Source organism: Elaeis guineensis, chromosome 15 (assembly GCF_000442705.2).
Source record: "Elaeis guineensis isolate ETL-2024a chromosome 15, EG11, whole genome shotgun sequence".
Classification (NCBI taxonomy): domain Eukaryota; kingdom Viridiplantae; phylum Streptophyta; class Magnoliopsida; order Arecales; family Arecaceae; genus Elaeis; species Elaeis guineensis.
Window position 1 is genome coordinate 8472931 of NC_026007.2, and position 72089 is coordinate 8545019.

The 72089-nt window shown below is 40.0% G+C and overlaps 1 protein-coding gene across 6 annotated transcripts; it reads left to right on the forward strand.

Annotated features, from left to right (window-relative positions):
- The first annotated feature begins 32624 nt into the window (after nucleotides 1-32624).
- On the forward strand, nucleotides 32625-59468 carry LOC105034349 (uncharacterized). 6 transcript variants are annotated; one of them, XM_073249145.1, is made up of 4 exons: nucleotides 32625-32877; nucleotides 33399-33471; nucleotides 36551-36847; nucleotides 58210-59468. In XM_073249145.1, exons 3-4 carry the CDS (start codon nucleotides 36729-36731, stop codon nucleotides 59258-59260), a joined length of 1170 nt encoding a protein of 389 aa, XP_073105246.1. In that variant the 5' UTR covers nucleotides 32625-32877; nucleotides 33399-33471; nucleotides 36551-36728; the 3' UTR covers nucleotides 59261-59468. The 6 variants fall into 6 exon arrangements, with proteins under 6 accessions (XP_073105246.1, XP_073105248.1, XP_073105249.1 ...); XM_073249147.1 differs by lacking the exon at nucleotides 36551-36847 and adding an exon at nucleotides 40367-40427; XM_073249148.1 differs by lacking the exon at nucleotides 36551-36847 and having other exon boundaries at nucleotides 33399-33467.
- The last annotated feature ends 12621 nt before the right edge of the window (nucleotides 59469-72089 follow it).

Sequence of the window (72089 nt, forward strand, 5' to 3'; positions counted from 1 at the left end):
CCCTTACATCTCACCTGTATGACATACCAATGTCTCCACTCTCCTTGGTTAAGAGGACAACCAATCCATATGGCACACAATGACCTATACTTGATAAATGTTGTTGTCCTTGATAACAACGTATCATTTGGTCGCGAACAGGTTCAAGGACTAAACGACAAATCCTCCTTTATCGAGTCTAAATAGTCCTAAGGACTTCACCATAACACAGGAGTTCATTCGAAGATGAAATAATTTATGATGAAAAATATCAAAATAACTTTTATTTATTTATAATTCATATACTAATACAAGAAAGAGCACAACCGTCAACAAGCTGACGATTGGCTTTGGGACACTATTCCCAATAGGGTCAACTCGAATCATTTAGCGATCTAATCAAGATATAATTCATCAAATTGATCAGATAAGTGAGATCGATGGGAGGGTCTGCTAAGCTTGTCTTAGACACCATCAAAATAGCCAGGTAAGCTGCTTTCAATTAAAAACCACCGATCGAAATACCAAACTTATCTTAGAGATCAATTAGTTAATTAGTTTTGATTTGACCAACCTAATGATTCAGGTTCAACCACTAAGCCATAATCAAGATCCATTTAGTTTAATAAAAGATATAGACTTGACCATCTATAATTATTGTATTGGTTCTAAAGAAACTCTGATTTAATCTAATTCAATATTTGGTTAGATTTAATTAATTTCTCTAGTTAGTCCATTAACTCTTTAATTCTCATCTTAGGTCTAACCCAATTAAGAGGACCTGATTTAAGCTAACCCATGCCCCTATGTTTTATGCAATGTCATTAGACCTTAAATCACAATTCTAGATCTAATCAATCCTTCACTTAATTCTCAATTAAGTTCAGCATCAACATAGGTTTAGGTTTAGGATTGAAAAAATTTTAATTTTTTTATTTTGTAAATAATTTACAACAAATATTATGCAAAGATTTTCTACTCTGAAACTAGATTGACTCAATCAATATTAAGCTGGCTACATAAAGAGACTGGGTAAACTCAGTTCAAAACTGGATCGGCTCAGTAATTGTGTGAGCACGATTCAAGGAGTTTCATATCTGAAAATTCTTACATACCATTAAAATAAAATCAATCATAATATTTTTAGATCATATCTAAAATTTTTATGATTCAAAATTTTATTTTCTCATGATTAAAATAATTTTAATCATATATATTAGATACTTTATTTTTCATACAATTCTGTATCATATACAACAAACCTAGGGTTTCAAGATCTAGGGTGTTACAGAAAAATAAGTTCTTTCTTTTGCATTTTTCTTCATGAGATCTATCACATGGCATCCCTATATGCCATAAAATTATCCTATCGAATGAGAAGAGAGGGTCTTTAAGCCCTTCTTGCTCCTATGATCGGACGGTCTAGTGATCAACATAATCCAAGTACTTGCTAATCGAATAATTTAATCTAATCACATATCATATATGCATGAATTTAGATCTAATCTAAATTATATTAAATCTGATTATAATTTTAAATCATATCTAAATCAGATCATAAACATCATATGCATGACATAAAATCAGATTTTATCAAAATCAGTACAAACTAGGACAACCTTTTCACTGTAAGGGGTAAACTTTACAGCAGGATAATCTTATATCAGTTTATATGATCCATCATTAATTAAATTTAGATCTTAATATCATATATTAAATCTAAATAAAATTAAATTTAAGATTTAATATGCACATAAATCTGTCATAATGAACCTAGGCTCTGATACCACTGTTGGTGAACGTAGACGATTTCATGTATGTATTTCGAAACTTTTTCAAATAAATTATAGCGGAAGATAACTAGATTAATCAAATTAATCTAATATATATATGATCTGATCATCAAATTAATCTACTCTAGGATCTATAATATGATATGTTGCATTCAAAATCTGAAAAGTACTGAAGATAAAATCAGCATGCATGCATGGGAGCAGTAGATCACATCTACTTCTAATCTGAGTTCAGAACTCGATACCTTTGTACGGGTTGATGATCATTGTTGCTGAGAAACATAGTAGAGAGGGTCCTCGCTACTTGCTCTCAGCCGCACATACGTCTGGCCTCTACGAAAAGTCTATTCGAAGCCCCAATCTGATCGGTCTTCTCAGAAGTGCTAGCTCGCACGAAGATCTTCTTCTTGACTGATCTGAATTTTTTTTTCAAATTTTTAAAATCTTTTTAGAGGTTGAAGATGGAATTTTAGAGGAGATAAAGAGGTAAAAAAAAGATGGAGAAAAAAATAATTTTTCTCTTATTTTTGCTCTCTTCTCAAACTTTGAGGACCAAAACCCAAAAAACCTAATTTTTATGCACACGCCAAGAGAAGAGGACTCTCCTCTTCTTTCACGCCATGAAACCATACCCAAGACCCCTCTCAACATGAAGGTCTCTCTCTCAGATTTCTTACATGCATAAGAATAAAATAAAATTCCTTTTATTTCAACATGTAAGGAGGTGGGGTGAAGAGTCCTAGAGATCATGGACTCTTGATGTGTTATCACCCCTACTCAAAAATTTATATCAAAATATATCAAAAAAATATGGGATGCCTCTTTTCATATTTTTTTACAATAAATCAATTCTCCAACTAATCTTCCACAAAAAATCTCCTCAAAATATAATACATATAAGGAGAAAAAAATAAGTTCGCATGAAGAGGTTGATTTGGATAAGAACAGACTCTCTTGATAAGGAATATTTTAAAATTTAATTTTAAAATCTTTCTTTTATGAAAATCAAATCAGATTTGGATGTAAGATAGAGAGAAAGAAGAACTCTTTGGCATGAAAAAATTAATACAAAAACTATTTGTGCATGGAGAAAGATGGCGTGCAAAGTGGGTTGGTGCAAGGGAGAAGAGTCCTATTCCAATAAGGACTCTTAATTTTCTTATTTGAATCCAAACCAAATCACATCTGGTTTAGTCCAAATAAAATATATAAAATTTTATCTAATTAGGTTCATAATTTTTTAATCAAATTTTAATCAAAATAGAAATTGATTGAACAAAATCCTGATCAAATTAGGGATAATTCTCTCCTAGCGATTAGGTCATCTCATAACCTAATCAGATCAAATCCAATTGAATCTAATTCAATTAGATTTTATTTAATCTTCTTTAGTCAATTAAATTAAGTTAATTAATAATTTAATTATTAATTAATCTTTCATTAATTTATTAATACTTGGTGAATTAATTTATTACAACTTTTGCATGAGGTTAATCATCAATCGAAGTGACGATTAAGCCTTTGAACGATTCTCAATCGTTGATTAGTCATATGATCAGTCAGAAACTTCTTTTGAGTATGACCCCATAGGTTCAAATCTAAGTCGATAATACAGGAATAATTTTCTAAACTAATCGATGTAACCATCTAGCAATAGTAACCTGACGTCCGGATAGGTCGAATGAAAGCGAAACAATATTCAAGAACTTATTGGCATATGGTTACTGTATAATTCATTCTTTTGATCCTAATACTCAAGGACAACCTAGGATTTAACTGTCAATCCTAAATAAGTCATCCATATTGTATTTCAATCTTTTTTAAATCCATCACATAGATTATTTGGGCTCAGATTTTACTAAATTGAAATACATTGATACATTAACTCCTATTAATTCAAAGGGATCAATCCCATCTTGACTCATGCATCGAATTGACAAGTACTTGATTGCATCCAAAAATCTTCCATCACTGAATTAAAAACTCAATTAGTCTAACACTAAAGTATAGTGAGTTACTTGCAAGTCACCATAGTGATCTAAGGTCAGAGGGACACTTATACCCATACCCTTCATGAGCTACTCTTAACAGCAGAGTGCTCCACAATTGGTCACGTTCAATGATGATGTACTCATACATCTCACTTGCATGCTATACCAGTATTTTCATACCATTTGGTTACGAGGATAACCAATGCATATGGCACACAATGACCTACACTTGATATCGCTATCGTCCTAGTAATACCGTATCGTTTGATCACGAACCAATTTAAGAACTATGCGATAAATCTTCTTTTATCGATCAAGGTAGTCTTAAGGACTTCATCACAATATAGAAGTTCGTTAAAAGATATAATTTTATGATAAAAAAGATCAAATAATTTTTATTATTTATTAATTTATATACATTTATATTTAGCACAATCGTCAAACGATTGGCTTTAGAATATATTTTTCAACACATATAACATATGTTCATAATCTTAATTATATTTTCAAGTTCTTCTTATCAACCTTAAGCTATGACCATATTTTTTTTGTGGTAGGATCATGACACCATGTATCCTCTTGTAATGAACCGTGTATCATGTTATGATGAGCTACATGTTAACTTACGGCTGACTACATGTCACCTTGTAGTCTGCTGCATATCATCTTATAGTATGCTACATATTATGTTGCTGTGTACTGTATATCATCGTACAACATAATCCATAGGAACCATGAACCTACTGGTGACATGTTGCTTATCTGCTTTACGACATAATTCTTTACATAGCTAGGTTGACAATTCATATCATCATCTAATTCCATTTGTTATTTGACATTCATTTCATCATCTAGTTTCATATCTTATTTAACAATAGTATAAGTATAAAACAATAAAATATCAAACCAATTGATCAAATCATTCATTATGTTCACACATCACAATTAATTCAAAGAAAATAGAAGATTTTCAATGCCTCTCATCATATCCACATCATAAATTAATATAATTCAAAATTCATCAATTAATTTATTAATAAATTGTCAAATAAATTTAATAGAGATAAAGCACTACTTACCTCATACACGTTCCTACAAATCTATATAATTCTAGAAAGTTTTTTTTCAAAATCTTCAGTTAACAAATTATCACATTATCCCACTATCAAATACCTTTTTGTCAAGATGATCATACTCAAGATTCGCAGACTCTGTATTGAAGCTCATGCTGGTCGGTCGATGGCACGGATCCATACCAGATTGGACCAATGTGAACCAACATAGAGAAAGGAAGCAAACCAAGAGGAGAAAAAGAGAGAAAGAGAGAAAGAGAGAAATAGAGAGAGGAGGGAAGAAAGAAAAGGAGGGATGGGAAGAAGTTAGAGGGGCCGTCGGATGGCCTCCGACTAGCCGTCGTGGCCGTCAGTGTTGGGAATAGTGTCCCAAAGCCAATCATCAACCTGTTGACGGTTGTGCTCATTTTTATATATGTACATAAATTATGAATTAATAAAAATTATTTTGATATTTTTCATCACAAAATGTTTCATCTTCTAATGAACTCCTATGTTGTGGTGAAGTCTTTAGGACTATTTAGACTCGACAAAGGAGGATTTATCATTTAGTCTTTAAATCTGTTCGCGACCAAATGATACGTTGTTACTAAGGACGACAATGTTTATCAAGTATAGGTCGTTGTATGCCATATAGGTTGGTTGTCCTCTTAACCAATGAGTGTAGAAACACTGGTATGGCATACAGGTGAGATGTAAGGATACATCTGCACTGAACGTGACCAACTCTGAAGCTATTTCTGCTGTCAAAATTTGCTCCGATGGAATATGGGTATAAATATCCCTCCGATCTGAGACCGCCACGGTGACTTGCAAGCAACTCACTGCACTTAGGCACTGGACTACCTGAATTTTTAATTCAATGACGGAAGGCTGTTGGGTGTAGTCAAGTACTTGACTTGTCGGTGCATGTGTCAAGATGGGATTGACCACTCCAGTTTAGGAGCTGTGTACAGTCATGTTTTAATTTAGCAAAATTTTGGCCAAAGTAGTCCTTGTGAGGAGTCACAGGACTGTTTGAAATGAGCACGATTCGGATGATCTAATCAGGGTTGACAGTTTAACCCTTCATCCTAAACACAGGGGTCAAAAGGATGAATTATACAGTAACCATATTCATGTAGGTTTTGAGTGTTGCGATTGCGACTCTTCGACCTATCCGGACGTCGGGTACCATTACTAGATGGTCACTACGATTAGTACAAGAATTGGTTCCTGTGCTATCGGCTAGGTTCGAACCTGCGGGGTCACACATATTAGAGGTTCCTATCTGATCTGATGGCTGGTGTAGAATCCTACATGTTTGGGACTCAGTGATCGAGAATCAGGATTCTCTGATCATGAGTTCCACACATTATGGGTACGGGGGTCAAGAGTCCCACTGGTTGGGACTTATTGATCAGGATTACATATCGATGAATTCTGATGCCCGATTGCCCATCGAATTTACATAAAGTATTTATGAGAGGTTTTATTAGTGATTTGATCACTAATTAACTCAATTTGATTGAGTAATTATTTTTGGATCAAGTCCAATTGAATTGGATTCAGTTGGGTTTGACCCGATTAGGTTAAGAGTTGACCTAATCGTCGAGATGGTTTGGTCTCCGATTTGAACAAGGGTTGGGCTTAGTCAATTTCTGATTTGATTAAGATTTTATTGAGCCTAATTAAACCTAATTAAGTTAGATTTAAATTAGTCTAATTGGACCTAACTTATTTGGTTCAATTAGGTTGGTTTAAATAATGAAACCACCTTGACCCAATCTCCATGCGCCACCTCACTTCCATTGCACCCATTTGAATTCATGAGAAGGAACTTCTCATGAATTTTTTTCTCACGCTAAGCCCTCTCCATGCCCCACTTTAATGTGCCAATTGAATAGATAAGGATGATTGGTTGGCCATTCAAATTCAAAATAAAGTTTGAATTTGAATGGGCAATCAATCTTTGCGCCTTATCCCTTTTTTAACACCCCATTTATTACATGAGAAAAATATTTCTCATGCAATCACTTCATGCACAATTTAAGCCATGCCTCATGCCTTTAGTGGATAAGGGATGAGTTGATGTCCATTTTAATTCAAATTTGATTTGAATTCAAATATGTAATTACTTATCTTTATCCTTTCTTTTGGATAAGACATTTGACGTTGTTATAAAAGGAGGAGAAGAGTGGGGCATGGAGGAAGAAGATTTTTTGAAGAAAAATTTTGGAGCGTGAGGAAGTCTTGTACATGAGAAGGAAGTCCATATCCTTCTAAAAGAAAAAGAAAGAAAAGAAAGAAAAGTGGGTGCAAGGTTTCCGATGAGTTTCCTAGAGTTTTAGCCTGGGGTTCGGAAACTGAGAAAGTGAGCTACGAGTGTCATGAGCCCATAAAATCTCAGAAAGATCTTCAACATCCTCTCAAGCACGTCTGTTGATGATCCGGAGCATCCAAAGAATCGACAGACATCGATCGAAGGAGTTCGATCAGCATCGGCCGTCAAAAGGACTCTACAATGAGCTAGCACTCGTGAGGAGTCGATCAGACCGAGAGCTTCGTGTGGATGATCCGTACAGGTCAGACATACTATGTAGCTACATCGCGATGATCAGACTCTCCCAACGGTGATCAGATTACGGCGATCTACTATCCGCACAAAGGTATTGTGTTCTGAATACATTACAGTAAAATATTTACTGTTCGAATTTGAATTTTAAATTTAAATGAATGCATGCTATATATCATATTTAGATCCTAGTGTAGCATAAATTTATATTAATTAATTAGATTAATTAATATTTTTCACTATAAAATCATAATTTTGAAAAAATTTAAAAATTACCATTTTACCCCTACACTGAATTTCCTCCCACAAATGGTATCAGAGCAGGTTCTTAGATATGATATATATATTTACATGCATAGATTAAGTTGTAATCTAAAAGTTTTAATTTAAAATTTGAATTTTGAAAGTTATTCGAAATTCAAAATTCAAAATTTTTTGAATTTTGAAATTTGAAATTCGAAATTTGAAATTTAAATTTTAAAATTGATATATTTAGATATACTTGATCCAAGTAGCAAGTAATCAAATTGGGTTGGTTGCCATGGCCATCCGATCATAGGAGAAAAGTAGGGTTTAAAGGCCCTCTCCTCCCATTCGATGGGGTCTCCTATGGCGGTAGGGGTGCTGCTGCAATTATATCCCATGCAGATGAAGCAGCGAAAGGAATTAATTATAAAGGTTCAATTGTGAAATTTATCATGAATGTGTTAGATTAGATCTAAAGGAATATTCATGATTTATTTTGATTGAATTATTTTCTGTTATGTAATTAGCAATAGGATTGCTATTTATGAAATGTGCTGATCTATTTGTGAAATGAGTCAACATATTTGATGAACAGAAAATAAAATCTTTCAAATTTAAAAATTATTTTCAAAATGTCAAACCCTGATCCATCAGCCCAAATACTTAATTAAAAGAATTAAGTATTGTCTAGTAGGTCTAGAATTATGAATTAAGACCTAAGACAATTGCATAAACTTGTGGATCAATGGGTTAGATGGATTAGGTCCATAATTGGGTTAGACCTAAGGTTAGCTTAAAGAAATGGACTAAATTAGAGTAATTGGTCAAATCTAATCAAAAGTTGAATTAGATTAGGTCAAGGATACTCTAGACTCAACTTCAATAGTTGTAGTTGAATGGGTCCATGTCTTTAACTAAACCAAGATGAACTTAATTCATGGCTACGTGGTGGAACCCTATTTACTAAGTTGATCAAATTAAAACTAATGAACCGGTTGGTGTCTAAGGTAAGTTTGGCAGTTTGACCAGTGGTTTTTAAGTGGGAGCTACTCGCAGTGATTCGATCTCTGACAAGTTAATGGCTTATCCCCACCACTGATCTCACTTACCTGGCCAACCTGGTGAATTAGATTTTGATTAGATCACTTGGTGATTAGGGCTCACCCATATCATTAGATAAATCAGTTTGACTGATTTAGGTGCTCCTAATGCCAGCTTTAATTAAATCTTTTTTTAATCTGACTTGGTGAAGTCAGTGGGAGGATTGAAATTGGCTGGATATTTTCTTCTCATCTATTCTTTAATAAAATCTTCAAAAATTATTAGGTCCCTAAAAATGATTAAGTTATATTGATAACTAAGTCATAGCCTCCCATTCAGTGAGTGATAATGAGTCCATTAGTTTAATAATCATTGGAGGCCCAAAGGCCTGGTGCTTATTGACTAATAGAATTATCATTCATAATATGATAATTTGGTTTGAGTCTTTCTGATAGTGGTCAGATTGGCCGGCCAAAGTCGGACCTGATCATTTATTGATCCGATTCACCAAATCAAATCATGTTAATGGTTGGACCTAACCAGATCTTTTCAGTGGAGGCCAAAGCCTACTGATTAGGTTCTAGGGCAAAATCAATTACTAAAAGTTGTTTAGAGAAACAACTGGTTATGAACCTACCCATAGATGCACATGGGTTGACCAACCAAAGTTGGGCTCGTGTGTAGTTTGTGTGAATTCTAGTACCCACTAAGAAATTAAAGTAATTTCTCGAATTGGAGGTTGAGGCTACCAGTTCGTAAAAATACTGGGAGAAACTTTAGACTAAAGTTCAAGTCTTTAGTATTTATAATTTATGTACTAATAGAGGTCTGGTTTTCCTTTATGCAGCTATGGCCACTACCCTGTCGCTCCGGTCATTATTAGATAATGACAAGCTCATGGGACCTAATTTCGATAGCTGGTATTGAAAATTAAAAATCATCCTTGAGCATGAGCGGATCTTTTATGTAGTAACGGATCCGGCACCTGAGGAACCAGCCCCGAACGTTAGAGGGACGGTCCGAGACACTTATCAGAAGTGGCTCAACGACCGCACCACCGTTCGGTACATTATGCTGGCAGCAATGAATAATGAGTTTAGCTGCAGGTTCGAGAACGCCCAACCACAGGAGATGCTTCAAATGTTGAACGACTCCTTTGGCACGCCTGACGACGTTGAAAGGCACAAAACTAGTTGTACCATTTTCAATGCTCGGATGAGAGATGGAGCCTCAGTCACTGATCATGTACTGTACATGATCGAAATGATTGAGTGCCTAAGTAAACTGAGCTTTCCCTTGCACAAGCAGCTCGGTAAGGATGCAATCTTTAATTCATTGCCCAAGTCCTTCCTCCCCTTCCTTACTCATTTTTGGATGACAAAGCCTGCAGTGAACTACTACGGCTTGTTGGGGTTGCTGCAGAACTTTGAGAAGGATCACCAGCTCCATAAGGAGTCGGTGAATGTTGTGGGAGGGTCTTCTTCTGATCATCGACCCTTTAAGAAAGGGAAGAAGAAGAACAAGAAGAAGAAGAATAAGAAGGTGCAGCTGCATGCTGGGATGTCTGCACAGGGTTAGACCAAGAAGTGCAAACCTGACCAGAGCCAGGTGGAGTGCTTCTTTTGCAAGAAGCAGGGGCACTAGAAGAGGAACTGTTCTCTATACATTGCCTCCCTGAACCCGAACAGGCCGAAGAAGAAGCAAGGTACTTATATGATAACACCTTGCAACTTTTTCATTTGTGATACTACTGCCTGGGTATTGGATACCGAAAGTCCTTATCATATTTGTAATTTGATGCAGGGTCTGTAGGTCAGTAGGAGATTTGATGAAGGCGAGAGATTCCTGAACGTTGGAGATGGAAGCAAAGTTCTAGTTCTAGCATTAGGAATCATGAACCTTGTAATCAATTCTTGAAACATAATTCTGAGTGAATGTCACTATTGTCCAAGCTTTTTATTAAATATTATTTCTGTAGGCCTTTTGGCCATGAACGGTTATCAATTTTTAATAAAAAAAATATTTATAATATCATTTTGAATGGTGTTACAATGTTTGTTGGACAACTTAATAATGAAATTTACTTTCTATCGCAACCTGTTAATGTGGTTCAAACCTTCGGTAAATACCCTAGAATAGATAATGTGTCAGAAGTCTATCTTTGGCACTGTAGGCTAGGTCATATCAATAAGAACAGGATAAACAGATTGGCTCAAGAAGGAATTCTTGAAGTAGGTGATTGTGAATCACTTCCAACCTGTGAGTCCTGTCTTCTTGGTAAAATGACCAAATCACCTTTTACTGGAAAAGGTGAGTGAGCCAGTGAACTCTTGGGTCTGGTACATTCTGATGTATGTGGACCCATGAGCTCAAGTGCAAAAGGTGGATATTTCTACTTCATAACCTTCACAGACGACCTATCGAGGTATGGGTATGTCTATTTAATGAAGCATAAATCGGAGTCATTTGAAATGTTCAAACTATTCCGAAATGAGGTAGAAAAACAAACTGGAAAGTATATTAAAACTCTTCGATCTGATCGAGGAGGTGAATATCTTTCCAATGATTTTCTGACATATCTTGAGAGAATGGAATTCTCTCTTAGTGGACTCCTCCTGGAACACCACAACATAATGGTGTATCTGAAAGGAGAAATCGGACCTTGTTGGACATGGTTCGATCTATGATGGGGTTTGCTGGTTTGCCGATCTTCCTTTGGGGATATGTGCTCGAATCGGCTTGTTACCTTCTAAATAGAGTTCCAAGTAAGTCTGTAACCAAAACGCCATATGAGATATGGATAGGACATAAGCCAGTACTCTCGCACCTTAGGGTTTGGGGGTGTCCGGCTTATGTTAAACGTTTAATTACGGACAAGCTAGGATCTAGGTCTGACAAGTGTTATTTTATAGGGTACCCAAAAGAGACCAAAGGGTATTACTTCTACCTAGCTGATGAGCAAAAATTGTTTGTCAGCCTTAAGGCAATCTTTTTGGAAAAGGAGTTTTTTGGTGAAGGGACTGTTGCCTCTAAGGTCGAACTTGACGAAGTTCGACAGATGGAAAAATCGACCCAAGTTGTTGAACCTGAACTGGATTTGATTAGATCAGATCCGGAGCCCATTGTTCAAGCACCCTTAAGGCAATCTGGTAGAGTACCACGTCAACCAGACAGATACTATGGTTTCCTAGTCTGGGATGACAATCCTATCGAACTTGATGAAAACGATAAGGATCCGATTACCTACATAGATACAATGCAGAGACCCGACTCTGAGAAATGGCTAGAGGCCATGAAATCCGAAATGGAGTCCATGAAGGTCAACAATGTGTGGACATTGGTTGACCCACCCGAAGGAGTAAAACCCATAGGGTGTAAGTGGGTCTTCAAGAGGAAGAGAGGCACAGACGGAAAGGTGAAAACCTATAAAGCCTGTCTGGTTGCTAAGGGATATCGTCAACATTATGGTATAGACTATGACGAGACATTTTCTCTTGTGGCAATGCTCAAATCTATTCAGATTATGCTTGCGATAGCTGCCCATCTGGACTATAAAATCTGGCAGATGGATGTGAAGATAGCTTTTCTAAACGGAGAGCTGGATGAAGAGGTGTATATGATACAACCTGAAGGATTCACATCCACAGATGAGTCTAAGGTGTGCAGGCTACAGAGGTCTATTTATGGACTTAAGAAGGTATCACAGAGTTGGAACATACGTTTTGATAAGACGATCAAGACGTATAGCTTCGTTAAGAATGGAGAAGAGCCCTGCATTTATAAGTGGGCTAATGGTCCAGTAGTAGTATTTCTTGTATTGTATGTGGATGACATTCTCTTAATCGAGAAAGATGTCCCTGCATTACAGGGAATAAAGATTTGGCTGTCGTCACAGTTCTCCATGAAGGATCTGGGAGAAGCTTCCTACATCCTAAGGATGAGGATCTATAGGGATAGATCTAAAAGGTTACTTGATTTATCTCAGTCCACGTACATTGATACTATGCTGAAGAGGTTCAGCATGGAGAATTCCAAGAAAGGCTATCTTCCGATAGGCCATGGAATTTCTCTCTCGAAGAGGGATTGTCCGACAACACCTCAAGAGAGAGAGTGTATGGGTAGGATTCCATATGCTTCAACAGTGGGATCTATCATGTACGCCATGACATATACATGACCAGATGTGGCATACTCACTAGGGGTAGTGAGTAGATACCAATCTGATCCAGAGGAGAATCACTGGAAGGTTGTTAAAACCATCCTAAAGTATTTAAGAAATACTAAAGACCAGTGGCTTGTTTATGGTGAATCGAACTTGAGACTTATAGGGTTTACAGACTCTAGTTTCTAGTCTGATCACGATGACAGCAAAAGTGTGTCAGGATTTATTTTTATCCGGTGGGACTATCTGCTGGAAAAGTTTCAAGCAGCACACAGTGGCTGATTCAGTTTGCGAGGTGGAGTATATCGCTGCATCAGATGCTACCAAAGAAGCGGTGTGGCTGAGGAAATTCATCACCGAGCTCGGAGTAGCACCCTCCCTTGTTGGTCCAGTTCTGCTCTACTGTGACAGCTCTGGAGCCATTGCTCAGGCAAAGGAATCAAAGGCACACCAGCGGACGAAGCATATTCTGTGCCGCTACCATCTCATCCGAAAAATTATGGATCGAGGTGACGTCGATCTTTAGAAGATCGACGGAAAGGAGAATCTGACCGACCCATTCACTAAAACCATTGCGGTGAAAGAGTTCGACGACTACAAGTCGAAGATGAGTATTAGATACTGCACCGATTGACTTTAGACCAAGTAGGAGATTGTTGGGAATAATGTCCCAAAGCCAATCGTAGCCTGTTGACGGTTGTGCTCATTTTTATATATGTACATAAATTATGAATTAATAAAAATTATTTTGATATTTTTCATCACAAAATGTTTCATCTTTTAATGAACTCCTATGTTGTGGTGAAGTCCTTAGGACTATTTAGACTCGACAAAGGAGGATTTGTCATTTAGTCTTTAAATCTGTTCGCGACCAAATGATACGTTGTTACTAAGGATGACAACGTTTATCAAGCATAGGTCATTGTATGCCATATAGGTTGGTTGTCCTCTTAACCAATGAGTGTGGAGATACTGGTATGGCATACAGGTGAGATGTAAGGGTACATCTGCACTGAATGTGACCAACTCCAGAGCTATTTTTGCTGTCAAGATTTGCTCCGATGAAATATGGGTATAAATATCTCTCCGACCTGAGACCGCCATGGTGACTTGCAAGCAACTCACTGCACTTAGACACTGGACTACCTGAATTTTTAATTCAGTGACGGAAGGCCGCTGGGTGTAGTCAAGTACTTGACTTATCGGTGCGTGTATCAAGATGGGATTGACCACTCCAGTTTAGGAGCTGTGTACAGTCGTGTTTCAATTTAGCAAAACTTTGACCAGGATAATCCTTGTGAGGAGTCACAGGACTGTTTGAGTTGAGCACGATTCGGATGATCTGATCAGGGTTGACAGTTTAATCCTGAGTCGTCCAAAACACAGGGGTCAAAAGGATGAATTATACAGTAACCATATTCATGTAGGTTCTGAGTGTTGCGATTGTGACTCTTCGACCTATCCGGACATCGGGTACCATTGCTAGATGATCATTTCGATTAGTACAGGAATTGGTTCCTGTGCTACCGGCTTAGGTTCGAACCTGCGGGGTCACACACATTAGAGGTTCCTATCTGATCTGATGGCTGGTGTAGAATCCTACATGTTTGAGACTCAGTGATCGAGAATCAGGATTCTCTGATCACGAGTTCTACACATTATGGGTACCAGGGTCAAGAGTCCCACTAGTTGGGACTTTTCGATCAGGATTACATATCGATGAATTCTGATGTCCGATTGCCCATCGGATTTACACAAAGTATTTATGAGAGATTTTATTAGTGATTTGATCACCAATTAACTCAATTTGATTAAGTAATTATTTTTGGATCAAGTCCAATTGAATTGGATTCAGTTGGGTTTGACCCAATTAGGTTAAGAGTTGACCTAATCATCGAGATGGTTTGGTCCCTGATTTGATCAAGGGTTGGGCTTAGTCAATTTTTGATTTGATTAGAATTTTATTGAGCCTAATTAAGCCTAATTAAGTTGGATTTAAATTAGTCTAATTGGACCTAACTTATTTGGTTCAATTAGGTTGGTTTAAATAATGAAACCACCTTGATCCAATCTCTATGCGCCACCTCACTTCCATTGCACCCATTTGAATTCATGAGAAGAAACTTCTCATAAATTTTTTTCTCACACCAAGCCCTCTCTACGCCCCATTTTAATGTGCCAATTGAATGGATAAGGATGATTGGTTGGCCATTCAAATTCAAAATAAACTTTGAATTTGAATGGGCAATCAATCTTTGTACCTTATCCCTTTTTTAATGCCCCATTTATTACATGAGAGAAATATTTCTCATAAAATTACTCTGTGCACAATTTAAGTCACGCCTCACTCCTTTAGTGGATAAGGGATGAGTTGGTGTCCATTTGAATTCAAATTTGATTTGAATTCATATGTGTAATTACTCATCTTTATCCTTTCTTTTGGATAAGACGTTTGACGTTGTTATAAAAGGAGGAGAAGAGTGGGGTGTGGAGGAAGAAGAATTTTTGGAGAAAAATTCTGAGACGTGAGAAAGTCTTATGCGTGAGAAGAAAGTCCATATCCTTCTAAGAGAAAAAGAAAGAAAAGAAAGAAAAGTGGGTGCAAGGTTTTCGGTGAGTTCCCTAAAGTTTTAGCCTGGGGTTCGGGAAGTGAAAAAGTGAGCTACGAGTGTCGTGAGCCTACAAAATCTTAGAGAGATCTTCAACATCCTCTCAAGCATATTTGTTGATGATCCGGAGAATCCGAAGAATCGACAGACATCGATCGAAGAAGTTCGATCAGCATCGACCGTCAAAAGGGCTCTACAACAAGCTAGCACTCGTGAGGAGTCGATCAGATCGAGAGCTTCGTGTGGATAATTCGTAGAGGTCAGACACGCTGTGTGGCTGCATCGCGACGATCAGACTCTCCCAACGATGATCAGATTGCGGTGATCTACTACCCGCACAAAGGTATTGTGTTCTGAATACATTACAGTAAAGTGTTTACTATTCGAATTTGAATTTCAAATTTAAATGAATGCATGCTATATATCATATTTAGATCCTAGTGTAGGGTAAATTCATGTTAATTAATTAGATTAATTAATATTTTTCACTATAAAATCATAATTTTGAAAAAATTTTAAAATTATCATTTTACCCCTATACTGAATTTTCTCCCACAGTCAGATGATGCCGTCTATGCGTGCAAAGCCGCAGGTGTGAAATAGGAGTGATGCCCCTATTTCACGAGGCTTTTTTTTAAAAAAAGTCAAAAAATGTGAAGCCGACAACTGATTTGCCAGCTTCACTATTTTTGTCTTTCTAAAAAAAATTTAAAAAAATAAAATCGATAATAGATTTGCTGGCTTCACTTGTATTATCGATCTCACTATTCATCACATTTAAAAAAAATATGATAAAGGAACAGAGGCCACTGCCCCTGTTCTGCAGCCACGGATCCACCTATGCGGTTTCCATTAGTTGGTGGCCATGGTAGCCATCCGACAAGCTCCGACGGATCCTTCGCTAGCTACACTTCTCCCTGATAAAGTCGCTCCCCCCTCTCTCTGTTTCTCTCTCATTTGAAAGTCTTAATGGGCGAATCGAGCCACGGAGACTTCCATCGCCCTCTGACGGCCATAGCGAGCCACTAACGACCTCTAACAGTGTTGTGATCTCTCTCCTCCTCCTCTCTCTCTTCTTCTCTTTCTCTCTCTTTCTCCCTCAGTGCCGATGTGTGCCACTTTTCAAGTCGGAACCATCTTGATTTCCATCGGTCCAGTTCGACATGCCCCAAACTGTCCGATTCGAGATGGTCCTGAAAATTATGATCACTCTCTTATATAGAATTGAGTCCAATATTAGAAAAAGCACAAATAATTATAAAAGGACAGGTTAACAATAGTCACATCCAACAGTCTAGGTCGGTCCAATCATCCTTATTTTATTGATCAAGATTAGACTAGTAGATAGATGGCTCAATAAAAATCAAAGATGATTAAATCAATAGTGTTTAATAAAAACCAGAATGGAGGTCGATATACTGTTCAGCGAACAAGGATCAATTTGATTAAATAACTTCATCTAATCAGAGTCAGCCAAGATACAAGGACTCAATAAAGATTAAATTCTGTGATGTTTAATGGAGACTCAAGTGGTGTTAATATATGGTCCATCAATAATGTGATTCAGAGTCTACTACTAGGTCAACTCAAATTTAAGCAAGAGACCCTTTACTGAGTTAAAAATCTAGAGAGATTATCAAATGAAAGAGAAATTAACAAGATAAATAGGACTGATCAGGCGACACAGTCCAACCTTTCGATCGGTTCCATCAAAATAATTTAATCAAATTATGATTAAACTAGTATACATATGGTCCAACAAAGATCATAAGTAACCAAATCCAGTGGTATCTGATCTTGTCAAAGTGGATGCCACCATACTGCCCGACAATCAGGGAGATCGTGACCCCTTCACAAGGTCATTCAAATGCATCATCAATCTTCTTGAAGTTTCAAAAAATTCTAATAGAGAGAAACAATCTAGAGAGAGAATCTATAGAGAGAAAGTAAAGAGAAAGTGGAGAGAAACTAGAGAGAAAAGAGGGAAGAGAGAGAAAATCCTTTTTTTTCTTCTCCTTTTTTTCTACTTCTTTTCCTTTTGTTCTCTCTTCTTCTCTTTTTTATTTTTCTTCTTCTTCTTCTTTTGTTCTTAATGAAGCAAGGTAGTCATGTTCCCCTGTTCATTCTCTAGATAGGGAACCTCCCATCGGTTGTGGCTATGGCCGATGGTAGCTAGGCAATGGCGACATAATAAATGGCACCCCTCCGGCAATCAATAATGAGAATGGCCAGAAAAAGGAGGAGACAATGGAGTTCTAGATCTGAAAACAAGGGATTCTTCAGGTCTCCCTTCTTTTTGAAGTGGGGGAATCTCAATCGAAGATGGCTGTGGTCGGGAAAGGATAGCCAGGGATGCGATCCACGATGGCAAAATCGACAACCACTGGTCCGATCTTAACAATGAAGAACAATGCCAAAAATTAAGAGAAAACAGATGGCAAAATAGGGCTTAGTCCTTTCGAGAAGAAATCTAATATTTGCTCGATGGAATTCAGTAGGTGAAGGCTCAGCCAAAAAGGAAAAAATAGAGGAGAAAAAAAGTAAATGGTTTGAGGGCTTCGAGTCGGGTTTCTCCAATGGAACGGGAGGAAGAAGACTCCATTCGAGAGTCATCTTTTTTCTTTTTTTTTTTTGGTTCATACTTCAAAATCCATGCTACTCTTTTGGGCCATCTCCTAGTGGCTGATTTTATTACTTGGACTAGTCAAAAGGATCATGCACATACTTTATTTTGATCCATTGGGCTGGGGTATCACAGAGCCAGCATTAAATATCCTTGATAAAGAGAAAAAAAGAGAGATTTGTGTATAAAATTAAAGGACTTTCAAGAGCAATCATCTCCATCATCTTCCACATCCTCTCAAGCAATAAGAAGAGAAGTTGAAGCATCATTTGAGTAATCTAATAGCAACTTCTTCAGACTTCAAAAGAGTTAAATTTTTTATTTTAATTTATTCTGAAATTTTGCATCTGATATCTTGTTTTCTTTTTAAGTTTTTTTGGGATGAAAGAAACTTGGAGTTAGATCCATCTGAATTCAAAATTGGACATTGTAAGATTTTGGCTGATGAGCCCAAAAAACCAACAGGATTGATTATAAATCCAAAAAATAATCAATGTAAGATTTTGGTTGGTGATCTCAAAAAATCAACCGAATTTGTTTGTGAGTCTGGATAAAACAAATACACTATAATCAGATTGATTGTAGTAGAATTCTTAAAGAAAGCTTGAAGAGCGGATGTAAATGTGGTGTTGCACCAAACCACTATAAATTTGTATTGTTTGTGTTGTGCTTTGCTTTCCTTGCTTTGCCTTTTTGCTTTGTATTCATTATCTTATTTTTGCTATTACTTATTGCATACATCTCACATTCACTCAAGTTAGTTTAATTTATAGTATATAATTGCTTAAATTTAGATTTGATAGAAATTTTTAATAAACCCTATTCACCCGCCTTCCCTCCTCTCTTGGGTTGCTAATCTTTTTAGGCAATAATTGGTATCAGAGTAGGTGGTCTTATATTTGTTATTGACATAGTGATCTAGAGTCAAAGATCATGGCAACCCCGATTGATTTCTTATTTGCTGAAGGACAATCAACTTCAAGACCATCATTATGCAAGAGCACTAATTATACTTTTTGAAAAGCTAGAATGAGAATATTTATATAAATTTTAGATTATGATATGTGTTGAATCATAATTAGAGAACTACATAAACCCATAATGATAATCAATGGAGTGTCTCTTCCTAAACCAAAAAAGAATTGAGATGAGAATGATAAAAAGATGGCACGTTAAATGCTAAAGCTATTAATATACTTTATTGCTCATTAGATGTATATGAAGTTAATAGAATATCAACTTATATATCAATAAAAGAGATTTGGGATAGCTTAAAAATAATTCACAAAGAAATAAACCAAGTTAAAAAATCTAAAATTAATTTACTTATTCATAAGTATAAATTGTTCAAAATAGAACAATATGAATCTATTTCTAATATATTCTCAAGGTTTATCGATATTACTAATGCTTTGAATGGTCTTGGCAAAAAATATATTAACCATGAGCCTATTTGCAAACTTTTAAGGTGTTTACTAAAGACATGTGAAGCTAAAGTGTTAGCTATATAAGAAGAGAGAGATTTTACTAAGCTATCCATGGAGGAATTAATCAGTTTACTCATGACGCTTGAGTTGAATATACATCAAAATGAGGAAGAAGAAGAGTCAAAAAAGAAAAAGACCATCACCTGAAAATCAGCTATAAAATTAGAAGAAAGTGATAAATCGAGGGATGAAGATAAAGAAGAAAGTGAGGACTTGGTGCTGCTCATCAGAAAATTCAAGAAGTTCTTCATAAAGAAAAATTTTAAGAAAAAAAATAATAAAGAAAAAGAAAAAAATGTTATTTGCTATAAGTACAATAAGAGGAGACATTATAGGTTGGATTATTCTCTACTTAAGAAGAATCCTAAAAAATACAATGAGAGCTATTTGGGGAGATAGTAATATTTCAAGCTCCAATAAAGAAGGAGAGGAAGATATAACAAATCTTTGCCTCATGGCTAATGACAATGAGGCACATCTTGAAAATCCTTTTGAATTTATATTTAATAAATTATTTGAAGCCTTTAATAATCTAATAAATGAATATAGAAAGATAAGACTAAAAAATAAAGAACTCAAAAAGTTTAACCTATTTTTAGCTGAAGAGAAGAACAAAATTATGATTAAAAAAAGATCTTTTGAAAAAAAAGAAAATATTAGCTAAATAAAAAAAATCTTTTAAAATTTAAAAAATCTCTAATGGAAAAAATATCAAACTTAGAGAAAAGATCGAAACATTGAAGTCTATGCTTGAAAAGTTTACAATTGACTCATAAAAGCTTCAATTGATTTTAAGTAATTAAAAAGCTACTTTCGATAAAGTTAGAATTAGTTTTAATTCTTCAAAAAAATAAAAATTTATTAAGAATATGTTTAGTAAAGTTTTACTTGAAAATCATTCTATAGTTTATTTTAAATACAATAAAGTTGACCATAAAAATTTAGAATGTAATACTAAAAGAATTGGTCATACTTTGGTAAAATAAATTTGGATTCCAAAATGAATCATGAGCTCTAACTCCGATGGACCCAAGAAGACTAGGGTATCAAAAATTAGAAAATGATTTTATAAGTATACCAAGCATCCAATGAAATGAAAGGAATAAATTCTTAAAGGATGGATGCTTAGGACTTAAAATGGATAGGTGATGATATTTGGTAAAAGCTAAATTTTTCTCACATTATAATATCATTGATTTTTGATATTATTTAGTATAATTGATTGATTTTGATGATTTTTTAATATATGCTTGAATGTATTGATAAATATGCTCTCTTAATTCTAAGTATCATCTTAATTATTATAAGCATAAGTTTTATTTTAAATTCAACATGCTCTCATAACTCCTCATATCATGGTATGATTTATGAAACTTAAATTAAAATAAGCTTGATAGCATGTGAAAATATTTGAGTAAAAATCTTATCAATTAATTTTGATATTTTTATAAGACATGTAATTATTAAAATATCTAAAAAATTACTTGATTCGAAGAACATCAAGATAATATATTCAGTCGTAAAAGATCGTATGCTTGATATTTTTGACATGCATTGCATATTAGATTGACCTTTAAGGATTTGAAAATCTCCTAGTTGAACCTAACTTTTAGAGCCATTATCTAGTTTCTCTTTAATTTGACCTTATTTGATTTAATTGATTATCAACCCCCTAATTGATTAATTTTTGATCTTCCAAATTGATTTGAATATCTCTCTTGATCATCAATTTGATTGTCTATTGATTCCCATCCAATTTGATCAAGTTTTCCTTGATTTGAAACTCTTTGAACTATTTTTTATATCAAGGAGTCGATTCTTGAAATCAAGAAGTCGACTTATGGTTTCTTATAACAAAACAATTCTGTGAGGAGTCGACTTCAGAGAGGAGTCGATCCCAATTTCACAGGAGTTGACCCCTCATTAGGAGTTGACCAAAGATTAAGTTGAATCGACGCTATGTCGAGGATGGATCTTTTTATTCAAGATGATGCAAAGCTCTGCTCAACTATTCCATTTCTTTTGGGTTGAAAATCCTTTCAAATCGAAGCTTTCCACTCTAATTTCCATCGATTTGCTTGTGATTTCCATCTCCATGGCACCTCGAAAGAGCATTGCCCAAAGAAAGAAGCAGTCTCGAGCACAACCTCCAAGCCCTAGTGAATCTTCGAGCCCTTCTCCTATCCATGAGTTGAGGTCCAAACAAAGGGATGATCATGGAAGATCTTCCATAGCCCAGCAGCCACCATCTCTGGTTCCTCCAACACCCTCACTTTTGTCAGTAACCCCCTCTAGGTCCACTTCATCTTTTAGAGTAGTTTCCACCAAAAGAAAAATAGATTTTGGGTTCTTGGAAACATAGGGTTTCAATTTTGGACAAAAAATTAAAAACTTAGGTTGAGAATACTTATGCTCACTTGACATTTTGACCTACCCCAACCTTGTAAGAGAATTTTATGCTAATTTAAAATCTAGATATGAAATTATTAATACCAAGGTTAGAGGTGTCCAGATTGAGTTACATGTAGAACATTTGATAAGAATTATAAGAATGACTACTGAGAGGAGCTCATCAGAAAAGCTAAAAAAGAGATCCATTGGATTGAAGTATATTTTAGGTAGAGAAGTAGTGAATGGATTGGAGGAGGTGAGCGCAAATCAACTAAGTACTGAGATGCGCCTCCTGCATCATATGGCAAATCAAATTTTCTTCTCTAAGATGCGGAGGTTCGACTTTGTATTGGGGCAAGACATTATGTTCATGTATCATGTGATTAGAGAGATTCTCCTAAACCTTTTGGCCCTTATGATTCGACAAATGGAGGAAACAGTAGGACGATCAAAGGCTTCACTACCTTATGGTATGGTTCTTGTTGGTGCAAAAATCCGCCTGCGTCGGAGAGGCTGGAGTCGAGGGAGTCGCGGTCGTCGCCGGGACCTGCAAAAGAAGTCTAAACCGGAGGTGGGGTTGCTCCGGCAAGACCCTCCGATGCTCAAGTCAGTTCTTTGCCTCAACAAAAATGGAGTGCTCGAACGAAAATTTTAGCAGAGTTTCTAGATAAAAATGAGAGCTTAGAGAATAACATATTTGGGGTCCCCTTTTATAGATGGGGGGAGCAGCAGATTGATAGCGACTGTTTATGATCACCTCGTCGTGGGCCGTACGGGACCAGGAGGAATTTATCATGAAGAGTAATGGGGTGGAGTCATGGCTGTCACCATGGCTCACCACGTGGAATCAGTTGCGGAGAGTGGAGTGGCGTCCGTTGTCGCGACTCGCCAGGGAGTGGTGGAACCGCACAGGATCCGCCGCAGGGAGTGGAGCAGAATTGTGGCCGTTACTGCGGCCTGCTAGGGAGTGATGGAGCCGCGTAGGATCCGCCACAGGGAGTGGAGCAGAGTCGTGGCCGTTACTACGGCCTGTCAGGGGGTCCAGACTTGTCGGCTGAAGTTCGGTTAGAGTCTGATTTCCACGAAAGCCCGGATGAGGATCATTTGTCGAGGAACCTCGGCCGAGACCTTCAGCAGGAATTCAGGGTGGGAGTCCGGCTCCCGTGGGAGCCCGGACAAATCCTACCTGTAGTTGGAGTCGGAGGCGAAGTCTGACTCCCGTAGGAGCTCGGACAAGGTCTTCCCGCAGTGGGAGTTGGGGATGAAGTCCGGCTCCCGTAGGAGTCCGAACGAAGTTTGTCTGCAGTTGGAGTTGGAGACGGAGTCTGGCTCCCGTGGAGTCCAGACGAAGTTTACCTGTAGTTGAAATTGGAGACAGAGTCCGGCTCCCGTAGGAGTTTCGATGAAGTTTACCTGCAGTAGAAGTTGGAGATGGAGTCCGGCTCCCGTAGGAGTCCGGACGAAGTTTATCTGTAGTTGAAATTGGAGACGGAGTTCGGCTCCCGTAGGAGTCCAGACGAAGTTTGCCTGCAGCCGAAGTTGGAGACGGAGTCTGGCTCCCGTAGGAGTCCGGACGAAGTTTGCCTGCAGTTGAAATTGGAGACGGAGTCTGGCCCCCGTAGAAGTTCGGATGAAGTTTACCTGCAGTAGAAGTTAGAGACGGAGTCCAGCTCCTGTAGGAGTCCAGACGAAGTTTACCTGTAGTTGAAGTTGGAGACGGAGTTCGGCTCCCGTAGGAGTCCGAACGAAATTTGCCTGCAGCCGAAGTTGGAGACGGAGTCCGACTCCCGTAGGAGTTCGGACGAAGTTTGCCTGCAGTTGAAATTGGAGATGGAGTCCGACCCCTGTAGGAGTCCGGACGAAGTTTGTCTGCAGTTGGAGTTGGAGACGGAGTCCGGCTCCCGTAGGAGTCCGGACGAAGTTTGCCTGCAGCCGAAGTTGGAGATGGAGTCCGGCTCCCGTAGGAGTCCGGACGAAGTTTGCCTGCAGCCGAAGTTGGGGACGAAGTTCGGCCCCCGTAGGAGTCCTGACGAAGTTTTCCTGTAGAATCCCCGAGGGGTCACTCCTGACGCGAACTTCGGCTGGGGGGGTTTTACACCCAACAGTTCTAATACTTAGCTTTCAAGAACATGGAGTAGATTCTGAAGGGGAGACTACTAGAGCATTAAGATACATACTGATACATATAACGATCACTCGCTATGATAAATGAGATTTTAGAGAGTCAACGATCGTGGGACCTGCAAAGGGGCAGATCAGAGAGAGGATGAGGATTCAGATGAGGATGAGGCTCCGATAGTTGTACCTATCAATGATACCAGATCAGAAGAGTTGGTAGCTCAGTCACAACTGACAAAAGTACTTCATGATCATCCAAAGAGCTTAGACAGACCATCTTTTAGGCTAGACAAGGATGCTCTAATGGAGAGGATTTCTACATTGATTGTACATATAGTCCATACAAAGATTCATAGATATACTTCAAAGGCTATATCTTTGCTCAAAGAGGAGACAGCCACTTCAGTTCAGATGATCATTTCTGTGAGAGTAGATGCTCAAGGGTAGCCATCTAAAGATGCTAGACCACTCTCATCTTCTCAGCTTGGATCTAGTTCTTAGAGCCCCACTGACTTATCCTCTTAGGATGCTAGGATTTTTCATCTTAGAGTTATTGTATTCTTAGAGTTATTGGTAGATATAGATGGCAAACATTTTGGATATTTTGACATTTGTTCTCTTTGTAATCACCATTGTAACTACTTTTTGGAAATCAATGAAAGTTAATCTTTTTGGCAATTGAGTGTGTTTGATTTCTATGTGTATTTGTTTGACTCAATATGTACTTTATTTATAAATTTAAGGAGGAGAAAAATATAAAGCTTATTTACTTAAAATTAATCAAGCATACATAATTTAGAAGAGAAAGGACGAGAATTAAAATAAAACAATTTTTTTGGCATATACTATTAAAGCAAAGGGAGAAATAAAACTTAAAAGGAAGAAAAATATTATATAAAGAAATCATTGAATAATTGTATCATGCTTTTCTTAATTTGAAGTAGCAGTGTAACTTTGATCAGTTGATTTGTCCATTCATACTTTGCATAGTTTGATTGTATCATCAATTTTGATACTTATTGGCATTTGACAAATATTTTGCATCAATTAATCATTTTTTGAAAAATAAACTTGAAAGATGCTTTTCATAATTAGTATCAAGCTAAATTTGAAATATGTTTCATTATATATTTTGTCTATTTTGATTTTTTTTTAAGTAATGAAGTGAAATTGACTGCCTTTAATCTTTAAGTGATATCAAACTTTTAAGAAAATTATGATTTGGTCTGAATTTCAATTCAATTAGTATCAAGAAAATCATTCAAAGAAGTTACTATTTGGTTTAGTTTCCAAAACAATTGGCATAAAGAAGATCATTTTTACAATTGGTATCAAAAAAATTCTTCTTAAAAAATTTTTTATATTTGGTATCAGTAGTATCATTCTTGTCATGCACCTTATTGCTCTATATTTGGCAAAAGAATTGAATATTTGGTCTTAAATCTGTTTTACATTGATATATTCTTAATATAATGCTGTTTGAGATAAATTAAAAAGATTTCATACTTTTTCTAAACTAAATTGATTGGTACTTATTAAAAAAAGGAAGAGCTAAATTTCTAAACATATTTTATGCTTCACTTTGATACTTTAAATTCTTAATACTAAAAAGCTCTATCTCTCTTAAATTTTCTTTTAAAGCTTTAAGCTATTCCCTGACTAAATTTGAGGAGTAATTTTAAATCAATGGTTTTGAGAAAAGGGAAACACATTATAGGAATTGCATTTTTTGAAAATGGCCAAGCTTGCTTTGAATTATTTTCCTTAATCTCAATTTGACACAAGCCTTTAATTCTTTCAAAAATGGGGAGAAGTCTTAATCTGAATTTGAAAGGTAAATTCATGTTAAATTTGAAAAAAGGGAGAAACCAAATCAAATTTTTGAACTTTGGATGTGTGTTTATTTGAGTTTTAACTTGATTTTGATGATTCTTCTCGACCCTTCCCTTGAGCTCTTGATGCTATCAAAAAGAGAGAGAGTTATAGTAAGCATATGCTTAAAATACTTTTAAAGTGCTTAAAATGCTCTCTTAAAATGCTTAAGTTGATTACATGCTTGAAATATTTTTAAAATGCTTGAAATATTGAAATATAATGTTTGGAATCTAAATTTTAAGATGAATTGAAACTTTCATGAAGTGTATGCTTACATGTGTCTAGTTATTCACCTCATGTCTCATTTTAGAAAATTAATTGAAACACATCATATATTTTATTACGTATGTAGTCAAAATTTTATAATCATCCAATAGAAGAAGATTATTGATCCTATGATTAATTTTGATAATTACCAAACTTTGAGTAATTATGAGTTTAATCATGTATTTTAAGAATGAATGTAGAATTTTCTAAGTGTTTAAATGGAAGAATTTGTCCATAGAAAAGATCCACTCAAAAGAAGCTAAGTCAAAGAGTTTAAGGATGATTTTTCAAATGTCTGACTTAGTAGAGTAAACCTCAGAAGGCTAGGAGCCGATCCCTGCACTGAAATGGGCTAAAAATAAAGAGATTTTAAGTTTCAAAAAAATTCAAGAGTCAACCCCACGGAAAAGGAGCTGACTCTAGTACGCTTGGGGAAAATTAGCACATTGACGAGTCAACTCTTGTGAAGGATAAGTCGACGCCCTCAGAAAAAATAGAAAACTATACTTTCAAGATCCCCAATTCGAGTCAATCCCAAAAAATTTCGAGTCGATCCCATAACAGAATGAGTCAACCCATGAAGACGACGAGTAGACTTTTTCAAGAAAAATAGAATGCAGAAATTTTCAGACTTTGAGGCCAAGTTGACTCATGTAGAAGTCGAGTCAACCCGTGGGCAGCTCGAGTCGACCCGTAGCATAGAAACAATAATAACGACTAGTTTTCTATACTTTTTTAATGATTTTTTTAAAACTCTAACGGCTATTTCAAGACTTTCAACAGTCAACCTTACTCTCTAGTAACTTTCAAGCATATTAAAGGCTAAAGAATTGAGAAGCAAGCTAAGTGAATTGAAAAGAAAAATTTATCAATTTGAGTGAGCTATCATTGAATGCCTTTGAGAAAAAGAAAAGAGATGAATTTGTGCATAGAATTTAGAGGACTTTTAAGAGCAATCATCTTCTTCATATTTCACATCCTCTCAAGCATTAAGAAGAGAAATTGAAGCATCATTTGAGCAATCCAATAGCAACTTCTCTGAGCTTCAAAGGAGTTCAATTTTCTATTTTAATTTGTTCTAAAATTTTGTATCTTGTATCTTAATTTCTTTTTAAGTTTTTTTTGGAATGAAAGAAATTTGAGGTTAGGTCCATCCAACCACAGAATTGGATATTGTAAGATTTTGGCTCATGAGCCTAAAAACTAATTGGATTGATTGTAAATCCAAAAAATAATCGACATAAGATTTTGGTTGATGATCTCAAAAAATCAACCAAATTTATTTGTAAGTCTAGATAAAATAAAAGTATTATAATAGGATTGATTACAGTAAAATTTCTAAGAAAAGTTTAGAAAATGGATGCAGATGTAGGATTGCACCGAACCACAATAAATTTATGCTGTTTATATTGTGCTTTGCTTTTCTTGCTTTATCTTTTGACTTTGCATTCATTATTTTATTTTTTCTATTATTTATTACATATATCTCACAATCACTCAAGTTAACTTAATTTATAGTATATAATTATTTAAATTTAGATTTAGTAGAAGTTTTTAAAGAACCCAATTTATCTCTCTTCCTTTGGGTGGTTAACCTTTTAATTTTGAATTTTATAAATAAGTTAGTTAGAATTGAAATAGTGATAGAATGGATTGATTTTGATGATTTTTTCTATGATAATTTATATACTTTGACATGCTCAAATTCAATGATGCTTGTACTTTATCTTAATACTTACTGAAACTCATCAATATAGGTCCAGTATTTGGTTTCTACTATATTTCGATAAAGTTTCTAATATTTTTAAAATAAATATGCTCTTATACTTGAAAAAATATTTTCTTAATCTTAATGACTTGATTTGTATTATAATTTGAAATAATGAAAGTCAAATTAAGTTGAGCCACAATACATAGGAAATTTTTGTCTCAAATTATTAAGTCAAAAAATTTCATTGAAAACCATTTACAAAATCCTAAAACTTTAAGTAGAATGATAAATCAAAAATAGGTTCACCTTAAAAAGGGTGAGATATAAAGAAAAGAGTAAGAGAAAAGCGTAAGGGAGAGTAAAAAATAAATAAAAGAAAGAGTATCTTTGTAAAAATAAAGGGAGAGTATAAATTGTGAAGATAAAGGGGGAGTAATTGAGTAAATGAAATTCGAATTGATATAAAGTATCAAAAATCAATGTTTTGTTATATTAATGTTAAATTAAAGAGTCAAGAATCAAGATCATGAAATTTATTGATATCAAACTAAAAACTCTAAATCTAATTTTCATGCTTGCATCCTTAAATTTGATTCGAACAAACTTGATGTTGCTGTAATTTTCTTAACATTCTCTGAATATTAAAATATATCTTTTTAATGTTGTCAAAAAAAGGAGAAAGAATAAGTTGAGTATATGCTTATTTGTGTTGATGAAGTATGTTCACTTCATCTTTCATATGAGCATGTGTATTTCATGTTTCATATAAATATATTAATTATGTGTGAATCCTAGAAACACACTATGCTTTATCTTGTGTAACTTGAAGCTTTATCATCATCGGAAAAAGGGAGATTGTTGACCTAATGGGCTAATTTTGATAAGTACAAAATATTTGAGTGTAAAATAATAACTGTATATTTTTGAAGTAGTTAATTTGTTTTGTAGAGAGCTTAGTGAGTTTGAAAGGTTAGAGAAGTTTGGAGAAGTCTAAAAGAATAAATCTTAAAGTTAGAGAAGTAATTGAAGTAGTTGGAGAAGTATTTTAAGTATTTTAGATGTTTTTAGAGTGGAGGAGTCGACCCTAAAATAGCCATAGGTGAAAGATAGGACCGTCAAAACTTCATGTTTCATGAGTCGACCTGTGAGCTAAATAAGCCGACCTCAAGATTTCAAGAGTCGACTTGTTAGTTTTAGGAGTTGACCCCAGTATTTTACAAGTTGACTCTTTTGCAATTGACAGTCCTAATAACTAGTTTTTCTGTGAATACAAAACATGCAAAAAGGCTTCTAATAGTTATTTTTCATCTCCAATAATTAAAAATAGCTCTGCAATATCTTTTTAATATGCCAATGCTTCTAAATTAAATCGGAGGTGTGGATGAAAAAAAAGTGATGTGAAGAGAAAAATAAGGAAAAAGAGTTAAGGTACTTAAGTGAGCATTTAAGTCAAACAAAATCTAGAATGCCTCATATTTTTGAGCTGGAGAGGAGTTGTGAGCTTTTATTTCCTGAGCTATAAGAGAGAAAATCCATCATCATCAATTAACTCCTTCTCAACCTTTAAGAAGAAGAAGTCTAATCTTTTAAAAGGATTTCACTGTACTGCATCAAGAAATTTGTAATTCTTAAGCTTTTGTTTATTTCTTTTAATGTTATTGTATATCTTGTTTCCTTGGTAAGTTCCTTGGTATTGAGACTTATGGGCCGATAAACTTGTCCAAGTTCATAATTAAATGATTATATTGATTAAATCTTGGGGCGACTTAGTTGGGAATGTTTTAATTGATGATCCTATGCAAAACCCACTGGAATGATTATGAGCCCATATAAGATAATCAGATTGTAATCAAGAGTGATTATGATTAAAATTTTTAAGCAAGAGGTCTTGGAGAGTGGTTATAGGTGCAATATTTGGCACTGAACCACTATAAATCTTGTATGTCTATGATTGTGTCTTATTTTATTATCTTGTTTTGAATCTCTCAGTTTAACTTTGTATTCTCTTAGTGTATATACTTCAATCCTTCATTTAAATTATAGTTAGCACACATATCTATCTTAAATTTTTTAAGAAACCTAATTCATCCTCCCTCTTAAGTTGCTACACTTAGACAACATATGTTAACTAGGCTAACCATATGTAAAAGGATCGGCAACTAGAATAGGTGCTGTAGTAGACTTAATCTATCTCATAATTACTCTTTTGGCCTTTGATCCACTTTATTCTCTTCTTTTCTTTTTTAACTTAAACCTCCTTTCTGTTTTCTGGTGAGTTGGTTTGTAGCACTTCCATACATTTGACTGGGCCTTGATAACATGCTACACCCTAAGACAAATGCTTTCTTTCCTTTTTTTTTTTTTTAATTGGAAGCTCGAAAAAGTTCTGTGCAAAACCCATGTCCAAAGCTAGAATTGGGCTCGAGCTAGCCTAAGGCCCATTGGACTTGGTTGGCTATGGAGTTCGCCTTCAGGCAAGGCCCAAAAAAATTTAGACTGTGTTTTAGCTAAGATGTAGTGCCCATTTGATTTTTCAAGCTAGGTTCGGTTATACCATCGGCCCGGCTCGGCATGAGCCCTAGCCCATTCAAGGCCTATAATTAGGCATGATTTAAGGTCCAGACTCGGTCCTACTCCTCTCTTCTTTCTCCTTTGTTCTCAAATTTCTCCCTCCTCCTCCTCCTCCTTTCTCTCCTTCTTCTTCTTTAATCCTAAAACCCAAAAACCCTCCTTTCTCCTCTATGTCTCCTCTTATCGTAGCACCATCATGTCCACCAATTGGACCATCACTGAGGCCCTTATGGATGGCACTTGCTCCATCATCTAGAAAAAGGACAAGAACGTGAGCCCTCACTGTGTCCCCTCCCCTAAACCCCTCCCACACTCTTCTGGAGCCACCCAAAATCCATCGGCCAATGGTGGCCCAAAAGAACAATCGGATGAGAAGAAGAAGATTGCTGCCCTTGAGCTCGAAAGAAGTGGTTCAATTTCAACCCCAGGGTTAGTACTAATTAAAAGGACTATGAGCAAGTCCCCTTTTTGTTTCTTGTCCATGCATGGGAGTTGATTGGAAAAGAGTCTGACCAGATTACTTGGGGCGAGGAGGATGCTGCTAAGGGCAAGAGTGCCAAGGCTACCGATGCAAATGAAGTCGATGGCAAGGTGGAGGTCGAGGCCACAGATAAACTCGTGGAAGTTCTCGACGGTGAGGGCAATCTCATGGGTCTCCTTCAGGATGTGTTGCCGAAAACTCGGTAGACCCAAGCGAAGTCATCCATTGAAAAAGGGAGTTTGGGACAGAGGGTGGGGTGATGGTAGCCTTAGGGAGGGTTTTTTTTTATTTTTTTTATTTCTTAAGAGACAAACAAAGGTGTAGAGCTAGTGACTAAGAACTTGATTGGGTTGGGCCAATCGGATTCGAGTTGGGTTTAGGTATAGGATTTTCAAAAACTTTCAGATCTAAATCTGGCTTGAAGCTCGAAAAAATATACTAATTTAGACTGAACACAGAAAAGGGTGTTGCCCTATTTTTAGATTGGACTTGGATAAGAGTTTTGCCTGGCTTAACTTATTTCCAGTCCTATGCACGTTCTCTACTATGTTGGATGAATATATTGGAGGTATGAAACATTTAGGGGTTGGAATCTTGCCCTTCCACATACGAATGGAGGTTGATAATGATCGAGGGGGGAGTAATTACAACCCATCCATTTAACTATCATGCGTGCCACGAGCCAGCAACTGCCATCACTTTGACTTCCCTATAAAAGCAAATAAAATTTGGAGAGAACTTTAAGTTAGGCTTTAGAGTTTACCCACCTAATGTCGACATATTTGATCATGTGGTTTTTGAATATTTGGGGCTCCCATTTTGCATAAGTAGCACCCCGACAGATTTTTATTATTTGGGAGCCCCCACCCTCGATCTATCTCAAGGCAACTTTGATGGCAATATGGTTGGTAGTAGTGATGGAGCCGGTCTTGTCATCCATGAATCGGATTTCTTTCCTATTGCTATTAATGATTGTTATTTTTTTAAGCCCACTATCTCGAGAGTGGAGCTACGGGCGGCTTGGACTACTATCACTTTTGTGAGGTTGAGGCTAGGGTCGGCTCTTTTTTTTGTCGAAGGTGACTCAACCATATGATGAGTTGAATGCAGGATCACTTGAGGTGAATAGGCTCCATACATCTACTGTTGTCTGATATTTCAAAACTGTTGAGGAGGACTGCATCTGTAGATATTCGGCATGTCTATAGAGAAGTAAACAGTATCGCTGATTGGGTCGCATCTTTTGTAGTAAAGCATCGAGACGACGTTTTGTAGTTAACTAGAGGACCGAGTGCTCTTAGATTTTTTTTATAATATTTTATTTTTTTTGATCTCTTTAGATGCATTCACATCAGAGATATATATATATATATATATATATATATATATATATATATATATATATATATATATATTTTTTTTTTTTTACATTGTAAATACCCAATTTAAAAAAAAAAAGAAGTGAAATTCGGATCCCGGATGCGTGTATTAATAAATTATATCATCACAAGAGCAATTTAGATTTGGCGTCGATAGCGCAACGTCAAATGATGAGAGACCAACATCACGAAGATGTGCAAATGGACGGTTGGATTAAATTGATCGGAAGGAAAAAGTCGGCCCCGTGTCGTCACTATGGCGCAACCAACACAGACCTTGACCCCCGAGTCCATTTTCGAGCGCTTTACCCTCTCCGACTCCGGCCTCCTGCGATATAACTACGTGGCCTTCCGCCATCCAAGGCGTCTTCTCTCTATATCCGCCCCGTCCCCGGCGAGAGCGCGAGCGAGCAAGGGCGACGAACACTTCTCCGCCCTCGCGTCCCCTGCGAACCGTACGATCCCCACCACCAAACCCTAGCCGTCCTCCGATTTCCAGAGATTGCCCCGCCCTCGCTCCCGCCAGGTTTGTGCCTCGCCTTACCCATCTCTCTATTTTTACTCTTTTTTGGTCTTCGGATTTTTCGTGGATGGACGGGGACTCTGTTTTTGGTCTTCGGATGTTTCGTGGATGGACGGGGGCTCGCGACCACCCGTCCGGTAAAATCCCTTCGTTTCTTTCCCACCTTTTCCTTTCACTCTTTTTTCTCTTTCTTTTATTTTCTTTTATCATCATCATCATTATTTATTGATTTATTTTTGGGTGGGGGGCGGGATCTAGATCTAGGAACTGGATGCTGTGAGATGCTTTGGTCGTAAGGGCATGTGGGTGTCCTTTTCTTAAATTGTTTTTTTATTTGTTATTTTTATGTGTTTGATTGTTCTGTTAGAGAGATCCTATCGGGGTTTCCGGTTGATTACCTGCTCATGTGCGAGCTTCTTTGATAAGTAGGTCTGATGGGTTTTCTTTATTTATTCCTTCAACTCTGTCGTTGGAAGCAAAGCAAGTCCTTTTTATACAAGTCTCTTCCTTTCCCTTCTGTCTAGCTATTGGTGCTGACGGTTGTCAGAGATCTGGAATTTCCATCGACTTTGAAGAGCAACGACTTCCTTGAGGCAGGTAAAGCCACAATCGCCATGAGAAATTTGGTGATTTTGTTTGAAAGTTTCTTTCTTTCTTTGTTTCTTTTCCTTTTTTTTGTTTGTTTTGGTTGTTTGCATTAGGAACAAAGGATGGAAGGAAAGGGTTGTTGGGATAAGAAAGAAAGACAGGAAAAGGTAAACGTGGATCATTTTGTGAGAATTGTGGCATCCTGTTTCGCTGTTATGCTGTAGAAAGTAAGATGGTCGGTGCTTATTTCCATTTTTAATCATCTTGTCAGCACCGTACTAGATGCCACCATGAAATGTTTGTTATTTGGGAACCATGATCTGCTCTTATGAACGGCGGAGATATATTATTGGTCTTTTGGCTTTAGAGTGATATTATGCAAATTATTTTTGGCTGTTCTTTCTGGTCGTTTTCATTCATTTTCTCTTCAACAAAGTAGAAGTTCAAGAGATTCAGGTTTGTTGATAGATATCTTGAACTCAGCCTTGATATGTGGTTACAATCGAGAAGCTATTGTTGAGAAAGCTCTGGGCTATGGCTATAGCTAATGAGGTTCCATGAAATGTTGATATCTGGCTTTGATATTTTAATATGATCTATGACTCAACATTGAGATTTTCTTCAACAACTCTTTACTCTTGGGATTTGGATGTTAACTATTTGGTGTGTAAGTTTATGGAAGATTGTCTGCATGGTATGCTCTTGGAGTAACATCAAGATAAAATTTATATAGGATGAGAAGTGTAAGTTTGTGGATGATTGATACATGAAATGGGCTTAATCTATGGTTGCATGAGCTGCTAATGATAGATGTAGGGTTGTTGAGAAGGAATGGAAGCCAAGTGGTTAGTGAAATGCGCCCAAAGGGAGTAGAACATGATTGACAAGAGGGAAAGATATAGAAGAAGGAAGCACTGTTGACAGCATGAAGCATCTATATGTGATTACTATTACCACACCAATATGCTGTAGAAATTAGAGATTGAGGATTGGTTGTTTATAAATTGATTGGCTTTACAGCTGTATATTGGCTGTCAATTTGGACTAAAAGTAACCAGACTTAGTGTTACTCTTGTTGGTTTATTGTTTCATGTCGATCTGGATTGTTCTGTTGACTTCAGCTGTCATGCTGGTCACTTGAAACATCTTTGCCAGGTGCTTTCTACTTGTTGAAGTAATTCAAAAAAAATCTACTGAAAAATGACATTAGCAATTCTGTGGTGTTATTATTTATTATCTACTTTTTGAATTTACCCTTATGTTATCTTTCAGTGATTTGCCTAGCTTTGCAAGATTAAATGTGAGAAACTAATAGCTTGATCTGCACGAGGCAGCGTATGATTTTTCTTTTTTTCCATGTTAAGAATGCTGCATCTTCTTGGGCCTTATTATTGATCTTCTGTTTGTTGCAAGGTTAACACTGCATTTATCCTTTTGTCATTTAGTCATGAAATGGAAATGATGCTTCATGATTAAAGAGCCAATTATTATCTTTGGGTATACTTTCATGATGTTTCTCAAAAATCCTTAGAAGCCTTAGGTAGCCTTCTTCCAATTAAATGTCTTCTGCTGTACTCCTGTTATTGGTAAATCCGAAGGAAGAAGAAACAAATTTACATTTCCTAGGAGTAGCCATCAATTTCTCATCATTTTATATTTTGATCCAGCTATTATGGATTAGCAAACCATTCAGAAACTACTTGTTTTCATTGTAACTCTGGTTTGTAATGAACACAAGGTTATGATGTTGTTGGGTGGTGCTAAAATTTGGTCTCTTACATCTTGTAAACACAATATATTAACAAGCAATACTAAGTGCACTTTTGGCTGCATATAAGTGGCGGAAGCATAAATACCCCGCATTGGCTACTTCGGACCTTCCGCCTTCGAAGCCATCAAAGTTGGTTTATAGTTGTAATTTTCTGAACTGAAGAAAAGTCCTGAATTGGCTGAGATGCACTTTTGTGGTAATATCAAGCGCTAAACAGCCCAAAGTGATGACTTCTTTTGGGAGAAGTCCACTTTGGGCACCCACTTCTAGGCAACCAAACATTCCTAAAGAGCAAGTGTGAAGGCTTTGATAATTAGTCAATGGTAGGTATCTTTTGTTTATTCTTAATTTGCCGGCAATCATGTATACCTCCTTTAACACCACAGGAAATTCTTGCATTGATTTCCTTTGGAAAGCTCCCTTGATGAAGATGTTGAATGGTCGATCAACTCTGCACTACTAGTTTTGGTGTAATAGGAAATCAAGCTTTTGTCGATTTGTACCTAGATTAGAATGAGTGAATTATATGTATAACACATCATGTTTAAAGGGTTGAGTTGTATGGACAGCTAGATGGCATCCAAGTTTCTTATCAATTGTTAGAGGGTTTGCTTGCTAAATTAGTATGATGTTCCATGTCTATGTGGTCTTGATTGCATAGGTATTTTGCAATGTCAATTTTGTTACTTTCGTCATTATCATTTTTACTTGATCCATAGAATATATGCTAGTAGATGGTGTAATTTGGGAGGTGGTTCTCATATTATGTCATGTGAAATTCTTGGTCAAGCTTTACTATTAAATAATTATGGTAAGTTTAAGTAGTTTAAGTATTTGTCGGTTGTTTGCTACTTTCCAACTTTATCATTATTTTTAATTTCTCCATTCATTGGGTTGTTTAAATGGGATTTTCGACCATTGTTATTTTCTGTTATATCCACCTTTCCAAGATTCTTAAGATCTCCTGTATTTTGCTACTTCTAAATCATTGCTTTGAATTAACTCTTTTTGAACCACTGAAAAATAGATGTAAAAGCAATGCACAATCATAAGCCACAAGTGATATGCATCAGTACTCTAGAACCTTAGAGTACTAGGAACTCAGAATACTTTGAAATTCTAGCATTGGTTGGCTCCTTAGCAAAGAATGGCCACAATATTCACCGAGTTTTTGAAAGATTCATTTATATTTCTGATCACCAGGCATGCCAAATTATTATGTGATCAATTCATTAATTTACAAATGTATCACGAATAAATCATGAAATTCATGGTATATGTGCATGAATCATGACTTACTGATCACTGCCACTGTAGGGCATCACTTGAAGTGGATGGAAATGAATCTGTGGCCACGATCATTCTTTGAGCACCGAGACAGGCTGTGTGCATAAGAGAAAGTGGCTGTTGGGATTTGACTTATGGGGTGCCAAAAATATAATATATTTTTTTAAAGGAAAACTGAAAGTCCAACATATCTCCAACTTTTCTACTTATGTTCTTCTTGTGTACCATTGTTCTACTCCTTTTCTTTTCATCCTACCATAGGCCATGGCCACATTGCACCTTCAAATGGGCACAAACAGCCTTCTGTTCTCAGCGGTCATCTTCAAGGTTCCTCCCCAACCTTATGAAGACTTATTTTTTTTTTTATCATTTTTGAAATATTTTGATCTTCTCCTGAACGTTTCCCAAGTTTGCTGGTTTTATCTGAATTCAGAACTTCTCAACCTTGTTGAATTGTTCCTGAACACTGAACTTGTGACTTTGTAGTAAAGTACTATTTGCACATTGAGTTCTGCACTGGAATTTTCCTAGCTATTGTAGTATTGTATCATAAAAATCGCTATTTTTAAGCTGAATTCCAACTTGTGTTTGTGGATTCCGTGCATGTAATTGGAGAACTTGTAGTCTGCTTAAAGTTCACTATGTGGTCGGGAGAGAGGAAGAGCACATATGTCTTTTATTGTAATAATGAGTTTTCATTGATGTCCAATACCAGTGCCTAATTTGTTCCCTCTTAGATGGCCTCTTTCAACTCCTGCATAGTAGACAAAGTCACCTATGAAATATAGATTTGTCCCAATTATGTATTACTGTTGCTTCTTGTATGATCCTGCATTTGCCTTCACCCCATAAAAATTGCTCCCTGAACTTGTCTACAGAATCTGAACCCTTGTTACCTCAAGTACCACATGTCTATCAAAAGAAGCATTGCAACAGGCCTCACAATGCAAAAAGCATTTCTCGATACATCTGTCCCTGAAAGTCAGTCACCTTTAGCTGCACCTGCTGCCTTACTGATGCATGGATACATTCTTTATAGGTTGTTTACTATCATATGCCATCTTGTCATCAACTCCATATGCGTTAGTTGCATGTGAAGGCTTTGCTGGCTTCATACTTTTGTTCTGATCCTCACTAGTCATTTTCTTTATCTGCCATGTGGCTTCAAGATGTTTGAAGCATCCAGCTAGATGTATAAGTGCTAAATCATGATGTTGAGTCTTTCAATTATATATCGGCCATGGTATTTTCATTAGGGGTGGTAGTCAGGGCGGGTCATAAATGGGTTGGGTCAGATGTGGATTGGATCAAAAAAAGTCCAAACTTGAACTTGACATGTTTATTAAACATGTTATATTTTGAAACCCAAACCTATGCTATTTAATAAACAGATAACCTGACAGATTCATTTAACTTGTTTAATAAATAGGTAATCCATTTGTAATCCAACCCAGCCTGTTTAATCTATTAATCTAAGGGTCTTGGGCATAGATCATGGATTAGGGTTTGGGGCACCAGGAAAAAAAAACTTAGAACTTAGATGAGAGAGATGAACATGTGATGGAGAAGACGAGGGTCCAGTTGCCATGGGAAGGCGTAGAGAAGGGTTGATTTGTCGCAAGGGTGGCATGGGGAGGAAGGAGTGGCTGGTGCTCCGGCGGGGTGTGGGGCCATATCCAGAGTTCTGGTAGCAGGAGGTGATGGATGGTCGGTGGAGGGCGATGGTGGACAATCGGTGACAAGGACCGGCCAGCATTAAAGCAAAGGAAGAATAATCGAAAAAAGAGGGAATTGGAGCTTTCCTCTTTGTTTTTGGCCATTTGCCGTTCACTAATGGCCATGATCTTGTTGGAATAGGTCATAGGGAGGCTGGGCGACCTGACTTTGTGTTTGGCATCAGGGGGTGGCAGCACTGGTGGTCGGAAAAAGGGAATAAAAACTTGGAAAAACAGGAGATAAATAGTGTTTTTTGTTTTTTAGTAGGTTTTCGACGAAACCAACGGTTGTCGGTGGTGCTTAAGGTCATGGGAAGAAAGAGAAGAGAGCGGAGGTGGGATCGGGGCTCTATTTCGACTCGACAGTATCTTAGCTTTGATTTCTAGTGGGTGCAAGAATTGGAAGTCGTGAACTAAAATGGGAGAAAGAGAGAGGAGAACTTGATGATCTCTGGTGGAGGATCATGGAAGGGGGATGGGGGGGCCTACTTATAGAGAGCCTTGGGGTCCTAGTTGCCTTGGGACTTTGGCTCTTCCCCAAATTAATAGGAGAAGAAGACTCCCATACCAGTTTTTTTCTTTTCTTTTTCTTTTTTTTTTTTCAGGTGGGTTTTGGGCCAATTTGATGATGGGCCGATCCATCACAACCCCACCCTATGGCTTTGGAGGGCACTATTAGGCCAATTATAGATGCTCGCATGAGCAGGAGGGGAAGTTGATCAAAGTCTAGGAGGATAGCCATCAGATCTTCTTGCAAGGCAGGTCGAAGCTTTGACTACTGGATGGAGTCTAACTACGGATGAGATGGCTGCATGTAAGGCAGTAGTTGACAAGGGGTGGACTGCCTCTTAAGCTGCCGTTTAGTTGACCCTTAGAATATCGCTATTTCAATGACCTCTGAGAATGATGGTAATGGAGAGATGGGGGTGCATAGGCTTCTTAGACTGTTGTTGGTCACTAAATACTGGTAGGTGCATAACTAGCTTGCTGCATTTAAGACACCAGTATCATGGGGATGTATTTCTGCAGGCCTTTTAACATGCTTCTTTCCCTATCCCAATCCTCCTGGAGATTCATTGTGCATTTGGGTGTGGGATGTTGGAAACTATCATCAGCATGGCTTAGCAGTGTGAAATAATGGCTGAGTGGTGCACTTTGCAGAGATTGGTACTTGGTGTCCTGGGCCTTTTCCCAAATCACTTCTTACTTGGTTACCCCCAATCACCATCTTGTGCAATGCGCATGGTAATGCTGCTCCAAAGGGGTGTTTGTGTCCTTATATGTGGGAGGGACCTCGCCTGTCAGAGGGATAGGCATGTTGATGTCTTTTTGTTGTGGAAGACTTGTGCTGTCGTAGCAAAGGTTCTGTATGTTGTAGAGGCTTTCTACTATAATAAATAAAGCTATCACTTACCCAAAAAGTGGAATTCCTATATTGCCCAGCCAACAGGAATTAGTTCTACTTGTACTTAAATAAAAAGATGTGATAAGATCTGCTTATGATGCTAGGGAGGTGTTGAACTTGGACTAAAAACTCAGAGGACGGGTATGTCGGCACAACCAATTGTTGCGTCTTCCTTGTGTCATACGTGCTGTAGTGATGTTTCTATCTCATCACATTCGGTTATGCTGACATATCCTTCTTCCTTTGAGTTTTCAGTTGAAGTTCCACACCTCCCCGGCATCAATATTTCTTTTTGTGTATCCTAAAAATGTCATTGGTAGTTTAAACAATGGAATAAAAGCTTTTGTCATTAAACTTGGAATAAAAGCTTTAGTCGCTAAACTTAGCATTCTGTGAGCCAGAATCATAGCGTGTCCTAGTTTATTGTTTTCAGCTTTATGTTAGTTATGCTTAATGTATAGGCAGGTGCATTATGCAAGCAGATAGACAAATAGATGACCATAATGTCATGACCTTAATAAAAAGTTTACTGTTTTCTTGAGGTTAATGACTGCAATTGTACTAGACATATTACCAAAGTATCAGAAAATATCAGATTATGAACTTGACAGTTTTAGAAATCCATCTCTTCTACATAGTTGAACATATTCATAAGGTTGACATTTGCAATTGCATTATGCATCTTAATCAGAAGTATCTGATGGTTTAATACAATTTATTACATAGGGTCACAAATATATTGGTGCTCTTGCAGTGGCTCATAATGAGTATTGGCTACAATGTTCTGGTTTGTTAACTATCTCTAAGTCTTTATAATCTCTATCATTTCTGTGCAAATGTTGTGAAAGAAGGTCCATTATTTATCTTTTCTACTAAAGTTCAATAAAATTATATTTTAAATTAGAATTTTTTGTCTATTACAAAATCCTTTTATTTAAGCAACAACTGGAACTAAATTTTATTTGATTAGCAGTGATTTGGGGGAATAACATTGTTATTTTTTTTTGTTATATTTTGTTTTATAATCAATAGAAGCCATATTTACTTCAAATCCCCATGATCTAAACTTTGTCAATTATGGTAATTATAACCATTGTTATAATGTCAGTAGCAGTTCTAAGGTGGTCTATTATAGTGGTATATTGATATTGCTAAACCTCTCCCCCCCCCCCCCCCCCCCCCCCCGACCCCCCCCCCCCCAAAAAAAAAGAACTTTATATGAATAAAACGTGATAGTCACTGAAAGGAACATTGTTTTGACATTCAATATTCTATTATATGATTAGTATATGCTTTTAGCGTATAACAGTGGACCTACTTTGTTGTAGCATGACATAATAACCAACAAATGACAATTTTTCTTATAAAATATACAACAATATCAATTAATTTTCTGAAAAGATGCTTAATAATAAAGTGAAATTCAGGAACTCTACAACATGATAAATGATTAACAAAAGTGAATATAAAAAAAACTAGTCAAGAGTTTCTTAACCTGATATGCTATAATACAGGTACCATATCAGTGTATGAATGTGATAATCTGAGTGGTAATTACCAATCCAACATGCCTTGTCTGATGCCTTATCCACTCCAAAAGATGTTCAGACTTTATACATCATAGGCCATCTAGGCCTGGATGGGTTGTTTTAATCACCTTGCCTAATTCTTGACTCATCTACATCATCTCAGAGAAACCCTTCACTCAATCATTATTTTGGTTAACCTTTTTCTTGAATTTTGTCTATCAGTTAATGGAACTTGAGTAATATAGCCATACCCATGATTAAGCAAAATAGTTGATCCAACTTTAGGAAGATGCTCGCAGATAATTCCATTTCTATAACAAAAATATGAAATTAGGATTCATGATGCTAGATGGTAAATCCTAATCTTCTTAAGTTAGGTAGTTCAGAAGATTATCACATTTACTGAAGAAAGAATATTTTGTGAATGAGGATTCATAGCGTTTAACTTTAGTTGGAACAACGCTTAGTCCTTATGGTTTATGGTTGTCTTTGAGGCTGTCACAGCTATCTTATGACTAGTTCTTGAGCTAATCATATTGATGCCTTACAATGAACAAATGACATGGATCTTATTGTGCTTCCGCAAACATATTTACTTTATTCGATGGTTATAAACAAATCTTCGTTTTTTGCCTTTTATTTTTCCTTTTGATTGTCACATGGATTATTCATTTGTTCATTTCAAGTTCAAAATGGATCAGCATCTTTATGGTTTGAAGGGATTGACAAGGTGTTGTAAGATGGAAACTTAAGATCTTAAGTTTCATGACTTGTTGGACCTCGGGTCGTTTGGATGCTCATTGACAATTTACATTGTCAAATTCTATATCAAGCTGTAGGCAGTTAATCCATCTTGTTATAGTTGTACCTATCATAGTTACATACATATCATGTGCAAACTTGTTGCCATGTTAGGTTATTCATGGTTGCTATCTTGAATTCCTGTGGGTGTTCAACTATCATGATGTCTTGTATCTAGGTAACTTTGGGGAAGGGAAAAGTTGATTGACTTATTAGAGCCAAAGCTTAGGAGAAAATTCGTAGATGTTATTTGGATGGCATGCAAGTCTTCGGTGGGCACCAAGAGTATAACAACTTTATGTGTGCATGTGTATCTAGGCTTTATTGTCAAATCCTTAGAATGAAAAGTTGTCTATTTTTGATAGCATGTCAGTCATTGGTGAATCTTCTACATTACCATAAAATCATTATGTTTGCATCTATTGATAGTGATATATCGTCAAGCTTATTTGATTCTGTGAAGGAGTATTTGTTCTTGGAAATATTGGAAAACCAAGGACCATAGTGTGCTGAATCATCCCAAGCCTTATCGTCAAACTTCTTAGAATTAGAAGTTTTTGAGATCCACTTCTGGTAGTATGTCAGTTATTGGTAAACCTGCTACATTACCATAAAATCATTTTATTTGCATCTACTGATAGTGCTTCATCGTTCGGCTTGTTTGATTTTGTAAACTTTGAAATGTTGGAAAACCAAGTACCAATGTGTGCTAAATCATCCTGAACCAGGCGATTTGGCACATACTGAATTGTACCATCCAAGAACCAGACAATTTAGCCAATTAAAATGGTTTGTTATAATAAAACCCCTCGAACTGCATTTGCTCTCTATGACTCTCTCTCTCTCTCTCTCTCTCCCCTCTTTGTTGAATCCTAACCGACAGTGTCACCTTCCATTGATTGTGACACTAACACTGTCGCCCTCGATCAACGTAGAGGCCAACACCAATGCTGTGGCCCCAATCGACACTACCATTGCCTTGATTGGTGTTGATGCATTTTGTTATGGGAGGATACCACGCTCGACCTCGACCTTTTTTCTTTTTAGACCACCATTGAGCACCCATTTTGGTTTCCTAAAATGAGGATCGGGCGGCTACAAAGGAATCAGCCCAGTGCCTCGGCCATATAACGACAACATGGTTTTATACTGACCTCATGGTCGAATCTGAGCTGATGACTCAGACGAACTTGAGGCGTTGGACTGTTACAAGGAAAAATGTGGGCTGATGGTAGCTTCCCCAAATTTCGGGCGGTTATAAGGGAACGTGGCACGTAAGTAAATACCACTTATTGCCCGCTACCCATGATTGTATCGTAGAACTTAATTCTCCATGGCAGTTATCGGTTAATAAGGTAATGTAATTCTCCTTTTGCCATAAAAAGGGGCACAAAGGAACCTCTAATAAGGTCTCTAGAACTCTAAAAAATCAGAAACACCCACTTGCTCTCTCTTCCTCTCATTGTTTTCAAAGCTCCGACTAACTTAAGCATCGGAAGGTCCTCCATCGGAGAAATTTTGGTGGCTGGATTTCTTTTTTAGGATCTAGGAGCTATCAACCATCCTCGAATCTTCATCGACCAATCGAGCTCTAGATCTGTCCTGCTTTGACCACAACTCTTTTTGTCTCGTTTCGGAGTCTTTGCAGCAACAGATTGATATTAGAAAAAGGGGTACTTAACAAATAGAGGGAAGAGAACTATGGTGAAGATCAGAGTGCACAAAAACTCGACTGCCTCCCATCGACAGTCATCTCGACGTACCCTGGATGGTGTCGTGCGAGCGTCCGTCCCAGAGGGACCTACGCTTTAGATCTGTCCTGCTTTGACCACAACTCTTTTTGTTTTGTTCCGGAGTCTTTGCAGCAACAGATTGATATTAGAAGAAGGGGTACTTAACAAATAGAGGGAAGAGAAGTATGGTGAAGATCAGAGTGCACAAAAACTCGACTGCCTCCCATCGACAGTCATCTCGACGTACCCTGGATGGTGTCGTGCGAGCGTCCGTCCCAGAGGGACCTACGCAACCACCTATGATGGCAGATCTGCAATAATTAGATGACCTGGTCCATTAGGTCTAGGCTTTGACCAATGCCATGTAGCAGCTTCAACAGGCCTTAAGCAGCGGCAATCCCAATAACCTATTCATCAGGTGGCTTGTGTCGTACGCCATGTAGCAGCTTCAACAGGCCTTGAGCAGCGGCAATCCCAATAACCTATTCATCAGGTGGCTCCCTCTCGACACAAGCCATTGGATCAGCCATCGAAGTCTTGAGGCGGCATCTTGGGGCCCACATCATTCCGCCTCTGTCGTACAATAATCACCATCCTATCGAGGCTTAAGAAAGGAGCAATGTCAGTGCTCCCCCGCTTTCTTTGGCGGTGATTCAACCTCATGCTACTCTACATGCCTTGAGAAATCTCGCCGAAAGGTAGATCTCGAGCAAAAGGTATGAGAGGTTAAATGTTGTCTGGGCAAAGTGCAAACGGGGAGCTAGAGGTATGACGACGAGCTTAGCTTCAACTCCCGACCCCCCTTTTCTCGCACCATTCTATAGGAACCAATATCGGGTTGGTTCAAGATGTTGCAGATAGAGTCGTATGTCTCTTTGGATCCTCTTGATCACTTGGAGGGCTATAAAGTCCTCATGATGCTTTAGGATGCTTTCGACTCCCTTTCCCAGCCACTCTTAAGAAGGCGGCATGTGTGGTATTCCAGATTTCAATCGGAGTTCATTTATTCATTCAAACAACTCGGAAGACTATTTATTGCCCACTTTGGCAATAATTGAGCCAACTAAAAAATTTTGACAGTCTTTTCTCGATTCAGTAGGAAGAGGGTGAATCTCTGTACAACTACATGGCGCATTTTAATACGGTCACATTAGAGGTGCACAATTTTGATGAATCGATGGCGATATCGATGCTCAAGCGAGGACTTTGAAACGAGTTCCTCATCTTCTCCCACAACAAGACATTCTTGAGGGATTATGTCGATCTACTAGAGCGGGCTCGGTAGTATGCATAGGTGGAAGAGGCCCGAACCGCACGCAAGCAACCTGAAGGGAGGACTCCCAACAAAAAGCGGGGATGGGAGGATCCATGCATGATCTGAACTAAAGGAGAATCCTTATGACGAGCAAAAAGTCTTCAGTCGAGGAGTCCACCTTGGCGGTTTCATAACTATGCTCCTCTGACCGCTTCACGAGCCCAAATCTTGATGGAGATCAAAAGTCAGGGATATCTCCATCGACCTTCATTGATGAAGTCTCCATCCATAGAGAATAGGCGGAAGTATTTGCTGCTTCCATGCAGATCACAGCCATGATACTGAGGATTGCTTTCAACTGATAGATGAAATCGAATCCATGATTCGGAGAGGCTACCTCGGGGAGTATGTTCGTGAATGTGAGGAGCATGCGAACAAGGAGCCACCTTGGCACCAGTCCAAAGAGAAAAACAATGGATCAATAGCTGGTGTCATCAACATGATCTCGGATTTAGGCAGCGGTAGGGGAGTTGAAGACCAAGCTGAGGGCTCAAAGAGACGATGGATCAGGAAAGTTGCTTCTTTTTCTGATGATGATATTCAAGTTCAAACTCATGATGATGCTATCGTCGTATCACTAATGATAGCTAATTATGATGTAAAAAGAATTTTAATAGACAATAGAAGCTCTGTCAATGTGTTGTTTTATGTTGCATTTCGATGGATGAGATTGTCGACTGATCAATTAAAGAAAGTTAATACCTCTTTGGTCGGATTCTTTGGGGATTTTATAGTGGTTGAAGGTGAGATCACTCTGCCAGTAATTGCTAGGATAGAGCCTCGACAAAAGATTGTTCAGCTTAGTCGTCGTTCAAGTGCCTTCGGCTTACAACACAATTCTCGGACGATCTGATTGGAGTGTGGTTCGAGCGATTGTTTCCACATCATCTGTTCGTCAGATTGTCGATTTTAAATGGGGTGGGAGAAATCCAAGACCAAATGCTCGTCCAGCAATGCTTGCAACCATCAAAGAAAAACAATCAATAGAGACTATCGATTGAAGATCACAAAGCTAAGTTTGAAGAATCCCGAGGAGAACCAGCTGAGCGACTTGTCAGTCTCCTTTGGAGAAGATCCGAACCGAACGATTCAGATCGGTTTTCAGCTGACACTCGACAACAAGGACTGACTAATGGTGTGTTTACAGGCCAATAAGGACATCTTTGTCTGGTTGGTGTTAGACATGGTAGGTATTCCTTCTGACATAATAGTCCATATATGAAATATTGATCTCGAGTGACGATTGATGCAGCAGAAAAAGAGAAGCTTCATCGTGCAGTGACTAGCAATTGAAGAAGTTGACAAACTCTTGACTGCAGGATTCATCCAAGAAGTCCATTGTCCAGTATGGCTTGCCAACGTCGTCATAGTCAAGAAAGTCAACGGTAAGTGGAGGATCTTTATGGACTATATGGATCTCAATAAAGCATGGTTGAAAGATAGCTTTTTTCTTGAGGATTGATCAATTTGGGGATGCTATCTTGGGACACTAGTTGCTAAGCTTCATGGATGCCTTTTCGGGATCCAACCAGATTCAGATGGCTTCTGAGGACGACGAGATGGCATTCATAATCGATAAAGGTTTGTACTGTTACAAAATAATGCCTTTTGGGTTAAAGAATGCATATATCATATATCAATGTTTTATCAACAAGATGTTCAAGCGTCTGATTGGATGCAACATGGAAGTCTATATCGATGATATATCAGTGAAGTGTTAAGGCCGATCAATACATGGCCTACCTAAAAGAAGCTTTTGGTGAGTTGAGGCGGCACCAAATGAAGTTCAACTTGAATAAATGTCTTCGGAGTCGTCTTGAAAAAACTTTTGCAATCACGGTGACTCAGCGAGGGATAAAAGCCAATTCGAAGAAGGTTTGAGCATTGCAAGACATGAAGCATCTAAGCACCAAAAAAGATATACGATATCTGATGGGTCGGGTGGCGGCTCTCAGTTGATTTATTTCGAGATCGGTTGAGAAGTACTTCCCCTTCTTCAGGGTCTTAAGGCAGATGAAGACTTTCAAGTGGTCGGATGAATGCCGAGCTGCTTTCGAAGAGCTCAAGCAATACCTTGGGTCCCCTTCGCTCCTCTGCAAACTGACGGAAGGTGAGGAATTGCTGATGTACTTATCTATCTCATCCGAATGCTATTAGTTGGATTTTGATTTGAGAAGATGCGGATTCTCAGAAGCCGATCTATTATACAAGCAAAATTCTTCGAGATGCGGAAACTAGATACTCCAGGGTTGAGAAGATGATTTATGCGCTCATCACTTCTGTGCGGCGTCTTTGACCATATTTTTAAGCCCATTCGATTGTTGTCTTAACTGATCAACCTTTAAAGGCGATTCTTCAAAGATCAGGCACCTCCGGGTGTATGGTGAAGTGGGAATTGAGCTTAGAGAATTTGATGTCAGCTTTCATCCTCGACCTACAATGAAAGTCCAAATGTTGGTTGATTTCCTCATGGAATGTACTATTTTCGATTAGGAACCATCTTTGGTACAACCCAAGGAAAATGGAGGAGTGCCATGATGGGTTTTACACGTCGATGGAGCCTCAAACTCATAAGGATGTGGAGCGGGCTCATTCTCGCCAGTCTGGAAGTTGTGACGAAATATGCTCTTCGGTTCGACTTCAAAGCTTCTAACAATAAGGCCGAATATAGGGTCCTAATCGTTAGGCTTCATCTTGCTAAAGAACTCGGGGTGGACCTCAAAGTCTTCACTAACTCGCAACTTGTCGTCGATCAGGTCCGAAAAAAATATGAAGCTTGAGATCTCATAATGGCCAAATATTTGCAGAAGCTTAGAGTGATGTCCATGGCTTTTCAGACTTTGGAAGTCCAATAGATATTAAGATTGGAGAACGTCTGAGCTGATGCCTTGTCTCACCTCGTCATCTCGGGATTGTTCGACTACAATAAAAGAGTCTTTGTTGAGCATCTGTAAAACCAAGTATCGAAGAACCTGCAGTACTGTAGGTCGAATATAAGCCGAGTTAGATGGACACTATTATCATCTATTTAGTCAAGGATAACCTACCAGCCAATCTTATAGAGAGGCTCAAAGGATCTAGCGTAATTTCTATAGTACATCTACATAGAAGGAAGGTTTTACAAGAAGTCATTCTCACTACCCCTACTCTGTTACCTATGACCATCCGAGGCGTATTATGCTTTTTGGGAGGTCCATGAAGGAATTTACAACAACCACTTGTGGGGGTGGATCTCTAGTCTACAAAATCATCCGATAAGGATATTATTCGTCGACCCTACAACAAGATCAGTCGAGCTTGTCAAAAAGTGCGAACAGTGCCAAAGATTCGCTTACATTCAACGGAGGCTGGCTGCTCAGCTTGTGCTGATCACAACATTCTAGTCTTTTGCTATATGGGGAATTGATGTCCTCAAACCATTTTTGCAAGCGATTAGTCAAAAAAATTTTTGATTGTTGCGATTGATTACTTCATCAAATGGGTCAAAGCTGAGTCCTTGGCATAGATTTTCAAAAGGAAGGTTCAAGAAATCGATCATCTGTCGGTTCGGACTCCCACAAGCAATTATCATGGACAATGAGCATCAATTTGACAATGCAATGTTCAAGAATTTTTGTTCGGAACTCTACATCGACCACAAACTCACCTCGATTAGCCATCCGCATTTAATAGGGAAGCCGAAGTGACCAATCATACAATCTTGCAAGGATTAAAGATCAGGCTCGACTGGGCGAAGAGACTGTGGGCTGAGGAGCTCTATAACGTTCTTTGGACATATCGGATGATACCTCGGGCACGGACCCGAGAAACATTTTTCAACCTCGCTTTCGGGGCTGAAGCAGTTATTCCTGTCGAAATCGGAATGCCATCGATCAGGGTGGAATACCATGATGAGTAGGAAAATCTTGGTTGGTTTCGGACAAACCTAGTTCTGTCGGAAGAAACAAGGGAGCAAGCTTGGTTTAGGATGGCTTCATATTAGCAATGGATAGCCTGCTACTACAATATTCGAGTCTAGACAGATCTTCCGACTTGGCGACCTTATCCTTCGACGCATCGAAGTTTCCAAACTCACAGAACGAGGCAAGGATCCTATAGGGTTGCCAAGGTCATCAGATCTGAGGCTTATAAAATTGTAAACCTTGACGGCACCCCATTTCTCAGACTTGGAACATCGAGAACCTGAGAATGTATGATTAGTAAGATCTATGATCATTCTTCTTTTCAAAATGTGTATAGGTTTTGCTTGAAAACGACTAAGTCATGTGAGGACGAACTTGTTTGACAAATCCCCCTGAATATCATCAAGGGATCCTCAGATAATTACCAAATAGAAAAATCGACTGAGGGATATTCAAACATTACTTTGAACCTTGATGATTTGATTGGATCGAATCGATCCCTTGGAGATATCTCGGCTTTGGCTGAGACTTCTAAATTAGTGTTCTCGGCTAGATGTTGACGATGAGGAGATAACCCAAGTTAGGACCTTCGTAAGATTATGCATCGGAAGTATTCTGATCACATATCAGATGATCGAACACGAACGACGCGATCGACTTAGCAAAATTCTTTGTCAAGAATTGTCTTCGGATCAAACCTTGGATAAAGTGGTCTCAATCAGAGATACGACCTCGGATCACTATGAGCTAGTTCGGACAGACAATAAAATCTACTTTGGATTTTTGCCAAGGGCATTGGCCTTGGATTACTATCCGAGCTGATGATCTTTACTTCACACCAGCTCGGTCAATTTATTTAGGACATAGTCAAAACAAAGAACAAATGGGATAAGAAGTAAAGTTCATTTCATTACTTTAAAAGTTCATTACAAAAGATCAAAAGCAAAAAATACAAGTCAAGGATCTTCGGTGTCTTCAGTTGAGGCCTTGGTAGGCTGCTCGACCACGACTGCGGTAACGAAATCGGCTGCAACAGCTATGTTCTCGATCGTGGGCTCAGTAGTGGGCATGGTTGTAGGCTGCAACAGCTATGTTCTCGATCCTCCTTGACCTCGTCCTTGCTGGCGTCAGGGTCGAGCTGATTGATGTCGACTTCGAGAAACAATCGGGCAACCTGAGCCTTGCAAACCAGGAATCTGTACATGTACGCGACTGTAGACCCCTTCGCGACCTCAATCTTAAATGCCAGTGAAGCTTTGAAGTCATCAACAGCCTTCAACTTCACTTCGGCTATCACCTTCGACTTTTCGGTCTCGACAAGCTTCACCTTGTCTTAGGCAGCTTTAATTGCTGCCTCACTGAGCTCCAAGGCCTCCTCAAGTTAGGTAATCTTCCGCTGTCGCATCTTAGTGTCACCGTGCTCCATAGCTACGAAGCCTTCAAGTGTCCCGATCCTCTCCTAAGTCACCAGGAGTTCGAATTTGGTCCAGGATGCCTCCTCCTCGGCCATCTTCTTGGCCTTCTCAACTGCCTTTTTGGCCTTCTCAATAATTTTCATCTAGGCCTTAGCAGCTTGGAGTTTTTCCTCTAAGTTTTTGTTTCATCCGGTTGAATCCGATGAGACCTTCATCGAGGACTGTGACGTCATGAATCAGCTGCAATAAAGAACAAGTTAGCGACCTTAGAAGTTTGAAGAATAAGAAACCGAGAAGAGGCAGAGGCAAAATCAAGAAGACCACCATATGGCGCGTTCACAACCTCATCAAGAGGATGAGATTTCTTCTCCGCCCAGTCGGATAGCAACACCAGCATTTTTATCAGCTCTTAGGCGAGTCGCTGATAATGAAGAGCAGAGTTGCCTCTTCGCACCTTTGTTAGCATGATGAATTTCTCCTTGGTCTTGTTCGAGGAGGGCCTTGCTTCTAGCCTTGCCAGCGGGGTCAGCACCACTAGAGAGTGGTAGCGATGCCAATTGAGATGGGGATAGAATCTGTCGAAGAGGCGACGGAGTCGAAGCTTGGACCAACTTCGGGGTAATTGGGAGCCACCCTCAGTGGAAGCACGACGACAACCTTAGGCGCATTGTTGATCTTTATAGAGTTGGTGCTCAAGGTCCTTGAGGATCGAGGAGTTGATGGGGTTGGAGGAGTTGATGAGGTTGGAGTAGAAGTCGTCGGCCTCAACTTCTGCTTCTTTTGATGAAGATTCTCTTGCGGATGAATCTGGCCTCTTTTTCAAGGCCGATTTTGTTGATTCCAAAATCAGCCTCATCGCTGCAAGATCGAAGAGAAGAGATCAATACAAAAGCTATACACAAGACGACATAATCTACTTAGTTAAAGGATTGACCGTACCCCGAGGAAGCGTCGGACTAATACTGACATCATGAAGCACCTGCTCGGTCACCAATTCTTTCAACTTCGGTATTTTGACATCGAGCAGAGTATGATAATCTTTATCCTCGAGAAGGATCTGCTTCTCTTTATTCAGAGAAAGATCCTCAGGTCCAGTTGAAGCCTCAGGGAAGATCCGAAGAAACAAAGAAGAAATGGCTTTTCTAACTGTGGATTGAAGAAGGGAGTCCTGTGATGAATTTACGTTTAGACCGGGGCGAAAAGTACCATCATTCTTTTTCATAGGGGTGTTTCTTCATGGTAAACATATCTCTGAAGAGCAAGCATCTCGAAGAGATATCAAGCTAATCACAAATAATTATGAAGATGATCATCCGAATGGAGTACGGAGTGATCTGGGTAGGAAGGACTTAATAGAAATCTAAAAGATTGCTAGCAAAAAATTGAAGAGGGGGATGAAGATCTGCTCAGTCTCCTCGTACAAGGTGACTCGATTGTCCAGAGCATTGGAGACACGTCCTTCCTGATTTGGAACTTTCAGTCGGAAAGATGACGAGATGGAATACTAAGATCGAAGCCTCCTAAGATTGACCTCGTTCATGCTCAACTCATTACTGTATCCTTAGAAATCTTCGAACCCCCGCACGTAACTATTTGAGCATGAGGGTCAGAGGACCGACGTACAGATGAGGAGCTAGCTTCAGTAGTGGTCCAAGGAATAACCTCATGATAGGACCATCGTGCACCTGTGTGGACCTGAGGAGATTTGCGACGGAGCCCTCTGCAAGAGTCCATGGCGATCCAGACTCTCTAAGGACAGTAAACATCATGCCTTAGATTGCTGCACACCAAGAATCCTGCAGTAGCGACATAATTTGCGTCTCCCCCGCTTTCAGGGATCTGGGATGCACCTCCAAATCTCTACTCCTAAGGCCCTAAGAATCAAGGCTAGGGACGTGATACCTTCGGGCTACCAGGTTCGGACAAAAATCATTAATGAGTTCTTGTTGGATTAGGATTCTATGGTAGCATCTTGCATCCTCCGCAGCCTTTCATTGTTATGCCTCTTGTCTTAATCCTTTAGGAATTTTTCTTACAGCAAAAGGTTTGGTCCCAGAGGGCTTGCAACCAACCCTCTCTTGACTAGTAGCAAGACCCCCCAAATCCCTGGACTTTAGGGCATTGAAACAGGGATCAAACGGCAGCATACCTTAGGACGACAAAACCTTTGTGCGGCAATCTACTTGTGCACGCCTCTCCCATCTTTTAGGAGTTTGTTGTGTGGCAAACAACCAGGTACTTGTGGCATGAAACCTCTTGGTTCTCAGCAGCAAGAAGCCTCAAAGATCTGGACTCTATGGTGTGGAGATCAGGGAGAACACTAGGTGCCAAACTATTTAGTGCCAACATCCTAGCGCTAAACCTCCACCTTGATATTGCTCGCCTCCCCTTTCGAAAGAGGGGGCATGCGTGAAGCTTCCTTCCACTGCCTAAGGTGGCGTGCTAACCAGAGGGAGGAATAGGGAGAAAAGCCGTATATTGATCTTTCTAACAAACTGTTATAATATATGGATTTGTATACCCTAGGTTTTCCACATAAACTAATAAATCTTAGCTCAAATTTTTTTTGGCTAATCTACATGAGATTGCGCTCATCCAAGCCTATGTACGTCCATGACTTGACCCAGTCTCACCCTTGGATCCAAACCCACCCAATATAAATTAGCCTTTTGAGGTCCAAAACTCCTGAATCTCAAGATCCTGAAGGCTGACAGCCTTCACTTTAGGACTTAAACCAGCCCTAGAACCTATGAGCTAACTCCATGGCTTAACCCATAACCTCCCAAGGTTTGGGAGCACCACACATGCGCCAACAATCTCCATCTTGGTGTTCTTAAGTCTTGGCAAATCTCGCATGATCCATCTGCACCAATCCTATCGTCGCATACCCTGACAGTATCCTGTGCAAATCCAACATCACTGCCAACCTTCTTCAGCTTCTGAGCACTCCCTTGGAGGTCTTTGGGATGACTTCTTCACCATTGATCGTTGCTTGCTCCTTGGCATCATCTTGAAAATTGTCGACTCCTTTTTGTTAGATAGCTACACCACTTGTCTTGGACTTTCCTGGAGAAATCGTAGCATTTCTATATCAGCACTCGCTGCATACCCTGACACGATCTCCTCAGAGCCATGCTGCTTTGAACTCGTGCCAAACTCCACCTGTGAAGCCATCTTTGCTCGGTGCTCCACTCTATCTGAAGTCCATCTGATGTCACAAAAAAATCTGAGGCCAACCACCCAACGCTGCATTGCTGGATCTGCCGCTGCACCTTGATCACTGTCATTGCCCCTTCGGACCTTCTGCACTCTGCGGATCCCTCCGAAGCCATCTCGGATACACCGCATCCCGTGGGTTTTTTGGAAACCCAAGAGCTCATCTAACTCTTCACCGATTGAATCTTAAGGAATTCCACCCTAGCACTTTATTCTCTTCTGCTCTTGCACCAATCGTCACTTTAGCTTTAGCTTGGAGTAACTGCAGTTCAAATCCTGTTCTGGACTCGGATCCACCTATCTCATCCCGAGGCTCGCCACAACCTCTTCACAGGTATTCAGATCCTTTCTTGTTGCAAACAATCTGTCTAACACTATCTTTCCAGAGTCATGGTTCTTTGGTATCCGCACATCCCGCATAGAATCATGCTGTGCATCACTGCTGCTGGTGCTAGAAACTGACTCCATCCTTGCATTCCTAGACTCTAAACTTGTGCCAAACCATCCACCTGTGGAGGTACCTCTGGTCAGTGCTCCACTTGAATCGCGACTTTTGGTGCCCCTGTAGAAGGCAAACCTGATCCAAGATCAGCTGTCCAATCCTGCCCTACTGGACCTCCTGCTGAACCTTCACCATCGCTGCTGCCGTTTTGGACCTTCCGCACACTGCGGACACCTATGAAACCACCAGAGGATCTTCTCCTCTTGAAACAACTGCGACACTCCGTGGATCAGCCATCTCCATTACTCCAAGGTTCTGCAAATCCATGCTCTGGGTGAACCGCTAAATGCATCCTGACTACGTCTTCCTGCATCGGAAGACTGTATAGTCGCTTCTTCAGCTCCACCTCGATCATTACCCTTTGGAGAATCTCTCCTCTAGCACACTAAACATGCTAATCACTCATCCATCAAACAGCCCTCTTGCTGCCTATCTTCCCAGAGAACCCTATCGTCTATCGTCACACCCTCCAGCCTTTCTTCCTCCAAGGTCGGATCCAATCGAAGTTGGATCAGAAAACCTACCACCCAAACCTTCCACCCTGGGAAATTTTTTTTTCTATCAAGCCTTTCAACCTCCATCTTCAACCCGCTGCTCTTGGTTGGACAAACCACAGCAAAAACAAAGATGGATCCAAGACATACCATGAAATAGGTGTGTGTAGATTTCAGCAAATAGCCTCCTATTGATGCCTCTTAATCCTCTTAGGATTAGATCGGCCCACAATTAAAATAGTAGATACGTCGTTAACACGAGAATTTATTGTTTTAATGTCAAAAATATTTGAAATTTGGGCGTTAAGAAACAGCTCGACGAACACGAGGCGTTTAGGATCTTTTGCAGCAGTTTTCTGGTTTCATTCTGTGTGACTTCTCTTTCATTTCCACGCTTCATCGGACTCTGATACCACTTCTTAAGACCGTCGTGCACCTGCGTGGATCTGAGGAGACCTGTGATGGAGCCCTCTACAGGAGTCCATGGCGATCCAGACTTTTTAAGAACAGCAAACACAATGCGCTAGATCGTTGCGCATCAAGAACCCTGTAGCAGCAATCTAGTTCGCGTCTCTCCCCTTGCAGAGACTTGGGACGCACCTTCAGTTCTGATCTTCTACTCTCAAGGCTCTAAGAATCAGGGCTAGGGACGTGATACCTTTGGGCTATCAGATCTGGATAGAAATCATTGATGAGGAGTCTTTGTTGGACTAGAACTCCATGGCAGCATCTTGCATCCTCCGCAGCCTTTCCTTGTTACGCCTCTTGTTTTAATCCTTTGGGGATTTTTCTTACAGCAAAAGACCTGATCCCAGAGGGCTTGCAACCCTCTCTTGACCAGTAGCAAGACCCCCCAAATCCCTGGACTTTAGGGCGTTGAAATAGGGGGATCAAACGGCAGCACACCTTAGGGTGACAAAACCTTTGTCCGGCAATCTACTTGTGCGCGCCTCCTCTCTTATCTTTTAGGAGTTTGTTGTGCGGAAAACAACCAGGTACTTATGGCGTGAAACCTCTTGGTTCTCAGTAGCAAGAAGCCTCAAAGATTTGGACTCTATGGCGTGGATATCAGGGAGAACACCAAGCGCCAAACTAGCTAGCGCTAACATCCTAGCACTAAACCTCCACCTTTATACCGCGCGCCCCCCCTTTCAGAAGAGGGGGCGCGTGTGAAGCTTCCTTCTTCCGCTACCTAGGGCGGCATGCAAACCAGAGAGAGGAATAGGGAGAAAAGTCGTATATTGATCTCTCTAGCAAACTATTACAATATATGGGTTTATATACCTTAGGGTTTCCACATGAACCCTAATAAACCCTAGCTCAAAAACTCTCTTGGCTAACCCACATGAGATTGTGCTCACTCAAGCTCATGTACATCCATGACTTGACCCAATCTCACCCTTGAATCCAAATCCGGCCCAATACAAATTAGACCATTGAGGCCTGAAACCTCCGAACCTCAAGACCTTGAAAGCTGACAACCTTCACCTTAGGATTCAAACTAACCTTAGAACCTATGAGCCAACTCCATGGCTCAACCCATGGCCTCTCAAGGTTTGGGAGCACCACACATGTGCCAACACCTCAAACCCAGCTCGAGGAGGAGATGGCTGAGAATTCCGATTGCCTCGACGACTTTCATCCCGAGCCTCACTGTCAGAAGACATTGGAGAAGCGAAAATAAAGGAGATATTACAAAAAAAGAAGACCTAAGGGGAAAATAAGCAAAAAAGATGACCAAAGTATGAAAAGACAAGAAAAGGAAGAAAGAGGAGCAACCAGGGAAAGGCTTGACGAAACAAAGGGGGTTGCCAACACTTGACAAGATGATGGCATCGACAGTGACGAGAAACTCTCCGATGGATCTGGCAGTAGAGCGGTGGCAGTAAATTCAACTGGCAAAAGAATGAAAAAGGAAAAATAGGAGGCCTATTTATGCTATTGTTCAACGGTCCACATCAAAGCCCTTGACCATCCGATGTTGCCATATGGCACAGATCGGAGCTGTCCAATCATGCGACTCTGCGTCATACCTCTTCCAGATCCGGCCACGTAAGCTGATCTATGAGAGATGACCAAGCCTATCAACATTGGACATGAGGCAAGACGCAATAGGCCCAAATGCAACCGTTGAATCCTGCCTTTTTTGGGTCATTATGCCACCCTACCTTGAGCTGCCCATCCCTCATAATTACGGCGAGGTTTGTGAAGCGATGCATTAATGCGACTTTGAAATCCTCTGTCTATTGCCTCGAATTGAGCAACCAGACTCTTGGATAGGTTAAAGATCGAGGCTAGAGCACGAGTTGAACAACTCATTAGGGGAAGGCCAAGGTCTTATCTCGATGACTACTACTTCCTCTGTCCAAAGTAGTCACTCGGGGCTTGAAAATTGGGGGAAGTATTATGGGAGGATACCGCCTTTCCTCTTCGGACCACCATCGAACATCCACTTCGATTCCCTTGAAATAAGGATTGGGCGGCTACAAAGGAATCAGCCCATTGCCTTGGCCATACGATAACGACATGGTCGGTTTTATACTGACCTTATGGTCGGATCCAAGCCGACGACTCATAAATGAACTTGAGGCATTGGACCATTACAAGGAAGAATGTGGGCTGATGGCAGCTCCCCCAAATTTTGGACGGTTACAAGGAAACGTAGCATGTAAGTAAATACCACTTACTGCCTACTACCCATGATGGTATCATGGAATTTAATTCTACGTGGTGCTTATCGATTAATAAGGCAACATACTTTCCTCTTTTTCTATAAAAAGGGGCACAAAGGATCCTCTAATAAGCTCTCTAGAAATCTGAAAAATCAAAAACATCCCCTCACTCTCTTCCTCTATTTCCAAAGCCTCGGCTAACTGAAGCATCGGAGAAATTTCGGTGACTGGACTTCTTTTTTAGGATTTGGGAGTTGTCAACCATCCTTGGATCTTCGCTGACCATCGAGCTCCAAATTGGTCCTGCTTTGACCACAGCCACTTTGCCTTGTCCCGAAGCCTTGCAGCAACACTTTTGATCGACACCATCCCCTCAGTCAACACCGATGTTGTTGATCGATGTGTCACCTTCGATTGATGCTGATGTTCTCCCCCTTCAGGTGTTCGAATCAGTAGTGCTCTTTTTTCATCTCTTCCCCCTCCCTCCTCTGTCTTTCTCTCCCCTTGGTTCTCCTTTTAGGGTTTGGATCAATGTTTCTCCCTCTCTCCTTTCTTCTCTAGATCCTTCGTCTCTGGTACATGTTGGCTTGGTACAATATGTACCAGTGCAAGCTTATTGCTGGCTGAAAGCTGGTATGACCCCTGGTATTGGTTCGGTGGAACTTGCCAAGTACCAAAAAGATTAACTGTGCATAACGGTGCAGTTAGTGTCTTATAGATGAACACTGCAATCTTGGTTATTTGGTAGGTTGAAACTTTATATGCTTGTTTGACATTGGTAGCTTGTAAACATGGCAGTACATTAACAGTATATGGCATAAAAGGTATGTTCAGATACTTCTACTCATTTTCTGATCACTTCTTTCGTTTTATCATCCATTAGCTTTGCCAGTTCTAGAATTTTTCTTTGTTGATGACTGATATTTCAACATGTAAAATATGAGCATACAATGGTTTCAGATTTAAATTGTTTATGGTTATTGTTCTCAGATATTGCTGTAAAATGGCGAGAAGTGCCAGGGGCCGTTGCAGACTTTCATCTCGTCAGCTTAGATGGACTCCATATCCTGTACCTTCACATTGCTGGAAGATTCCAGAAAAAGAAGGCAGCTCTAAGAAAACACCTTTGGCATTGGAGAAAAGGGACTGGGAAGATGCCACCTGCTCGGTTTGCATGGAATACCCACATAATGCTGTTCTTCTCCTCTGCTCATCCCATGACAAGGGTTGCCGCCCCTACATGTGTGGAACCAGCTACCGTCACTCTAACTGCCTAGATCAGTTCAAGAAGGCATACACTAAAGTGAAACCCACTCACGATGAGTCCACAGTGGACAGCCAGGGCCTTGGTTTCGCTATGTCTGGCTGGTCTGCAAGTCAGAAATCTGAGGTGATGGAGCTTGCATGCCCCTTATGCCGTGGACAGGTGAAGGGATGGACTGTGGTAGAAGCTGCACGTGAATATCTCAATAACAAGAAGAGAAGCTGCATGCAGGACAATTGCTCATTCATGGGAACATACAAAGAGCTCCACAAGCATGTGAGGTCTGAGCACCCTTCTGCAAAGCCTCGCAAGGTAGATCCTGTGCTTGAGCAGAAGTGGAGAACACTTGAGCTTGAGAGGGAGCGGGAAGATGTGATCAGTACAATAAGGTCATCAATGCCAAGGGCGGTGGTGTTTGGAGACTATGTGATAGATGTGAATAATAGTGACCTTGAACCTGATCATGAGCCTGGTGATGCGGATGGGGACTACGGGGGGAGTCGTGACATCAGTAGAAGTATCCTTTATTTTTTGTTGAGAGAGGGTACACGCCTAATGAGACTCAACAGGGAAAATGTGTTATCAGAGGGCGGGGAGGGTGGTGTTTATGCTTCTTCCCTGAATGGTGGTGGTGCAGATATTTTTGCTACTTATTCATCAGAAGGCGATGATGTCATAAGCCATGGGAGAGGCACTGGTACGCTGGGATCTGAGAGGCGGAGGCGACGGCGACGGCGCCGTAGAAGCCGTGATAGATCAGTGTTTGGTGCAAGCTGAAACAGAAACCTATGGTCATCAGCTATTAGGAACTTGAAAATGGAGGGTGGAGAAGTTGATTTGCAATACCTGGTTGCCAGATGTTTGTGAATTTCTTCATTAATTTACTGATTTTGGATCATGTAACAGATGAGTGAAAGGTTGCCTTTATCTTAGAGTTTGTGAAGAAATAAGATCAATACATGTCTCATGTGTCTCTTGTAGTGTATATAGATGCACCTTCGCATGCTTCATTGGTAACGTGGAATTATTAGTTGATCGTTTTTGTTCAACAGATAAGAACTTTCAGGTTTGGCTGGGGACTTCATGTCTACCTGCTGCAAGATGGCCATCATTTTCTTGCAACTAGAGAAGGCAAGTCATGTTCTTACAACCGGAGAAGGCATGATAACTGTCTGATGTGGCTCTCCTGGAGTAGAGGCCTATGCTGATGTCTGAAATTCATATTGTCATCACTCATCTGCTGAGCGTTGAAAGTCTAGCATTTCTGTCCTTGCTCAGCCGATTGGCCCGATCACTTTCTGTTACCCCATGCATCATCAGCATGCCTCTTGCTTGGATAAGTGTGCATCAGTGGCTCTTGTCCTGGAACGGGTCATGATTCTAATTCTACAAAATTTTGGACCACTAAATGCATGCGAAGAGGTTCTAGAAGCTTCAATGCAATCATTCTGTCGGATCGCACAATTTTAGGGGTATTGTTTAGTTAGGTTCTTGTCACCCGAGGCACGGTGATGGTGGATTTCGTAGATTGGGAAATCACCGTTTATTTCAAACACTTGAACTGGTTTTCATGTCTCATGCGTGAGGGATGGTGCTGCCCCATTAAGTAGGCTGTTTGAGTGAAGATGATAGGAGTTCCCTTCATGTTTTCTTTCTCCTCCTCCGAGAAAGCCGATGTCCTTGCACATATACATTTGTCTACACTTTCACATTATGCACCTTGGATATCCAATTATAGCTGCTATGTTTACATTCTCGCGGCACTATCCTTTCAACCATGACTTCACAAACGTCTCACTTTTAGCACGAAAAGTACTTCCGCCTCAATGATTCACATACAGCTGCTACTCAGAGTGGCACTCCATGGAACAAAGCCACAACATAGAATGGAAGAGGGAGGAAGAACAGCGCAAACGTATTGGTAAAGGGATGAAGCACAAACCTATCCAACACCATCCCTCAATGCCAAGCATAAAAGCTGGCCATCACACTACTGCCTAGACGATCCTCCAGACAATGCACCATCGTTGGATTCTCTGTTGGGGGGATGAATGGATGGTGTGCATGCACCTCTGGCAGGTTTGGGCAAGTGCATCGGCAAAGTTCTAGTTACCACCTGCTATCAAAATAAGTTGATTCTGGACCCAATGTCCAAGCACCGTTAGTCCGGTATATTTATGGTGTTTGTGGTCATTCGGCCTATCTTAGTCGACCTCCATTCAGCCTATCAAGTGTCCTGTGACAATCCTGCTCAGAATTATCCGAACCCTCGAGTCTATCCACATGGCATCCACTCGAGGTGATTATTTAGGTTTTCAAGATGATGTGTTTGCAATGCGCTCTACATCCCATCGGCTGATAGTCAAGAGGCTGATGGGATGCCTTCCTTATTGTATCCTTGATAATTTGCAGTCCAAAATCCTATAGCTATAGCCTTGATATGTTGACCAATTTTCTCTTCGTTGCGTCGATGTACATTATTATCCTTTCCTTGGCACTCTACCCTTACCTTTCATATCCCTTTAGTCAAATCTAACCATCGCCGTGCATCCCATGCCAATGGATAGTTCCATATACCGGATAGCTTGTGCACCATCCAAGAGATTTGACATCATAAATTGTGGAATCCCACAACTACCTGGAATCTAAAAATAGCTGGATTCATATTGTCTTTGCTTGCCACAACTACTTTCTCACCAAAATTGTGGAAGCCCTCTCTAGAAACTCTAGTTTGTGAATCACACACGGCATATGATGTGATATATTTGCTTAAATTGACAAAGAATCGTTCTCTATTCTCATTAAAATTAACTTACCCCCAGACAATTTGTTGTAATAAGCTCATCAGGCTCAATCTTATGGATGGCATTGCACATGGTGGTCAATAGTTCCTCATACATATTCATTCCTGAGATTATTGGAATTTTAAGTTAAGGTCAAGGAATGCTGTACCTTGCCAAATTACACAGTTTGGGGGTGTATCAAGTCATACCAAGGGCGGACCAACATGGTTCTATGTATTAGTTTTGAGATTTTTGGCACGAGAATGTGGGAGGGGGAGAGACCGGAAAAGATAGAGAGGGAGGGAGAGGAGAGAAAGGTTGAGGGAGAGAGAGCTTGAAAGCTCTCATCTCCTCTGTAGGTGATGGGCCGTAGGGATCGCCCCAATTTTGAAATGAAATAGGGGCTCCACCCCAAATTTTTTTTCAAATATTTCTTAAGTAAATTTGTTTTGAAACAGAAGTGATCCTCATAGCCTATTGCATATGAAGGAGATTAGGACTTTCGAGCCCTCTCTCTCCCCCATCTAACCCCTCCCTTCCTCCTCCCTCCCTCTCTCTTTTCCTCTCTCATCCATCTCCCCCTCCCTCATCGGCTTTGGTTGTATCAATGCGGCTTGGTATCGAATAGGATGATATCATATCATACCATGTCATAGGGCAACTAGTACAGATCTCAATACTAGCATAGCCAAATTGGTTAAGGTAGGCTGCTAAGACATAAAATTGATTTTATTAGTAAATAAATGATTACATGATTATATTTTATAAGAAAAAACAAGTATTAAAGATCGGACTCAAATCACCTTCTAATGTAATTATTTGCCCTCTGGTACTCTCACCTCTCCTCAATGATGTCAATATACTCATTAACATTTATATTTGCTTGATTGATATTTGTCTTAGCAGTTATAATCATATGATATAAGATGCCCATCTAAGGGTACCTGTTGTTATCCATAGCCTTGAGCATTCAACACCATGGAGCAATTTTCTTAGCTGCTCTCTTAGCCCACTTTTAAGAAACCCCTCCATATAACACCTTTTTATGCCAAGGAATGTCTACTCTCTCACCATGCAATATTCATGAACATTTGATGCTGGCCTGCCTTCTTCTCAATAACGTTATGGAACGCAATATAGTATGGGGCGAAGCATGTGACCGCTAGCCTGAGTATCTCATCGTTGTGTGCTTCCTCATCAAAGTTAACTCTCATGTGTGGCTTGGGTTGTCTATATTGCCTACACCCTATGAATCCAGCTGGTGTCCATTAGTATCAGATCTACGCTTTGGATAGCATGTAGGATCCAAAAAATGTATGGCCTTTTGGTCAATAAAATATCCAATAGCCTTATATTGTGGCTCATTATCAATATTTACTTGCACAACATGCTGCTCCTTTGTCTGATCAATTACTTACTCCAAGCTTAGGATGTACCGGACATCTTGCACCTTGTTAAATGTTTTAATTGGCTTATGAAAATTCTTTTTCTCATCATAATATGTTAAAAAACTAATGATGCTTTGCCTATTAGGCCTTGTCCAACCAGTAAGTTTCTGTTATTGTGGTGTGATGCTATCCATTTCTCTAACTATTCCTCATTATTATGAACCAACTCATCATATATATCCTTTGGCCTAGGGGATCAATACCTTGAGTTGCTATCTAGATGGAGCTGATAGAAAAATGGTAGTATGTGTTGTTCATAGCATTTGTAGGGATGTGGCTGTAGTGGAACCACGAAGCAATAGTTCTCCACATATGCTTTTTCCTATTCGTGACAAGCATAGATTCAATCCTTCATAGCTTTGAGTTTCTATTAGGAAAAGCACGTGGATCTAAGTCTTAAGTGGTGGCCTCTATAGGTATATCTTTAGGCTTCTTTCACTTCTTGCTGGTTAAGGATCCTAACATAGATTCTATTCAACAGCCACCTTATCTTACTAACTACTTCCTCGTATAATCTGGATTTGGCTCTAGCAGACTAGGAGTTAGAATTGTCCCCTCCTACTGTAAGGGCTTAAATGCGCCTAGTGCCTGGCAACCTCATCCTTTTACAACAACTGATCATTCAAACTGCTCTACCTAGTGGTTTGAATTCTAGTCTCCTTCATGTCATCTCAATCCAATGCCTCATAATCCTCTAGATCCCTCGAATATATGATGGCAGCTCAACTGCTTGATGATCAATGTCTGCTTGTTTCATTATTTTTTTTTGCTCTCCTTAAAATCATGAAAATGCTTCTTCATTAACTGTTGGACCTCTTGTAAATATTTCTGATATATAATGATATTGGGGTAATAACCAGCCAAATGCTCTTTCAATCTCGTCACTCCACCCTACTCTATTCCATATCACACCACGGTGTCTACTTGAAATCATTATAGTATATGTTAGCATCCTTGTCTTTCTCTTTCCTTCTTAAATCTTTTTCTATAAATTTCATGAACACATATGTTGCCCAGAAGTATAGCAACCCAAGAGAGGGAAGGGTGAATTACATTATTTAAAATATTTTGGCTAAATCTGAAATCTAAGATAATTATGTGCTTTAAATTAATCTAACTTATATGATTGTGAGGTGAATGCAATGTGTTATAGCAAAATTAAGATATTAAAGATAGCAAAGTAAGAATTAAAATAAGTAAAGTAAGCAAGAAAAGCAAGAAGACAAAGTACAATACAAACACAATAAATTTATAGTGGCTCGGTGCAATCCCACACCTACTCCCCAAGCTCTCTTTGAAAATTATACTATAATCTCCCTAATTACAGTGTATTTGTTTTATCCGAGATTACAAATAAATCCATTGATTTTTTGGGATCACTAACCACAACCTGTACATTGATTTTTTTTTGGACTTACAATCAACCTAGTTGGTTTTATGGGTTCATCAATTATAATCTTATATCGATTGTTTTCTGAACTCACAATCAATCCAATTGATTTTATGGGATAACCAAACCAACTTAACAAGTCCAATTCTAGGCTTGGATAGGCTTAATCTCCAAGTTTCTTTCACCCAAAAAAATTTATAAAGAAAATAAAACATAAAAAATAATTTTTAACACAAAATAAAAATAGAAAAAGAACTCTTTAAAGCTTAGAGAAGAGGTTGATGACTACTCTTTTGATACTTCACTTCTCTTTTTTGATGCTTGAGAGGATTTAGAAGATGTTAAAGAAAATTACCCTTGAATGCCCACTGAATTTTATACACAAATCTCTCTTTTTTCAAAGATATTCAATGATGCTCACTTAATTTGATGAATTTTTCTTTTCAATCCACTTAGTGTTCTTCTCTATTGATTTTCTAACTTTTAAAAAGATTGGAAGTTGTTTGAGAATGAGTTTTGACTATTGAAAGAGTTGAATAACCATTAGAAACAAAAACTAGTCGTTAGAAATAATGCAGAAAACTAGCCGTTAGTGCTGTCTCGTGCTTGAAATCTATTCCAATTCCTTAGGGGTCCACTCCAACTACCCATGAGTCGACACAAACTCTGTATGAGTTGACTCGGCCATAGGATTTGAAAAATCAACTTTCTATCTTCTCTGAAAGAGTAGGCTTATACTGTTTATGAGTTGACTCGAGCTTATGCTAGTCTTCTTCCAACATGTCAGAGTCGACTCTTTTTCCTTGGAGTCGACTTCTGATCATCTTGAAACTTAAAAACTCTTCTGTTTCAATCTATTTCAGTGCAGGGATCGACTTCTAACTTTTTAGGGACAACTCCACTAAGTGTGAATCTTGAAAAGTCATCTTTAAAATATTTGACTTAGCTTCTTTTGAGAAAATTTTTTTCATGGATGAATTATTAAATTTAATCATCTTGAAAATTCTATATTCATCCTTAAAATATATGATTAGAATCATAATTACTAAAAATTTGATAATCATTCAAATCAATCATAGGGCCAACAATCTTTCTATTTTTTATGATGACAAAATTTTGAGTATATACACAAATAATAAACATAATGTATTTCAATTAAATTACCTACATGAATCATGAAGTGATAGGATAAACACATATGAGTACACACTTCACAAATGCTTCATTGAAATTACATATTTGATATGAAAATACTCATTTCATATGATTTTAAGTAAATATATGAGCATATCAATCAATTTAAGAATATTTCAAGTATTCTCAGCATATACTCATCCTAACTCTCTTTCTTTTTGATAGCATAAAAAAGCACAAGGGAAGGAATTAAAAATAATCATCAAAATCAATTCAAATCTAATATATATACATTCAATTTTTAAAAATAGATTTGAATTCTCTCTTTTTCAAAATTAGCTTAAATTTAACTTTCAAATTTAGATTTTAGAACTTCTCCTCTTCTTGTAACTTCTCTCCCTTTTTTTTGAAAGTTTGTAGTAAATTTAGATTCAATTTTGGAAAATGTAGATTCAAGTGCATTCTTCCTCTTTTGAACAATATAAATTTAAAAGTATATCTCCCTCCTTTTTGAATAAAATTGATGCATTAAATAGATTCTCAAATCCAATTATAAAATTATTTTGAACTTCAAAGATTCAGGAAGGATAGAGCTTTTCAAAATAAAAAATTTTGAGTATCAAAACCAAGCATATGAGATATTTAGAAAACTTATCTTTTTTTTAATAGGTATTAATCAGTTAAATTCAAAAAAGCTATTATGAATGTATCAGAGCAAAAATAGAGTAAAATATGGAATCAGAGGCGTAGGATAAAATATTCATTCATTTTTTTGCCAAGAAATAAAACAAAGAAGTACAAGATAATAGTTGGTTGTCAGATACCAATTGGAGAATTAAAAAATATTTCAAAATTATTTCTTGAAAATGATCCATCTTAGAAAATATGAAAGTATGTTTCAAGTGCAGCTTGATACCAGTAGAATATGCAAAACAAATCATAAAAAGATTTTCATTTATTCTTTAAAAAGATAATCTCTTTCTTTTTTTAAGAAATATCAAGTGGTTCAATTCAAAAAAGGCATGAAATTTTTCTAATTTGTCTCAAACAACATTATATCAAAAATATAGTTGTGCAAAATTAGATTTCAGACAAAGATATTCTTTTCTTTTCATCAAAAAATAAATCAATGAAATACAAGGCAAATGGTAAACTATCTAATATCAATTAATTAAAACTAAAATCCTCTTTAAATATTTGGCTTTAAAAATTAATAATAACTTTTGAAATATTTTGTTTGATATCAATTTCAAAAGATTCAAAAGGAGCATTTTCCAAATTCATTATTCAATATCAATCAATAAGAACAAAATATCAACATTCATTTAATAAGTTCTTTTTTTAGATCAAAAGTGATTTTTGGATATCAATTAATTGTTAAAAAGTGATGATATGATCAAAACATGTGAAGTTGAATAGTTACTCAAAATGAATTAAATGATTAAAACCACAAGAATGCTCAAATAAATTCATAGGACAAGCAAAGCACAATTATTTATCAATGATCTCTCTTTTAAGACTAATAATATTTTCTCTTATTAAATTTGTTGGGTATAAAATACCCACAGCCGAAGTCCTCAACAGAATCAACGATTCCGCCCACGATGTCGACCTCAAGTAGACTCCGCCCGGACTCCTACGGGAGCCGGGCTCCGTCCTCAACGTCAACTGCTGGTAAGCCCCGTCCGGACTCCTACGGGAGCCGGACTTCGCCTTTAACTTTAATTGCAGGAAGACTCCGCCCAGACTCCTACGGGAGCCGGGCCTCGTCCTCGACTCCAACGGCTACAGACAGACTTCGTCCGGACTCCTACGGGAGCCGGACTCCGCCGACAACTTCGACCTCAAGTAGACTCCGCCCGGACTCCTACGGGAGCCGGGCTCCATCCTCGACGTCAACTGCTGGTAAGCCCCGTCCGGACTCCTACGGGAGCCGGACTTCACCTTTAACTTTAATTGCAGGAAGACTCCGCCCGGACTCCTACGGGAGCCGGGCCTCGTCCTCGACTCCAACGGCTGCAAACAGACTTCGTCCGGACTCCTACGGGAGCCAGACTCTGCCGACAACTTCGACCTCAAGTAGACTCCGCCCGGACTCCTACGGGAGCCGGGCTCCGTCCTCAACGTCAACTGCTGGTAAGCTCCGTCCGGACTCCTACGGGAGCCGGACTTCGCCTTTAACTTTAATTGTAGGAAGACTCCGCCCGGACTCCTACGGGAGCCGGGCCTCGTCCTCGACTCCAACGGCTGCAGACAGACTTCGTCTGGACTTCTACGGGAGCCGGACTCCGCCGACAACTTCGACCTTAAGTAGACTCCGCCCGGACTCCTACGGGAGCCGGGCTCCGTCCTCGACGTAAACTGCTGGTAAGCCCCGTCCGGACTCCTACGGGAGCCGAACTTCGCCTTTAACTTTAATTGCAGGAAGACTCCGCCCGGACTCCTACGGGAGCCGGGCCTCGTCCTCGACTCCAACGGCTGCAGACAGACTTCATCCGGACTCCTACGGGAGCCGGACTCCGCTGACAACTTCGACCTCAAGTAGACTCCGCCCGGACTCCTACGGGAGCCGGGCTCCGTCCTCGACGTCAACTGCTGGTAAGCCCCGTCTGGACTCCTACGGGAGCCGGACTTCGCCTTTAACTTTAATTGCAGGAGGCCTCCGCCCGGACTCCTACGGGAGCCGGGCTTCATCCTCGACTCCAACGGCTGCAGACAGACTTCGTCCGGACTCCTACGGGAGCCGGACTCCGCATCTGATTTTGATTGAAGGGGATTCCGCCCGGACTCCTACGGGAGCCGGGTTCCGCCCTTGACTTCAGCTCTGAGAGGGCTCCGCCCGGACTCCCACGGAAGTCGGGCTCTATCCACGACCCCAACCGCAAGGAGGACTCCGCCCGGACCCCTGCAGAGGCCGGACTCCGACCGCAGCCGAACTTCAGCTGATGGATCTGCGCCCCCTGGCAGGTCACAATAACAACCATGATCCTGCTCCACTTCCTGCGGTGGATTCCGTGCAGCTCCATCACCCCTGACAGGCCGCAGTAACGGTCGCAGTCCTGCTCCACTTCCTACAACGGATTCCGTGCAGCTCCACTACTCCATGGCAGGCCGTAATAAACGACCACGATCCTGCTCCACTTCCTGCGACGGACACCGGGCGATTCTCCCATTCGCTGGCAAGTCACGACAACGGATGCTGCTCCACTCCTCGCAACTGATTCCACGTGGCGAGCTATGGCGATAGCCACGATTCTGCTCCACTACCCTTCGCAATAAATTCCTCCTGACTATGGGCGGCCCACTACCAAACAGTTACAAACGTCGCCATCAATCCGTTACCTCCTCCGCCTATAAAAAGGGAGACCCAGATACGTTATTCTCTAAGCTCTCTTTTTCATCTCAAAACTCTGCTAAATTCTCCGTTCGAGCACTCCATTCTTGTTGAGGCAAAGAACTGACTTGAGCGTCGGAGGGTCTTGCCGGAGCAACCCCACCTCCGGTTTAGACTTCCTTTGCAGGTCCCGACGGCGACCGCGACTTCCCCGACTCCAGCTTCTCCAGCGCAAGCAAATTTTTGCACCAACAGGATTGGCGCTAGAGGAAGGGCTGTGTATTCGCAGTACCTTTGTTCTTAAAGGAGTGTTCAACGGGGCCGCCTCCGATTGTCTCCTCCGACACCCACTCCTTGTTTCCCCCCACGGGATCCATACTCGATGCCTCTACGCAAGGCGTCCACGCGACGGTCCACGGCCTCCGCGGCCAGATCTCAGGCTCCGGCGTCCCCTCCTGTTTCTCAACCTCCTCCTCCTCCTCCTCCGGCGACGGCGGTCGGCATGGAGCAGTTTGACTTGCTGGCACAGCAGGTCAGAGGCCTCGTCGAAGCTGTGCAAGCAATGCAGCAGCAGCAGCCGCAGGCGTCGGCGCACCCGGAAAGGGCATCCCCGGAATGCCAGAACCCGACGGCGGGGCGGGCCACCTGGGCCAGCCGCCCCATCCTTTCTGGAAAAACAAACCCGAGGGTAGAGAGCCCTCAATCGGACCACGACTCCACCCCTGGAAGATCTCTGCCCCCGTTCTGCCAGAGGACCCTCGAGACTCGAAGTCGAGAGGATTTTCTGGACCGGAGGCTCCAGGAGATGAACCGACAGATTGAAGAACTCCACCATGCGCCCCCCGCTTATGGTGAGGATATTTGTACTGACCCTCCCTTCTCCCAAATGATCATGCAGGAATCGATCCCGCCAAACTTCAAGCTTCCCCAGTTCGAAAGCTACGACGGGACTTCGGACCCGGTTGATCATCTAGAGGCCTTCCGGACGATGATGCTGCTTCACGGTGCTCCTGATGCCATCTTGTGCCGGGCTTTCCCGTCTACCTTGAAGGGAGCGGCGAGGAACTGGTACTCGGCTTTAAAATCGGGTACCACCTTTTTCTTCGACCAAATGAGCCACCAATTTGTGGCCCATTTTGTCAGCAGCCGGCGCCCCCAGAAGGGTTCGGAGTCCCTCATCAACATCAAGCAGAGGGAAGGGGAGTCCATACGGGCATACATCAACCGCTTCAACATCGCGGCGCTGGAGGTCCGGAACTTGGATCAATCAGTCGCCATGGCCGCCCTGAAAGGCGGCCTTCAGAAGAATGATCTGTTGTTCTCCCTGGAGAAGAAGTATCCCAGGGACTTTGCTGATTTGCTGGCTCGGGCTGAAGGATACGCCCGAGCGAAAGAAGCCTTCAAAATGAAGGATGAAGAGACGGCGAGGGAGCGGCAAGCGGGAGACTCGAGTAAACCTGCAGTTGAGAAAAGGCCAAAGGAAGCCCGGTTGCGCTCTCGATCCCCTCTCGGGCATAAGCGCGCCCACACTCCACCCCGGGCGCGCAGGCAGAGAAGCCCGGATCGCAGGGTTCGGCGGGGTTCCCCACCAGGGAGATTCCGCAACTACGCCCTCCTCAACGCCTCGAAGGCCTAGGTATTGATGGAGGTCAGGGAGCAGCTCCCTAGGCTGGAGAGGATGCGCACACACCCCGGGAAGCGCAACCCCAACAAGTTCTGCCTCTACCACCGCGACCACGACCACGACACAGAGGAATGCATCCAGCTCCAGGATGAGATCGAGGAGCTCATTCGGTGAGGTCGACTCGACAGGTTCATCCGCCGCAGGCCTGAGGGTAGAGGAGAACGGCCAAGAGCTCTTCCGCAGCCTGAACCGCCAAGAAGGGAAGAGCAACCCGGGGACCGGCCTCCCATCGGGACCATCGACTCCATCACCGGAGGGCCTCAAGGAGGAGCGGGCCACCCGCGACCGTGGAGCTCGGAACACCTGTAAATGTATCACTTATGATTTCACCCTGAATCTAAATTTTTTTCTACTTAACGTACTCTTCCCATCTGGCATGGATTAATTATGACTGGATATGATCCCTCCAAAAATAAAGTTATGTCAGGAACGGGGGAGAACCCCGCCCAAGCATACCCAAAATGAAAGTCCGACTATCTCAAAATCGGATGGGGGGAGAGGCCTTACAACGCCCTAATGTGCCCCCACAGCTGTGTCAGGAACAGGAGGAGAACCTCATCCTGACATGAGCAAAGTCAAAGGCCCGGTTCTTTTAGACCGGATGGGGGAGAGGCCTTACAACGTCCTAATGTGCCCCCACAGCCGTGTCAGGAACAGGAGGAAAACCTCGTCCTGACATGAGCAAAGTCAAAGGCTCGGTTCTTTTAGACCGGATGGGGGGAGAGGCCTTACAACGCCCTAATGTGCCCCCACAGCCGTGTCAGGAACAGGAGGAGAACCTCATCCTGACATGAGCAAAGTCAAAGGCCCGGTTCTTTTAGACCGGATGGGGGAAGAGGCCTTACAACGCCCTAATGTGCCCCACAGCCATGTCAAGAACAGGAGGAGAACCTCGTCCTGACATGAGCAAAGTCGAAGGCCCGGTTCTTTCAGATCGGATGGGGGGAGAGGCCTTACAGCGCCCTAACGCGCCCCACAGCCAAGCAGGGAACGGGAGGAGAACTTCGCCCTGGCTCGAGCGAAGGAGAAGGCCCGGACTCCTACGGGAGTCGGGTTCCATCCACGACGCCAAGGAAAGACTTCACCCAGACTCCTACGAGAGTCGGGTTCCATCCACGACGTCAAGAAAGACTTCGTCCGGACTCCTGCGGGCGTCGGGTTCCATCCACGATGCCAAGGAAGACTTCACCCGGACTCCTACGGGAGCCGGGCTCCGTCCACGATGCCAAGGAAGATTTCACCCAGACTCCTACGGGAGCCGGGTTCCACCCATGACATCTGCAGCAAGAGCTGATGGTGACGAAGCCCGGCCGCCCAACAAGATCGGGTGAAAAGAAAAGCCCCTCATTGGCACCTCCTCGCTCCTATGCAACCCTGCGAAAAGCGGGGGAAGGCCTTCACTCCGAGAAGAGGAGGAAAATTAAAAAGGAAGGATGACGAACTACGGCAGAACGGACGAAGGATGAACCACACCAAAAGACCTAAAGGACTTCGTCCCAACTGAAATGGAGAGTTCCTACCGAACACCTCCGGCCGCTAAAAAGACTTTCAACATCGGTTAGGAAGACAACGACATCCCCAAAATAATGTGGAGCCCGGACGGCCAAGCTCAGGCTCGCGGCCATGTACGACGAGAAAGGCGAGCTAACGCATCGACGACCGGGCGCCCCCTAACGACGTCTGCATCAGACAAGTCAAATGACAAGAAAGGTTCGGTGCGCGGACGAGGTAACACAAACACTTTTTTTATTCCATTTCCGATATACACACTACAAAGCTCGGAAGGCCAAGGAAAGAAAGGCAAAACGACAAAAAGAAGTAAATACATGAAAA

Coding starts and splice junctions, on each gene's coding strand:
- LOC105034349 (XM_073249145.1), top strand. CDS start 36,729: ATGTTCTTCTTGTGTACCATTGTTCTACTCCTTTTCTTTTCATCCTAC. Junction 36,848..58,209: donor TCTCAGCGGTCATCTTCAAG/GTTCCTCCCCAA, acceptor TATTGTTCTCAG/ATATTGCTGTAAAATGGCGA.